General features: G+C 40.7%; 3 protein-coding genes across 5 annotated transcripts; 2 read left to right on the top strand and 1 right to left on the bottom strand.

Annotated features, from left to right (window-relative positions):
* The first annotated feature begins 11866 nt into the window (after positions 1-11866).
* LOC116329154 (protein CutA homolog) lies at positions 11867-15891 on the top strand. 3 transcript variants are annotated; one of them, XM_031751128.2, is made up of 7 exons: positions 11867-11973; positions 12460-12525; positions 12644-12792; positions 13570-13629; positions 13797-13842; positions 15162-15211; positions 15377-15891. In XM_031751128.2, the coding sequence occupies exons 2-7, from the start codon at positions 12463-12465 to the stop codon at positions 15474-15476; spliced, it is 468 nt and encodes a 155-aa protein (XP_031606988.1). In that variant the 5' UTR covers positions 11867-11973; positions 12460-12462; the 3' UTR covers positions 15477-15891. The 3 variants fall into 3 exon arrangements, with proteins under 3 accessions (XP_031606988.1, XP_039468867.1, XP_031606989.1); XM_039612933.1 differs by having other exon boundaries at positions 11911-11973; positions 12648-12792; XM_031751129.2 differs by having other exon boundaries at positions 11911-11973; positions 12405-12525.
* Positions 15892-18015: 2124 nt separating this feature from the next.
* Positions 18016-33947, bottom strand: LOC116329146 (somatostatin receptor type 5-like). Its single transcript, XM_031751116.2, has 3 exons — positions 33860-33947; positions 22980-23821; positions 18016-19523 (listed from the first exon to the last, which is right to left on the bottom strand). The coding sequence occupies exons 2-3, from the start codon at positions 23754-23756 to the stop codon at positions 18852-18854; spliced, it is 1449 nt and encodes a 482-aa protein (XP_031606976.1). The 5' UTR covers positions 23757-23821; positions 33860-33947; the 3' UTR covers positions 18016-18851.
* Positions 33948-35789: 1842 nt separating this feature from the next.
* Positions 35790-46063, top strand: LOC116329159 (kallikrein-5-like). The gene is made up of 5 exons (XM_039613185.1): positions 35790-35853; positions 42526-42658; positions 44576-44628; positions 44889-45046; positions 45146-46063. The coding sequence occupies exons 1-5, from the start codon at positions 35790-35792 to the stop codon at positions 45299-45301; spliced, it is 564 nt and encodes a 187-aa protein (XP_039469119.1). The 3' UTR covers positions 45302-46063.
* The last annotated feature ends 26026 nt before the right edge of the window (positions 46064-72089 follow it).

Raw genomic sequence — 72089 nt, 5'->3', positions numbered from 1 at the left:
CTGATCCTGGTCTGCTGGAGGTTTCTTCCTGTTTAAAGGGAGTTTTACTTTCTCACTGTTGCCAAGTACTTGCTCATAGGGGGTCATCTGATAGTTGGGGTTTTCTCTGTATTATTGCAGTGTCTTTACCTTGCCTTACAATATAACTACTGTTGTTGTGATTTGATGCTATAGAAATAAAACTGAATTGAACTGAAATTGCTCAGCATCAACGTAACATCAAACATACGTGGTATCTGGCTGTGACTGCGATTTAGTTTATTTCCATTCTTTAAATTATGTTACAACAATCACTGCAGTCTAATCTCTATTGGGTTAAAGTTAGCCTCGGAGGCCACTGTTAATAATATAATACTGTGCAAAAAAAATTGTGATTTGTTAAATTAAGGCATGTAACTTTCCTGACCCATTCAGAAAGAACAGCAAGGTATTATGGTATTGCACTTTCAATCATTCTGAAAGAATAGAATGAGCATTACCTCATTTGGTGACGCAAATCCTAATGCCTAATAACAGCTGGTACACTGACTGAATTACAATAAGAGTGACAAACAAAATTTGAGCGATCCAGAGCAACCCACAGAGTGACGAGTATGAACGGTTTCCAAATTAAAGACAAAAAATCTCCAAACAAGAGATAAGAGTGGGAGGAAGAAAGTGAGGGAAAGTGATACAGAGGGATAGAGACTAGAGGCACAGAGCGAGCAGTCTGCCATGTTGGCCGCCCTCCCTCCTCCTCCTCTGGGGTCTAGAGGACATGTTTAACATTCCACTCTACTCCTCCTCCTCTCCTCTCATCCAGCCACAGCCTCAAGTCCCTGCTGCACTCGGGTTACTGATGGCCAGAGACGAGAGGAGCGGCACAGAAAATCCCTTAATCATGACCAGCACGGCATTGTTACTGCATTGTTGTTGCTGCATCTCATGAACCCTCTCTGCACAGGCAACAGCCGACTCCAGTTTGGCATTTTCATCTTAAAAGACCTTTAGATCAAAGCTTGTTCTGTCAAGCAACGGATTCAATGCGGCACCAAATATCCAGCATAAATCTAAAGATTTGTCCCCAATAGGCTTTTGCCAGTTAATGAAGACTGTGTTTTGTGTACATGTGTGTGTCTTCCGATTCTGGAGATCAAAGTCTTAGTGTGTTTCCACATTGCGGTAGGGTCTAGACTGTGAACACGTCCACTTGTTTTTCTGGACTTGGTCACAATTCTTTCACACGTTATTGCATTCATACGCACCAAAATCTTGCAAGGTCTGCAGCCTAATCAGAAAACATTAATATCACAGTTACACATCTACATAATCGTGGCTGCACGACTGATCGCTAACCACGTCCCAAAGTGTTTGCACTGGGACGTCTACTCTTAACCAGAGAAGTGATAACATCAGCGTTGCTATATTAACAGTTCTTTTAATCCAATATAAAGAAGTCAAACTAGAAATTGTATATAAAGTTTTCAGATGTATTTCTTTATCATTTCCAGAAGAGGGTGACTCCTTTGATTGCAAAATGAATTCAGATTCTCTGTGGGGAAAGTGACCCCATTGCTCACTTGATGTATGACCTCAGTAAACACTTTCCTGCTGACTTTATGATCTCAATCAATAGCAGATGGGTACAGAGGGATGCACACTGCATTTAAAGTGCTTTAATGTGACCCTGATTCCAAAACATTTGCTTTCTGTGTGAATTGTAGATAAAACCGTATCTGCAAATCATCTAAACTCTATTATTACTAAACTCTAAGAGTACTGGATTGTATAAAGTACAAGGAATTTCCAAGAAAGTTGATTCGGTTCATCTGGAAGTGTGTTTTTATGAGAGTGGAAAGTATAAAATAATAAGTTTCCTTTCTTGTTGATGCCAGGAAGGCTTAAAAAGAAGCTGGTTCAAGGACATCTTTTTTCACTTCTTTTAACAACACTGATTGGAAACTGAGGAAACCATCCCCGTAGTTTTCCAAATGTTTCCCATTCTTCCCCGACAGGATTTCAGCTGAACCTCCGTTTTCATTTCATAATGCAGCAAATGTCTTCAGTGGGTGACAGGTCTGACCTCCACGCAGGCCAGTTTAGCACCCAGACTCTTTTTCTGCTGAGCCATGATATCGGAGGACATGTAGATAACATGTGATGCAGCATTGTCTCGTTGAAATAAGCAAAACCTTCAGTGAAAAATACACCATACTTATATCAGCACATGTTGCTCCAACACTTGTATGTATATTAGTAATTATGGTGTCTTTGCAGGTGTGCGAGTGTTACCAATGATATGCTAGCTGATCACACAGGTCCTAGCTAAAGATGAATGCAATTGTACCAAAGTAATTTTCTAGATCATGTTAATGTGTTTCTTTCTTTCTTTTTATGGCACTTTTATGCTGCTTTCTTTCTTTCCTCCCATAGACATGCATATAATTCACAATGATTATTCTAAATTGGCTGTAGGTGTGATTGTGTCAGTCTGAACTGTTGACCTGTTCAGACTTACACATTCTGCCTTTTGCCTTATAATGGTTAGTATAGGGCTCAGCCCTGCAATCCTGAACTAGAGAAACATCCATCCATCCATCCATCTTCATCCGCTTTATCCGAGGCCGGGTCGCGGGGGCAGCAGCCTAAGCAGAGAAGCCCAGACCCCCTCTCCCCAGCCACCTCCTCCAGCTTATCCGGGGAACACCAAAGGCGTTCCCAGGCCAGCCGAGAGATATAATCTCTCCAGCGTGTCCTGGGTCTGCCCTGGGCCTCCTCCCGGTGGGACATGCCCGAACACCTCACCCAGGAGGCGCCCAGGAGGCATCCTTGTCAGATGCCCGAACCACCTCAACTGGCTCCTTTCGATGTGGAGGAGCAGCGGCTCTACTCTGAGCCCCTCCCGGATGGCCGAACTTCTCACCCTATCTCTAAGGGAGAGGCCAGCCACCCTTCGGAGGAAGCTCATTTCTGCCGCTTGTATCCGCGATCTCGTTCTTTCGGTCACTACCCACAGCTCGTGGCCATAGGTGAGGGTAGGCCCCAGTCCGTGAGATCTTCAACGAAAACCTCCGGCAGAGCTTCAACAGCATTCCGAGGGAGACTGGGGACATTGAGTCCGAATGGACCATGTTCAGCGTCTCCATTGCCGAAGCTGCTGCAGTGAGCTGCGGCCGCAAGGTGGTTGGTGCCTGCCGTGGTGGTAACCCCGAACCAAATGGTGGACACCAGAGGTGAAGGGAGCCACCAGGCTGAAGAAGGAGTCCCATCGGGCTTGGTTAGCCTGTGGGACTCCGGAAGCAGCCGACAGGTATCGACAGGCCAAGCGGAATGCGGCTCGGGCAGTGGCTGAAGCAAAAACTCGGTGTGGGAGGAGTTCGAGAGGCCATGGAAAAAGACTTTCGGACTGCCTCAAGAGATTCTGGCAAACCGTCAGGCGTCTCAGGAGGGGAAAGCGGTGCTCTACCTGCACTGTGTATAGTGCTGGCGGGCGCTGCTGACGTCGACTGAGAAAATTGCCAGGCGGTGGAAGGAATACTGAGGACCTCCTTAATCCCACTGACACGTCTTCCGAGGAGGAAGCAGAGTCTGGGGATGAGGGAATGACCCGCCAATTTCCGGGGCGAGGTCACTGAGGCAGTTAAACAACTCCTTGGTGGCAGAGCCCTGGTGTTGATGAGGTCCGCCCGAGTTCCTGAAGGCTCTGGACGTTGTAGGGCTGTCCTGGTTGACACGCCTCTACAATGTTGCGTGGAGATCAGGGGCAGTACCCCTGGACTGGCAGACCGGGGTGGTGGTCCCCATCTTTAAGAAGGGGGACCAGAGGGTGTGTTCCAACTACAGGGGGATCACACTCCTCAGCCTCCCTGGGAAAGTCTATGCCAGGGTGCTGGAAAGGAGAGTTCGTCCGTTAGTCGAACCTCGGATACAGGAGGAACAATGCGGTTTTCGTCCTGGTCGCGGAACACTGGACCAGCTCTTTATCCTCTCAAGGATACTCGAGGGTGCATGGGAGTTTGCCCAACCAGTCTACATGTGTTTTGTGGACTTGGAGAAGGCATTCGACCGTGTCCCTCGGGGTGTCCTGTGGGAGGTGTTGCGGGAGTATGGGGTGTCTGGCCCATTGCTACGGGCCATTCGATCCCTATACAACCATTGCAAGAGTTTGGTTCGCATTGCCGGCAATAAGTCGGACTCGTTCCCGGTGGGTGATGGGCTCCGCCAGGGCTGCCCTTTGTCACCGGTCCTGTTCATAATTTTATGGACAGGATTTCTAGGTGCAGCCAAGTGGCGAGGGCTTTCGCCGGTGGCCTCAGAATCTCATCTCTGCTTTTTGCGGATGATGTGGTTCTGTTGGCTTCATCAGGTGAAGGCCTCCAGCTCGCACTGGAACGGTTTGCAGCCGAGTGTGAAGCAGCGGGAATGAGGATCAGCACCTCCAAATCTGAGGCCATGGTTCTCAGCCGGAAAAGGGTGGAGTGCCCACTCCGGGTCGGGGATGAGTTCCTGCCCCAAGTGGAGGAGTTCAAGTATCTCGGGGTCTTGTTCCCGAGAAACAATTAAGAATTTTTTTATTCTTTAAATTTCTTTATACTTTGCTTGGAAAATAGGAAATAGGTACACTTATAATCTTTAGGGGTGGGGGACTCCAGGCCTCAAGGGCCGGTGAACTGCAGGTTTTAGATGTGTCCTTGATCCACAGCTGATTTAAATGGCTAAATTACGTCCTCAGCATGTCTTGAAGTTCTCCAGAGGCCTGGTAATGAACTAATCACTTGATTCAGGTATGCTGACCCAGGGTGAGATCTAAAACCTGCTGCCTGTTGTCGCATCTCTATCAAGATTCTATATCAGCAGTGTGTTTGGGATCATTGTCATGCTGAACAGTGAAGCCAGTGCCAATCGTATCCTCTCCTTTGCATAGTGGATCAAATTAGACGATACTTTTCTGTGTTCATAATCATCTTTGACAAGATCCCAACAGCACTGACTGAAATGCAGCTCCAAACCATGACAGAGCCTCCATCATGTTTTATAGATGGCTGCAGAAGCACTGTTGTACCTCTCTCCTGACCTGCTCTGTACATATTGACAGCTAAACCAAAAATGTCAAATTTGGATTCATCACTCTGTGAGACTTGCTGCCACTGATTTTCATTCCAGGTCTTGGTGTAATTTTCTCCAGGTTTCTTAGAAAGCGCTTCTTCACAGCTTCCCTTCCACTGAGCCTGTTTCTGACGAGGCTTCAGTGAACAGTCGATGCAGATCTCAGGTGCTGTTTTAGGTCTTTGCTAGGTTTTTCCTTTTTCTTAAGAAGATGACTTTCAGATACTGTACTCAATCCATCAGTCCATTCTCTTCCACTTATCTGGAGCCTATCCTAGATACCACAGGGTGAGACGCAGAGTACATCTCGACATGTTTGCCAGTTAGTTTGCTCTCTGCTGTAAATACTGTTTTTTGACCGACCACTTCTCTTGTTTTCTCAAATATCTTTAAGGACTCACTACATAACGTGCTGAAATGTGACAGGTTTTGACTGACAGCTCTTTCTTTTTCACAGTGTAGTGTGAAAATACAATTGTATGTCTGTCAAACTGCCACCGTTTGCATTTTTCATAGATTCACCTGAAGAAATGGGAAAAAAGTGATTCATTTTTGCAATATTTTGCTAATAATAAAGTTCCTAAAGATACAATTTCAAGTTGGTCATGTGTAAACAAATGTGAAAATGAGTGAAAAAGCAGCCAATGTCCAAATAAACCTTGTGAACAATCTTCAGAAAGCCTGGAGTGGCTGGCTCCTTGGAAGCAAAACAAAATCAAAGAGAAATTTGAACTTCTCGGAGTTTCAGCTTTTGATCAATTTGCTTAAATAAAAAGAAATTCAGTCTTTAAAACATCTGGATTGTAAATATTGAAATCCATTTTTCACATTTTCTCATAAAACCCACCAAATTTTTGATGAAATAAACTAATTTGTGTACAAGTATTTTTCAGAAATGTGCATCCATGTGCCTTATTTGTAAACACCAAATTGAGACTAATGCAGCCACCTTCTTTCCTTTCTTTCCATCTCACATTGCACTTTTTTCTCCTTTTTAACACACATTTTATACATTTCTTTTTGGCCACGTCCCCAAAGATTTCCACTATCCCATCTCCTCCTTTTCTTTCCCCCTGCCCTTCACCTCTTTCCCTTCTGCCTCTCGTTGCCCAAGGCTGATCCAGGGTGTCCTGTTCCTCTCGTTCTCATCACAAGCTTCCAGTTTGCATGAATGACTCTGCGTTACCTGCTGCAACCTGGCCTACTTTGAAAGTTCCTCCTCTGCTCTGTTCCAGCGCCACGAGCAAAGTCACAGGCAGACAGAGGGAGGCGGTGGGCTGGTGAATTAGCAATGTGGAGGGAGGAAGAGAGCGAAGAAGAGAGGAAAAAGGAAATAAAATGACACAAAACCTGGGTGAACTTCTCCCCAGAGCTGATGTAAGGAGCTTCATGCAGCAGCGACGAAGATAAAAAAAGATGGAGGAAAGTTTTTCATCCACATCTGTTTGTCCATCTGTTCTTCTTTTTGACCTCTTCTTTGTGTTTTGGGGAATAAAAGGGGCATGACATTATTATTATTGTTATCCCACTCCTCTGCTTAGCTTTCTTCTCATTTACAGGGGAAACATTCAGAGTCCAATCTGTAAATAAACCATACTCTGTTTAATTTTCAGACATTCACACATTAGACCATCATTAAGATCACAGGAAGTCCTGCACGCTGAATTAAAAGGGGTTGAAAACTGTGTGGAATCTGCTGCAGATCCTCAAAGTTTGCCTGAATTTAGTATTTTAATCTCATCAGTGTTTTCTAACTGCAGTGATGTCAGAGTCGGTGTTAAATACAAACACGGGGTTGCACTCATGAACTGGGATCTCGGTCCTCAGAAGTAAAAATAAAGGAATCGTGAGAAGACGCTTTTTTTTCTCCCCTCAGTGTACAAACTGCACGCATGTTTATTTGTGCCTGAAATCTTCATGCATGAATTAGCAATTTAACTGGAGTGCTGCATTATGCAATCAACATTTTTACAGATGATGGGTGACTCATAACCTATAAAAAGCCTCGCATCCGCAGTCGGGGCTGTGGGTCAAAAAGCTAATCACCGGAGAACATGTATGCCATCCATCCTTAAGCCACGGGTGCTATTTGAATAATCAGATAAGTGCAGGGATGGGCGTGATGAAGGGAAAAAAGGGAGAGACGGGCTAATTGCTGTGGATCTTCAGTCCTCTGAGGTATTGTCTCGGCAGACCCTGCTGTTAGTGAGGTGAAACTTCTCTCTCCTCTCATCTCCTGGGTGAACCAAGAAGGTCCCAGGGTGGCTCTCTCTCTGCAGAAGTCATCATTAACGGGGGCAGAGGAGAACAGAAAGAGAGCATTTTGCCCCCTCTTTCTCTTTTCTTAATTTTCCACTCTTACTTCTGATTTCCTGTTGGAGTGTGTTTGTTTTTGCGGTGTGGTGGCGTGCTGGCGAGTCCTCGAGAGTGTGGATGATACTGACAAAACACCCGCTCGTCCAAGAACACGAGCCTACACGGAGATTACGGCGCCTCATCCGCTGTCACCTGTTCATCCTTCGCTTTAATCACAGTTATTGTGCAGGAATGCGAGCGTTTAAAAAGAAAGAAAGAAAGAAAGAAAGAAAAAAGTCCGTCCTTTAAAGTTGCATAGCAGGTTATTTTGGGCTCCCTCGGTTCCATAAAATTCATTTTCAATTCATTTTCTGCATGAACAATGTTAGGTGACTAGCAGCTGGAGCGCATCCAAAGCTTGGCTGGGTACAAAGCTGTCCCCGCTGATTTATCAGCACAAATAATCAGCAGCTTTGCTAGAAAAATATCCAAGACACGGCTTTTGCAAAAGTACTAAGATGTGCACCGAGTACAAACATCAAAGAATCACAAGGCTAAAAATTCCTTATTAATGAAGGTATATGTATATGGCAATCATTAGCAACGTGCAACAGTGAAGTGTTTAGGAAACACTACATTTCCATGATTTGCAGTTTTTGGCGGGCTTTCTCTTTACAGCAAGTGCAAACATGCAACACAAACCTACAAGACGGGAATAAATATAGTGGGGACAAATGCATCTCAGATGTGTGGTGTTGTTTTTGTAGCGAGTGCCTGAATGCAAACCATTAAAAATGATGGAAAAGACATAGTTTAAACCAAAATATATCTGTTTATTACTGCCATATGTGTGTATGTTATTGGTAGGGGGAGCACAGTGGTGTGGTTGTTAGCATTGTCGCCCCATAGCAAGAAGATCCTGGGGTTTGAATGCACCATCTGGCCCTTCTGTATGGAGTTTGCATGTTCTCCCTGTGTCTGCATGGGTTCTCTCTCTGAGTACTCTGACTTCCTCCCACAGTCCAAAGATATGCAATTAGTGGGGTTAGGTTAACTGGTGATTCTAAATTGGCCATAGATGGTTGAAGGTCTTTGTGTGTTAGACGTCCAACAGACTAGCGACCTGTCCAGGGTGTACCCACCTCTCACCCTATAACAGCTGTAATAGGTTCCAGCCATCCTGAACTGGATAAGAAGATGGATGGATATAAAGATGGAGTTTTGAGTTTTGGCCTTTATTGATAGCTTTCCTCTTTATTACGATGCACAATGGGAGCGAACAAGACCCGTAACTGGAAAATCACAGGAAATGGATGGATATTCTTGTCAGTATGTCAGCAGTTGGATTAAGTGGAAAGATGCAAAGACAGCCAGTGATGAAGGTTGAGCAACATGACTGATATCAGTTTAACTGACTGACTGACCAACTTTGGGTCGATGCTGAATAAAGTTGTAAATATTACATTGTTCCTCATTATTCCACAATGCTGAGTGGATTTGTAGAGGTTTAAGGGGAGATGAAAGACAAGAGTGAGAAATCGCACCTTAGACAGCCCGGATTTGTCCACCTCATGTGGTCTGCAATGAAACTGCAAAGACATGTTTCACTGATTTTGAAGCTGACATCGTAGCTGCATATAGAAACTGTCCTTTAGCTGAAGTCCACCTTCACCCACTTCTTCTTCATCCTCTCTCTGTTTCTTCTTCTGTCTCTCTCTGGAAGTTAAAGGGCCAGTGGAGGCTGATTAGAATGCAGAGGAGGAAGGCTCTGCTGCAAATTGAAAACATATTGATTCTCCTCATGCTTCCGGGGAGAGAGAGACAGAGGGAGAGAGACAGAGGGAGATGGGAGCAAAGGGAGAGAAAAGAAGGATAAAAGCTGGTGAAGAAACAGAGGGAGCAAGACATGCTCCCACACCACCCCCCACCCCACCATGCCTGTAGCAACTTGTGTGTCTGGTGTCTATCTCTCTCACACTCTCTCTCTGTTTCACACTCAAACAAATATGAACTGTTTTACATGGGCTACCAAGATAACATCTCACACAGGCTGAGGTCTCTGTCACTATGGCAATCAGGTCAGGGCAAGCAGTCGTACATGTCTGCATGTGTGTGTTTGCGGGTTTGTGTGTCTTCTACATGCGAGCGCGCGCTGTCATGTCCAGCTGTGTTGGCGAGAGGCCGCGGGATGCCAATGAGAGAGGACAGCGCACAACACGTACAGATGTGCTGACTGCACAGTTTCTATGGGAACCAGCCCCCACCCACCCCCTCCCCTTCCCACTACCACCAACATATCCCTCCTCCTTCCATCGCTCCTCATTGCTCCTGCAAAAGCTTGACAAGCTCCTCTAATGCCTCTCGCTTCGTCTTTATGCGAGTCCAAGCGTTCCTGGTGGAGCTCTCACATCAGCTACAGCTCAATCTGTCTCCCCCCATTCGCCCCCAAGTGTGCATGTCAAGTGCGTGTGCATGGGTAAGAGCTGTGGATATTCAGTGGACATGTGCGACAGGCTTGTCTTCTTCTTTAATCAAGAATGGGGGTGAAGGCAAGGGAAGTGTGAAGTAGGTGGTGAATATTATCAAAGAGATTGGCCCCTCTGTTGTCTGCACAGAAACAACACACAAGCACAAATAACACACACATGGAGCAAACACAATTTGTGTGCACAATCGCAGACATTGCTGGCACCCTGTTGACAGGGCTTGATTTATTGTGCGAGTGTGTGTGTGTTATAACTACCAGAGCTGATCATAAACAATACCGCTGTCTGCTGAATAAAAGCTGCCATCATATGGCTGCCTGCTGCCATTGCATGTCTGATCGTCTCACACAAGTCTAGATTTCTGAATATTTGCATGTGTGTGTGTTACATACACGAGCAGCTGCTTAGAGTTTCATATTTCCGTCGGATGTTTTAAAAAAAAGACACAAATCATAAAAATTTGGAAATTTTACAGCAAAGTAAAATGAACTACACCTTCCAAAACAATTACATCTAAATTTAAGGTAATGACAAAACTGCACATAAAAATGACATATGCTTTATGTGTCATTAAAAAATAGAAATGTCAATGACTTAAACATGCTTTTTGCCAATTTCAGATAATCTGGCAGTTTTTGTTTGTTTGTTTGTTTGTTTGTTTGTTTGTTTGGTTGTTTGTTTGTTTGTTTGTTTTGCCAAATCCCTGTTTATGATAAGTTATTGAAGTTTAAGTCCAGGTAATTTAAAAAAAAATAAAAAGTCCATATGTGACTGCCTTTGGCAGTTTCCTGATAGATTGACTTTTGTTGTGGGGCACTTCCTGTACTTTAGCGTTTTAGCATGATATGCATTTAAGCAAACAATGCAAAACCATGGAACAATAAAATGAGGTTAGTGTAAATTTAGCTCTATGAGGATTTTTGACAAATACACAATTTTTGCAGTCTTGAATCTGCACATTACCACAGTGGATTTTAAATGAAACAATCAATTGTAGATTGCAGACGTTCAGCGTTAATTCAAGGGGTCTAACAAAAGTATTGCTTTAAGACTTTAGGAATTACATCTACTTTTTGAAACCAGATTTCCAGAGGTTCAGAAGCAACTGGCCAAACTAACATTTTAAATGTGAATATTGTTTTTTTATACATAAATAAAAATCAATCAATCAATCAAACATCACCACATGCTGTGTTTCCTACCTTGTGATGCTCTGCCAGGCCCTCACATATTTGTGGGTCTCTCTGCTTCTCTTCTGTCTTCAGTGACTGTAACGCATACTCTGTTGGGTTGAGATCAAGTGACTGACTTTGTCATTGAAGAATACTCAATTTCTTTGCCTTAAAAAAATCTTCTATTGCTTTTGCAGTATTCTTTTGGGTCATTATCCATTTGAACTGTGAAACAGCATCTACCAGAATCTGAGCAGTGTATAGCCCTGTACACTTCACAATTCATAAAGCTACTTCTGTGTGCAGTCACATCATCAATAAACACTATTATTTCATGAAACAAAAATTGAACAGCCATCATCTGACAGTTAAACTGCTTGCCATGCAACAGTCATGTGGATATAATCCATACATATTCAAGGTTAGGTACAACTATTATAAACTATTTGTTTTAGTTGTTGTTAAGTGTGTTTTCTGTCAAACGTAGGGGCTGTTGTGGCTCAGGTGGCTGAGCACGTGGCCTACCTATCAGAAGGTTTCTTCCAGTGCATTCACTGGTGTGAATGCCTTTGTGTGAGTGTTAGATAAAACCAGTGTGTGTGTAAATGATGAAATTAAACTTATAAGGTAGTATAAATTATAGAAAAGTAACTAATTAGAAATTATTAGTGTGCTCAGCTTGAGTAGAACGGTGCTATATAAGTACCTGCCCATTTAACTCACTTCTCTGTCTATGTTATTTATTTATTTATTTTTCTGAAATTCAGAAAAAATAAATAAATGCAGAAATGTAAATTTGAATTCCAATTCCTTCTAGTCCGCTCTAGCAGCCACGCAACATACATGTCAGGGGCTTTTATTTTGAAAGGTGGGGACAGGAAGGTTTACAGGAGGTTTCCTGTAGGGGTCGGGCAGTGACAGACTGCTGTTAGAAGGTAAGTTGCAAGGAATTTACATTATAGCAACGCTTTGCAATCCAACTGAACAACTTACCAGAGAGTTTTAGTGAGTCTGACCTGCTGTGTTGCTCTTTCACACACTCACGAGCTTCTGGCGACGCCCAGCAGCTAACAGCTAACTGTGGTTACTAGCAGCGCAATGCTAAACACAACTCACCTGCAAGTTCAAACCCTAAGCCCCACAAGCGCGCAGTGTCACTGTGTAATATTTTAAACAAATATATACTTTTGGAGAACCGGCTGCAGCATTTCTACAGTCCGTTCTCTTAAACTAATGTCACTTATGGTCTGCTTTGATGAATGGAGCGTGTTGAATGCAAAAGTGTGGAAGTTGACAGAGACTTTCATGGTGTTTGCATGTTGTGACAAGCTGCTTCAAGTACTAACCCTTATGTAACTCTGTTTAGACACATTACAACAAAGGGGAAAAAAGCCTAAGCTTTGTGTGTTTCACCTGCTCAGGCAATGCGCATTGGTTTGCCCGCAGCAGAGACACTACAGGGTGGATCCTTAAAAGCTTTACTTTTGGTGAGTGTGCGATTTCCTCTAACACTCCACTTTAAAATGGGCTCATCAGGGTTGTTTAAAAAAACAAAACAAAAAAAAAACATGCTTTGCTGTGACCTTTATTCATTTCTCTCGTCAGACAGTGCTCCTGAGCGTGTTTATGTTCCAGCTGCTGAGGACCGTCGGACTGAGGGCCTTCTCCATGGCATCTGAGACGTACACATCAGGCACACACTCTGCTGCCTTTGTCACCTGTCCTAATGACACAGTTGCTAGAGATTTAGCCAGGTGATTCAAACGGCACAATAACAGTTCTGTTTTAGATGCTGTTTTTCCATCTTTTCAATTATAATATATGCACACCAGACACTTTGTTAGGTACACCTTACAAGTACTGGGTTGGACCTGTTTTTTGGCAATAATTGAACAACTTGCTGGAAACATTCTTCAGAGATTTTGGTCTGTGTTGATGAGATGGTTGCTGCAGAACCTTCATGCAAATTTCCCGGTCCACCACTTTCCAAAGGTGTTCTACTGGCTCGACAGCTTGTGAATGTGGAGGCCACTTGTGTACATTGACCTCACCGTCATCTGTTCAGTAAAACCAGTTTGAGATGATTTGAGGTTTGTGATGTAGTTTGTTGCCATCGGAATGTGTCATGAAGGGTCTGAAATGGTCAGCTACAATATTCAGGCAGGTTGTGATGTTTAAACCATTTCTTTTTGGAGCTAAGTGCTCCAGAGTATATCCCCCACACTATTAGACCACCACGACTAGTCTGAACCATTGATACAAGGCAGGATGGATCCTTGCACAAATGTTATGTTCAGATCATAATTTTCTGCCATGCTGATGTTTAGTTTGAACTAAAGGGGGTCTTGACTGTGTCTGCATGCTTAAGTGCATTGATTTGCTGCCATGTGCGCCTAATAAAGTGGCCGGTGCTGGCATATGATTGTTGATGAAAATATCAAGTAAAAAGTCCCTGTCTTCATTAGTTGGATACAAGGACCATGAGATGTTTTTCATCTGTGCTCATTTCATTCTTTTCTTCTTTCCCACAGGGGTATTGTGGAAAAGAAGCTAGCAGCTTGTGTCAACATTGTCCCAGCGATCAAATCTATGTATGTTTCACATTAGTTTTTCTTTAGTATCATGTTGCACTGAGCTTTCTTTGCCAGTGTTTTTTTTTTATTGTAGACTATATTTATACTGTTCTAACTAGCAGAGGTATTCCTGCCTTTGAAGCTAGTACTTAATTACCAAAAATAATTGTGTGCTCTTCCTTCAGATATGAATGGCAGGGGAAGATTGAGGAGGACAATGAGGTGCTTCTGGTGAGTGCTTTCTGGGTACTGTTATATATTGCTTAAATGCAGCTAAAACCATGTGTATGTCTTTGGGGCAAAATGTAATACAAGACTGTTATTATTTCAGATCCTATTATGTATATAGCTCAATTTATTAGTGAAATAATTTAAAATCAAAAAAGAAAATTCATCATTTACAGAAGTATTTAGAACCTTTGATGTGATGCTCCAAGTTGTCCAATTTCTAAAGTCTTGAGTGCTCCCCACAGCAAGCAGCATCAGTAATTGTGAGATGGAAGACATTAAGAACCACAGAGACTCTTCCAAGAGTGGACCTCGTGTGTAAAATCAGTCACAAAATCATGTTGTTGGTTATAGGGATAATCAAGACTCAGTCCCTCCAACAGAGTTTCAGAAGACCTCAGGAGAGAATTGTCAAACCTTTTGAAAGGTGGCTTAACTGAGCTCCAACAAAGTTTTTTGGTAGAGTAGTTCAATGGAAAGCAATTTATTTAAATGCTATTATCTACACTTCAACCAAATGATTTGTGAGAGCAAAACCAGAAAAGTCAAACTCTAATCTTTTTGCATCTATGTCCAAATTCTGTTACCGGTGAACACAAAGCACTGATTATTGGCTACAGTACCATCCCTGTGACGAAACATGGTGGTGGTAGCATCATGCTCTGGGAATACTTCACAGCAAACAGGGACGGGGAGATGTATCACAGTCAGGGGGAGAATGAAAGCCACCAAATAAACAGAGGTCCTTGAAGTAAACCTGCTCCAGAATGGGACGTGAAGGAGGGGCAATGGTTCAAAAAAGTAATCCGAGACACTTCTAGAGTAACTTGAGGACAGAAAATCGAACCTGGAAATAAGACTATTCTATATAAGAGCTATAGGTTTTAAGCTTAGGTTGTGACTAAATGACTGTCAATATGAGCTGTTAGTAGATCGACTCTGTCCTACTTTCTGTAGTCACTGTTAGAGGGAACAGCACTGATAACCATTCTCAGCTGTGGGCAACATTTCACTATTTAATATAAATATTTTTTTTAAAGCAAGCAAGTCCTGAATGCGCCTGTGAAGACAGCAGTGAATGGCAGTACTGCTTTTCTGGGGGGTGTTTCTTAATGCAACATGTTTTAAAATGTGCGGAGGCAGGTTTCAGGGTAGATCCCATTATTTGTCTGCTTACTGTGACATATTAGGTCATGGTCTCTTAGAACATGGCAAACTATATTTTAAACTGTTCAGCATGAGCTTACTCCTTCATGAATTTGATTAAATGGAAAGGTAGTATGTCTGAAGTCCTGTTTGACCCAGTGTCTTTCCAAATCTAGATGATCAAAACAAGAAGTTCCAAGGTACCCGCTCTTGCTGAATATGTCCGGTAAGTTTGTTTTTATATTCAACACATAAAAATCCTTCCTCCAAACAGATCGCACTAGAACATTGCGTTCATCATTTGCTCCATTATCTCATGATTCATGCAGTCACAGTTTTAAGTACTGGCTTTTCTCTGTTTATTTGACTCATAATGGATTGTCCTCCACAGCTCTAACCATCCCTATGAGGTGGCTGAGGTCATCAGCCTGCCTATTGACCAGGGTAACCCGCCTTACCTTAAGTGGATTGGAGACATTGTTCCTGAGTAAAGGTGGACAGTTAGATGAGTGGAAGAATTTGGGGATAATTGATGGATGTAAAAAATTTATATAATAAAAAAGTTCATTCTTTTCAAACACACCCCCATTGCAAAAAAAACTGTCCAGATTTGTAATTATTATTACAAACTGCATTAAACGTTGGGATAAAAAACATGTTCTGATATATTTGCAATGCTTCTTTCTCCCAGCAGTGAGCTGAGGCTTGTGAATAACTGCCTTCCCTCTATTATGTGGACCTCTAGAGGGCAGCAATGTTTTGTCCTTTTTCAAAGTTAAACTGGTGCAGAATTTAACTTTATCTCGGTGAACCCTGAAATGTGTAACGTGAACAGACATCTGTTACATCTGTTATGTCTTTAATGAATTTTGCATTGTGAAATAAAGCCAACTGTTTTTCATTGGTTTTACGCTTTTTTTTGGTGAGCACATTATGACGGTGTGACACTTACATACATGCTACATACATATGTTAGGCACATACTATATACATGTCCATATGTTGTGAAGTAGGTTACATGACTTATTTTTTTTTCCATACAATACCTTTTTCTTTTCTTTTTTTAAACATTCTAGTTGGTTAAAGTAAACATTTATTTAGCCTACTGTCACTACTTGGCTTTAATACTTCACCATAGCATTAAAAACATCACCGATAATACAAAGTTTTGATAGTGGAAAAAAGCCTTAAACAAGACGTAAAACACCAAGATCACAATAAATGACAAAACTTCCTAATTTTTCAAATGTGACTCAGTTTCTTTACACTGACTAACACTGTGTAATGCTGAAAATTATGCTGCTCAAAAAATTAAAGGAACACTTTAATCAAAGTACAACATCAAGTTGGTTAAACTTGTGGGATATTGATCTGGTTAGTTAAGCATCAGAGGGGGTTGTTCATCAGTTTCAGCTGCTTTGGTGTTAATAAATTAGCAACGTGCACTAGAGGGGTAACAATGAGCCAGGCACAAAAACAGGAATCTTGTCTTTGCTGACTGTTATTCACTAGTTTTGCATCTGGAACGTGTCAGTGTCACTACTGGTAGCATAAGGCGATACCTGGACCTAACAGAGATGCACAGGCAGTCCAGCTCCTTCAGGATGGCACAGTGGGTGTGGGGAGACATAACCATGGAGGGATGCACAGACCTCTACAGACTAGGCAATGGCACCCTGACTGCCATTAGGTATCAGGATGAAATCCTTGGACCCACTGTCAGACTCTACGCTGCTGCAGTAGGTCCTGGGCTCCTCCTGCAGTGAGAGTATGCAGGCAGTTTCCTGACAGAATTAATACTCTTGACTGGTCCTATGCTTGGCAGAGCCTTTGAATTCAGTCCTCTGTCGGCTGATAATTTCCATCAATTGATATGGCAGAGGTTCCCAAAGTGTGGGGCCCGCCCCCTAGGGGGGGCGCAGAGCCATTGCAGGGGGGGCGCGGTATGAAAAGAAAAAAAAAAAAAAAAGAGCGCTTGGACACTGTGGACAGGTTTTTGACGGGGCTCCCACATAAACGCAAAGCAGGAGATGAAGCATCGCCAAATATGTTTCCAAACCAACTTCCTTCCAAGCCAAAGACAGGAAAATATGGTGAAGCATATCTTCCCTTTGGTTTCACCTGCACAAGTGCCAAGGTAGGTCTCCCCTGCAAAATCAGTTTCCCTGCGTCGGGAACAGCGCTGGGCTCTCCAAATCGCGGACAAACAGGATCCCACATTCTTGATTTTTAGTTCACAAACACTTATTGTAATAACTAACTACTCCTGACATTTTGGACATGTTAGCTCTTTATGCAGTAAAGTTACAGTGGGATACAAATAATATCAGGCTGATCCTGCCGTAATTTGTTCCCCCGGTTCAAATCACGGACAAACAGTATCCCACAGCTGTTTATGTGTTTAAACCCATTTTGCACAGAGAGACATTTTTTGAAAAATGTATTGACAGCAATGTTGAATATTATTACACAGGAAAAAAACCCAACTAAAAATAACTAAAATAATTACACCGTGACGCCTCTGCCTTTCTAAATGGAGGGACAGTAACTGTCTGTGTATATGTAAGCGTGTAAAACCTGAAGATTTTGTCTCTATCTGCAATTCATCTCATGTAAACAATAACGTGGCGCACAGCGTGACGTGAAAAGAGGCGCATACCTTTGACGTTGCGTGATGAACTCTGTAATCCTCGTCCACACGTAAACGCAAAAAAGGAGTTTTAAATAATCTCCGTTTTCGGTGAATCGCAACGCCGTTTACGTGTTGACGAAAAGCCCAAACGCATAGAAACAGCTGCGTTTTCAAAAATACCCGTGTAGGTGTGGACGTAGCGTAAAAGGGTTAGTAGTATATTTTATTACTGCCTGTAATTTATTGCCGTTTACTTGTATTTGCTTAATTGTTTACTAAATGTTTGAGGTGTGAAATAAACCGCAATGGAGTTTGCAAACAAAATATGGGTGTGTGTGTTTGGAGGATGTGTTTGTGCGGGGGGGGCGCGAACATTTTTCTTGTGAAAAAGGGGGGCCTGGCAAAAAAAGTTTGGGAACCACTGTGATATGGTATCCTTTATCCCTAACATGTTACACATTCCATATCAGATGAGATCTGATGTGCTTTCAAAGTGTTCCTTTATTTTTTTGAGCACTCTAAATATATAGCTTTACAAAATTAACAAAAATAGCACTTCGACTTATTAAACTCATTAAACATTCAAAGTTGAATAAAAATCACAATTAATGTAGAGATTTTTAACAACAGTCTATTTAGGTCACTAGCAAGTATATTTATTATTGCACTTGTTCTTAAGCTGCGACCTAAAGCATGGTTTTAGTTAACCTTAAAAAAGAAAAGTAATTGGTTGATCTCCACGCATGTACACTAATTCAGGTGAAAATGATGTTGCACACAAGCCTGACTGAGAGGCGTGTTTTCTGAAAACAGTGCTAATTATCTTTGTGGGCTGCTTTCAAAAGCCAACGCAGTAAAAGTAAACACAGCTGACATTTTTTCATTCCACAGTGGGTCATTAGTCATGTCATTTCCCACTGGGGCATGATTCATTTAGTGCATTAGCCATTTCAGCACAAGAAGTTTCAGAAGTAACAGTCTGGTTCAAAATAACAGCGATACTTACAAACAGTGGTCATTCAGGCATCTTTGTGTGTTTGTTGTGTCTTTCAGGTTTCATTGTTTCTGCCGCTATAGTTTCTCATGGTTAGATTAAGTTGTTACCCTTTCAATTTGTGGCAAAACACTTGCATTAATGATGCCAGACTGTTACCATAAACTGGTATTAAAACCAACTTCAAAGACGCTGTAATACAGCAGGTACCCAAATCCACTGAAAATGGGCAAATTTCTGTTACAGGTAGCTGATATCAAGCACAGAGTTTTGGTCCAGGAATTCTTCAGGTGACCTACTTCTCTTACTGGCCAAAGAGGACACTCCCTCAGCAGGATCTAAGCTTGGACCCTGGTCACGTGTACCCCTCTGCGTGACCTGTGTCCTTGAGCCCTCTTTTACTCCGTTCTGGTTTCCATTCTGTGATGTCTTACAGATTTCTCTCATCTGTATAGCACCTTCTATTCCACCTATTTCCTCCTCTTCTTCATTTCTGCTACTTTCTTTCCCATGCACATGAGTGATTCCCTCACTTATTTGCTGTTGGAGAACAATGCCGCCCCACTCCTCCGTGGGCCTCTGGGCCTCGATGCCGATTCTGTCGTTGCTGTTCACTCTGCGCGACGTGCGGCACAGCGCCTTCCTGAAGCCTCTCTTGAAGTTGTCAGACAGAAATCCGTAGAGTATGGGGTTGGCGCAGCTGTTGGCATATGAAAGGACAACAACAAAGAAGTAGAGGCCCCTGAAGTCTCCAGGCAGGACCACAAGGAGGTTGAGAATGTTGAGAACATAGAACGGCAGCCAGCAGAAGATGAACACCACCACAACAACAACTACCATCCGGGTGATTTTACGCTCTGACTTCTTGCGTCTGGAGGATGTGGCCTGTGCCCGTTTTCCAACACTTCTTACCTTTAAAGTAAAAGAGAGGAAAGCAAATACCCTCTATTTAAAAACAGGTTAATGAGAAAGTTTGTCCAAAATATATGCAGGCATATATGCAGGCTCATATGAAACTGATAACACAAATTTTTGCAGACACAGGTGTTTTTTTAAAGAAAGAAAGAGACTAGTGTACCAGATTAATCCCTTTTTCTGCCTAATGACAGCTGGGATAGGCTTCAGCCTCCTTAATGACCCAGCAGTTAAAAAGATGGATGGACAGATGGAGGAATGGATGGATGGATAGATGGATGGATTTCCTGAAATAGAAAAGTCAATGAAATAACATAAACTGTCAAACGGTGCACAACTATGAAAACAACACTATCTGAGATCCTGCTGGTGGTTAGGGAGGATATACATGATTCTATTTGTTGTTTAAACATATTTATAGAGTTAAGAGTTCAGATTGCTGGAAGAACAACATTCACGCTGTCTGATTGCTGTTTTTCTCCCAAAATGTAGAAACACCTGCTAACCATAGCACACTCTGCTTTTCCATTAGGTCTGTGCAAATACTACTTAAGTACACTCATCCTCCTGTGCCATTAGTGATATTAACACAGTGTAGTCCATTTACGTTGGACTTCAGCATCTACGCACATCTTGGCAGATTTTCTGAGTAATGTAAGTTTAGGAGGACGTCACCGTAGAGAGGAGTGGAGGTTTTTTCTTTTTTTAAACAAAAATAACCGAGACAGAGTTTTAGTGTGGAAGGAGCCATTATGTTCCCAAAGTTCATTTATGTTTCCCACAGATGCAGCAACATGATTCATGATGAGTCAACATGAGCAATGTTAATCATCACTGCAAAAAGATTAGCAACTGTGAAAGTGGAAGATTAAAAGTTATAACCTTGTTTACATATAAACAAGTTACAGTAACAGTGTATACACACTTGTGCAGATACCGATCAGGCCTAACATTATGACCACAGGCCACAGGTCCCCCTTTTGATACCAAAACAGCCCTGACCCACTGAAGCATAAACTCCACTGGACCCCTGAAGGTGTGCTTTATCTGCAACAAGATTCTAGCTACAGATCCTTTAAGTTCTGGAAGTTGCGAGGTGGGGCCTCGGAGCTTCTCAACCTTAAACCTGTTGTTGTACTCTTCAAACCAGTCCTGAAACATGTTTGCTTTGCTGAAAGAGGCTAGAGCTTTAGAGGCTGCGTATTTCTGTTGCTCCTGTGGTTCAGTTCTGATGCTCATGTGCCCATTTTGGGGGCTTTCATGAGTGGAAAGAAGTCAACACAGGCACCCTGACTGGTCTGCAGCTATGCAGCCCCATGTGCTGCAATGACCCTGTCGCTGGTTCACCACTGCTCCTTCCTTGGACCACTTTTGATAGATACTACTGCAAGCTGGGAACCCCCCACAAGAGCTGAGGTTTTGGCGATGATCCAGCCGTCACAATATTAATATTATTAATATTGCAGACTCACTCAAATCCCTGTGCTCGCCCATTTTTCTGCTTCTAACTCATAAACTTTGACTACAAAATGTTCAGTTGCTCCCTAATATATCCCACACACTAACAGGTGCCACGATAAAGAAATAATCAGTGAAATAATCAATACTGTTAAAATTAGATACTCATGTTAAACATGGCCCAAATTTGTAAACCTTGTGGCCATGTGCAAGTAATCGCTGTGCACAGTGAGGTTTAGGACAGTGTTTACTGCTTGTTTATCTGTGTAATATTAAGAGTGGGGACATCGTTAAAATGGTCATCTCATGCTCACAGCTCTGGCTGTGAGCACAGCCACCGCCTGCTCTTTCAACCTGTTTATAATGAACAGAAGAAAGCTGGCTGTTATTACCCTAGCAGGCTCCCGCAGGTTCAGCTGCCGCCCATTTCTCCTGAGGACCCAGTGTATAGCTGGATACAAGCTTGTGAAGAGCTCCTCAGTGTAGGCCAGCGTCAGTACTGTGGTGACCTTAGGTGTGTGTTTCCCAGCCTGCAGAGGCTTGTGTAGTGATGTGCTTTGACGTATTTGACGATGAGTTTAGCGCTGAGTTTGAGCTAGTAGTGAGCAGCCGGTGCCCCATGAGTGAAGTTTTTCTTTGGTTTGATTAACCATTTCTTGTCTTTTCAGCAGATTCTGGTCTGTTGACATCCTTTGTTGGAGTGATATAACAGTATAGCTGACTCTTTATCTGTCCCCTGAGCTTATCATTGTTAATCCCCTCGTCCCCTAGCCCAGGGGTCGGCAACCCGCGGCTCCGGAGCCGCATGCGGCTCTTTAGTCCTTATACTGCGGCTCCGCCTGGTTTAGAAGTCCCATTGTAAACACATCACAGCAGACCCGACGATGTTTGCATGAACGCGCTTTTCAGCATCTCTTTATTGACCACTTTTCACACACGGATGCTGTACGCGCATACAGCCGGCTGTAGCCGCAGCTCACAGCCCGACACACACCACCACCAACAACAGCAGCAGAGAGAGCACAGACTTTAAGGCGGCGAGGCGTGATTATGGTGCCGCTCAGGTGCGTCCGCCTCCCCTGCAGCGGCGCTGCAGACCACGCCCGCCCGCACGCATTAACCAGGTAAAATACATATTTAGGCAGAATTTTGCAAATATCTATTTTTCATTTTCAGCAGCATAGTGCTTTTTACCAATTATTTTTTAAAAGTCAGGTCAAGGCTCCAAAAGCCCAAAAGGCGATATAAGGGAGGCGGCTCACAACAGTTTTGTTTGCTACATGGATCATTTTAGTTCAGCTGGGTGTCTTTGCTTTTGTTATATTTCTTTAAGAGTTCAAAATGTGTTGATTACATAAATAAAATATAATTTTCTCTGTAGCACTTCATGGATTTCATAAGCAGCACACCTTAGTTGTTCACACAAAGGTAGAAAACAATATATACAGTGTTATCTTCATTTTAGATGTCAAAAAGTATTTGCGGCTCCCAGTGTTTTCTTTTGCGTGGAAACCGGGTCCAAGTGGCTCTTTGGGTGTAAAAGGTTGCAGACCCCTGACCTAGCCCTTTCCTGAGGGTGTAAGAGTGGCCTTAAAGGAAATGGCCTTTTTTAGACAGTGGATGAACAGTTAATTGTCAATCATAAAATGTCAATCAAGTACATCAACATTAGTTGACTCCAACAATGAAAAAAGCTGTAGATGAGGATAATCATTCCCCTTTAACTACTGAAGCCACACTACTCTTAAAACAATTTGCAGCTGAAATCGATTTACTTGTGGATTCTAGTTCAATTTAAGGTGACCACGACACTAATGCTGTGGTGTTTTAATCAACAATAAAAGGCTCCTACTTCACTATTGCTCATCTGAGTTAGAACAGGTAATATTTTTTAGAAAAGAGTATTGAATAGGCTACGCTTTTTCAAAAATGTCTCCAACTTCCTCCTCTACCTTAATAACTCAAATTATTTCAGTGTTACTCTAAAAGTCATACCTTGATGACGATCAGCAGGTAGCACAAGCAGATGACCAGCAGGGGGCAGAAGAATCCAACAGTGCACGTGTAGACAATAAACGATGTCTTCCACACTTCTGCTGGTTCAGGCCACACGATGCTGCAGTTCCCATCATCCTTCAGCACGTCCGCGAACACCACTACCGGCAGCACCACCACAAAGGACCCCGCCCAAACTGTGCCACTGATAGCCTTGGCCACGTGGGGGCGCCGCCACCAAGAAGAGCGGATGGGATGCACCACAGCCAGGTATCGGTCCACTGACATCACAGTTAAACAAAAGATGCTGGTGAACTGGTTGATGGCATCCACTGTCATAACCACTCGGCACATCAGAGAGCCGAAAGGCCACGAGAGCAAAGCGTTCTGTACCGCCAAGAAGGGTAGGCCCAGCATAAAAAGCTCATCTGCAATGGCTAGATTGAGGATGTAGATGTTTGTGACTGACTCGTGTTTTGTGTAGTTGACGACAACATGGATGACCAGAGTGTTTCCCACCAAGCCAACGACACAAACGATGCCATAAATGAGTGGGATGAAGATTCCAGCCAAGCCAGGGAGGGATCCTGGTTTACTTTTGGTGCAATTTTGACAGGAGCTGTTAAGGAGAAACGAAGTGTCATCTTGGTTGAAGCTGTGAAGCGGTTCAGAGGGAGTAGAAAGGAGCAGGAAATGAGAGTAGGAGGGGGCAGAGCTGTTGCTCCAGGTAGCTGTAGGGACTTCCTGAGGCAGCAAAGCAAACTGGATGAGCTCCATCGAGGCGTTAACGACTATCAGGCAACAGTTGTTGGTAAGCTCACATCAGCAGAAGATCAGCAGCCCTACAGAAAGCAAAGTAAAGTTAATAAACCTAGCACACTTCATGTGGACATGAAATATAATGCAGTTAATGCATTAAAAGTGTAGTCTGACATTTTGGGGATGTCCACTTAATCAAACAACTCTTCCAACAGATCGGCCGTGTTGGTTGTTTGTCCCCTGAAATGTGTCTGTAAAGTTACAAAGTTTCTTCTGGGACCTTTTCTGAGTTCTGTTTTCAGTTTCTGTTCGAGCAGATCTGTTGTTGGAGAAAATGCTTCATCCTTTGTAGCATCCTTATCTTAGAAAGGACACAGCACATAGTTTGCATGCAATTATTCACACTGCAGCAAACTTGTTGCTTAACTTCAAAATATAAATATAGGACATAATATTAGTTTTTGTCAAAGTACAGAATTTAGGTAAAACCCTAAGGAGTAAGAAAGGTGCTAGGTGTTATTTAGCTTATCTTTAATGTGTACATCAAAGATAATCCAGGTACATGAAACTTCAACTAAACTGCATTATGTGTTTATTTGTGAAAATATGAAGAATAATTCTGTTTTAGAGTTTTAGAGGAAACATCGAGGCTGACTGTGTAAAGGTAACAGATTTCTTAGATTGTTCTTTGCTAGTATGGACTTTAAATTATTATAGGATAGACAGCGACTTTGGAAGTCCTGTTACCTTGAGGTTGCCTAGAGACAGCCGGCACTCAAGTGCTGTATTGTTCACGGTTTCAAGTGGGCAGGAGACTTTTCCATGTTTTGTTCTCCTATTGACCATCATTTGATGTTATGTGTTCTCTGTAAAAACTCACAAGTGACATTTTTTTTTTGCATTTAGACAACAATACTATATAACTAGCTGATGTAAGCTTTAGGGGTATTTATATGTTTTAACAGGCTTCTGTCAAAAATAGACATGCAAGCACTATTACATTTTTCATCTTACTATTGGCAAGAGAATGAGTGAGTCAGTTTCATAAAATATAAAACTGTCTCTAAAAGATATGTAGTAAAGAAAAATACAACATAGACAAAAAACTGTCATACACAGCAGTAAGAGAGAACGAACAGGCAGCGACATGTATTGACAAAGACACTTTTCTATGTACAGATAACGCTGGCTGCTGCTGATGTTGGACAACACCTGAAAGTTTCAAAAGTTTGCCCATATCTGCCCAGTGGCTTGATGAATACTAAGCTATTAATAAACGTAACAACCCTCCTTCCGTCACAACAAAACAAGCGAGCACCAGAACACAAACATAAGGTATTTAGTTTTATTAGTACGAGACTTGTTTATGAAGCCATCCCAGCTTCTTAATCACCACTGTTCCACACACAGGCACACCTTCATCCCTCACAGCGATGCTTAATAATTGGTGCTCTGGTAGGAACAAAATGCACTGACCTATGGGGGGAAAAAATAGCAGAGGCATATCTTCTGCGACCTCGACTGAGTAAAGTACATTAATGCAGATGTGAAGATGAGAGGAAGAGCGGGGAAGGTAAGGTGAATTATATACACTACTAAAGAATCCCCCAGAGATAGTTACTTTAGATTAAAATAAGTACAAATATTGGCAGCACACAGGAAATGTACACACTTTGAAGCATGACTGAATTCTCTTACAGTGTTTGGAGAATATTTTTATTTTTTTTACTTTGCTTTTATTACATTTAATTTATTACAACCTAAAGGGCACCAATATCACCAGCGGAGAATAAGACCACAGTGTTCACTGGTCAAACACATGATCAAATCATAGTGAATGTCAATCCCTATGTACAGTTTTTAGACCAAACCTAAGAGCCATCCATAGGTCATGACCTCAATTACTAAATGTAAATGCCAGAGGATGGTATATGCTGTGCATCTCAACTGCTTAATACTGCTACTGCTTTTATGAAGCAAGTGAGTAAAGACAAGAAAGCCGATAAATATAGAATTATTAACCTGCTAGGAGTACCTAATATAGAATTACACTTATATTTGGGGTTATTTAGGCTTTTAAAACCTCATGTTTAAATCAGAAATTATTCAAATGAAAGAAGGCTAAGATTGATTTTTTTATATTGTGTGCACATTGTGTAAGGAGTCTTTAGTGAAGAGATCCTATTGTGACATCATCATATAAGGGAGTAGTGATGTATTGAGCTGTACTGGAAAAATCCCCTGGAGGGAGTCTAGACGGTGGTGATAGCAGCGCAGGGGTGAAGGATGATGCTGGAGATCTGGATGGATGCAATGTGGAGCATGACAAATGGTGAGATTAATGGATGGACCTGAGGACAGAGGTCCTGATTAAAAGTGGAGATGAATGAGGTGGAGGAGTTTTCCATCAATCTGACAAGGAAATGACCACAGAGAGCAGCAGAGGCTTAGACATTTTTTAAACGACCACAGTGCAAAAAATTGGATAAGAGACAGAAACTATGATAAACAAAGAGAGGAACATCATCAGTCAGGCGACTTTATAAACTAGGTGCTGTGTGAGAGGGAACATGAATGGGTGGTATAAACATGAGACAGTCTTCTTGACTAACCTTTGACAGGCTTCATATCACAAACAGTGCTGTGATTGTGAATATGGAGTTGTACAACGTTCATGTGTCACACTGTCCAAAGACACGGAGCTAAAATCGTTCGACAGATTAAATCGAGGCACCAATTAATTCTCTGGCCTCAGTCATTGATTTTTTTTTCTAGTCAGCGAGCTTGAGTGACGTATAAAGAATTTCAATAAGTCCTTTTCAATAAAGCGTATCAGGAGTACACACAAAAGAAAAGAATATTGTAATGCAATAAAAGTGGTTTGGCAAAGTATTAAAAATCAGCTACGGCACAAGAGCCAGTATTCACCCCTAAATCCCGTCTCCATAAATAAAAAATATTTAAAAAATTATCGTTCTGGTTTTTATTGTTCCAAAATTTATTTACAAAAAAAAAAAAAAAACAGTTTTGGATAGTAATGAACAAATAGTAGGAAACCAAAGCTTTTCTGTGGTTACACATTGTTTGTGACTGTTTGGAGTGCATTCTCTTTGTAATCCAACCTTGTGACTAGTATGTGCATCATTTATTAAGCTTTAAAAAATCCACAATTACCTTTGAGTTTTGTCCTTGTCTCTCTATGCTCCCTTTTCTTCCTTCTCTTTCCTCTCATTCACAGCAACCAGCCACGGCACAAGGCTGCCCCTTCCTGAGCCTGGTTCTGCCACATGTCGCCTCTTGTTAAAAATGAGTTCTTCCTCCCCTCTGTTGCCATGTGGTTGCTCACAGTGAATTGCTGGGTTTTTCTCTATGATATTGTAGGCTCTTTATCTTCTGATAGAAAGCACCTTGAGGCAACTGTGGCTGTGAATTGGTGCTATAATAATAAAATGGAATTGAACATATAAAAACTATAGTAATGCAATTCACATCCATGGTTAGTGAAGACAAATGATTTTCTAACATATCACAGGCTTCACATCACTATCATAACGAGAATATCTGTTAATATGATATGAAAGAAAATGTCATTAAAGCTTCTATATTGCATGATATTTATAACAGTTTCGTGTTTGTAAATGTGTTTGAAAATGTTTAGTTTTAGTTTAGTTTTCATTACTTTCAGTCTTTTAAATTATTATTGTATGTAGGACGTGTCAGAGACAGGATTTAGGATTAAAATCAGTACACGTTACAATAAAAACACATAAGCTTTTTGAAAGCAGCCGACTCACAGTGCTGTCGACATCCACAGTTCCAATAAACACATCCATCAATGCTTCATTGTAACACAGTTTTTACCACATACTAAAACTAAGGCTATTTCCTCTATAGTTTTATTTTATTTTAGTTTTCCAAGTTCACAAAATCATTTTACTTTTAATGGGGTTTTTTTAATATCTAGTTTTTTTTAGTTAACTAAAATGTTTTTCACATCTATTTTTAGTTTTCAGTTTAGTTTTAGTTCACTATAATAACCTGAACAATACACTGGTTTAATTAATATATAAAAGGGGAAATAACAAGTTTAATGGTTCCATAACACAAACTGGAGTGGTTGCAGGTATCTTTTGTTTTTTTACTCACACCATACATTAGATAGTCACTGAATGTCCCACTGAGATGCGAACAGTCAGCAAGGCTAACCTAATCACACACACACTCCCCTACATTCTCCTCATTTTGCCTTTGCTATTGCCTCCCACCCTAATCTCTGATAAACACAATAAGAGCAGACTGACAATTTTTCTTCCTGAAGTGCATCACCTCTGTTGTCTGCCATTGCACGAGCAGCTCTCTGAAAACCCTCCCAGGAGGTGTTGCTATGGTAACATAAGGTCAAGACAAGGCTTAAAGGTCCCTGCATGGAGCAAATTGACGAGATAAGTGAGAGTGTAAATGACTGCTGATTGAAGAGTCCTTGCATTTACATTCAAATACAAAGAGTATTGTGTGTGAGAGGCCAGGTGTGTGACAAATGCATTTGTGCATGTGTGTACACAAAACCTGCCCTCTGTGCATCTGTAGAGTGAAGATAATATAGTCTTAGAGATCTCAGGGTAAATTTATGTTAACTGGTTGTTATTTAAAGTCTGATGCTAGCTGAAGTGATGATTACAATTCTAAATGTTCACTTGTTTGCTATACATATCTATATTTATGTGCCATTTGTGGCATAGAATGGAATATGTATAGTTTTCAAAGCAAATCTTAAAATAATCGGCTCAACACAAAATAACATTGAGCTACTGCTTTTGGCAAATTTTGCATAGTCTGATCTCTCCTAATACAGACACACGGAGAAACAGAAGCTTGAAAGTTTGTTAAAAATAGGAAGGTACTTACTTTTTTATTATTTCACGTCTCAAGGATTACTCTATCATTCTGGCAAACAAGGTTATACAGTCATATGGCTTACTAATTCAGTGTTCTGGTTCACTTTCCCCACTTTTTACCTCATTTTGTGGCTGCAGCAGGGAAAAGCAAATGCCAAGCATACAAATTTGAATATCAAACCCATTTGGAAAAGACTCAAGACTGGATTGAGGGAGTGAAACGGTAATCTTCTGTGGTTTTCGTAACCTTATCGTTCTGTGCGAGCAGAAAAAACTTAAATGACGTTGAAGCTGTGCTGAAAAATAAATGTAGAAAGAAATCTCATGTGCAACTGAAATATGTATTTTGCCTGATCATTAAACTTTAATGGTAACTTACTGGTTGTGATTTACAGTAATTTAACTATTAATAATAAGTGAATGCCATATGCCACATATGAGACTGAATAAAAAAAATATAATATATATTAATTTTCAAAGTGACAGAATGAAAAAGTTAAAATCTTAATTTACAGTTTTTTAATTTTTAAAGTTAATAAATTGAATGTAAATATATTTAAAAAACTGAAAAAGTCTAGAAAAAAACCCTGTTTAAGTGAAACAGCACAGGGTTTACAAATGAACTGGTGAAATTGTACCTATTTGCTGAGGCAGTACAATGAGAGTCCTGGGTGGGGTGGCTGTAGCTCCGGAGGTAGAGCAGGTCACCTACTGATCGGAAGGTTGGTGGTTCGATCCTGGCTCCTCCAGTCTGCATGTCAAGCATCCTTGGGCAAGATACTAACCCCAGTTTGCTCTCTGATGCATCCATCGGAGTGTGAATGTCAATAGAAAGCACTTGGTTTAGAGATGGTGATTGTGGCATGTTGTATAGAGTGCTTTGAGTACTCCGGGAGAGTAGAAAAGCACTATATAAGAATCAGTCCATTTACCATTTGTACAGTATAATTTGAGGCAGCAGTTCATAACCTACAGAAATTATGCAACGCTTTCAAACTGTCGGTGGTCTAAGCAGCAGTCCTTTCTATCCACTTTTTCACTACACACTTTAACCACATTACAGTTCAATGTGTTTTTTCTTAATCTCATCAGTCCGATGTTTTCCTGTGCTGGCTTGAACACCTTTAGGCTTTCACGTCAGAGACTTTCTCACTGCTCTAATACAACTCTGACTAAACTCAATGCTGCAAACTCAGTTTGTGATTACCAACAAATGCATGTCACTTTGTTCCTCATGAATCAGTAGAAAATAAAATCCACTTTCACTGAAGCCTCAGTGTATTTTAGCATAGGCTTTACAGTTAGCCTTTGAATTAGCTGAAGCCAAGATGTCATCTTGAGATTTTCAGAGAGCCTTTTCCAGAGGAAAGACTATTATACTGAGTCATGCACCACCTCAGCAGTTATTGTTCCTCGATGGAATTCACTGAAGGTGTGTGTACTCATAACTGGACGCCATGGCTGACACTGCAGGACAACACACTTCTACACTCCCATATCGATCATTCCAGCTGTTCATCCACAACATCACTGAATCCTAAATTCAGTTATTTCCATAATGATGCTTGCTCGTAACTGCAAAGCGACACTAGCAGTATTGTACTTAGAGATTAGCTGGTGAAGCGACAATTGCCTGGCACATAAAAACCCTGGATACTATTGTTATGGTTTCTGCTAATGAAAATAGCTTGTGCCTGCTGTGAGCTTCAGCTGTTGTGTCTTAGGAACAAGCTGAAAACTTTCAAAAATCCACATTCATGCTCACAGCAGTTTGGTGCACGATGCTTTAATAAACACTTTTAACATCAGTTTCCATGTTTTGTTTTTTTTATATGTTTTGTTTTTTCCCATCACCATTACGTTTTGTACAACCATCAATTTGTCTTTAACCGCTCATATTTCTGGTGTGATTAACCTCTCATAAAGACAAAAGAGCGCATAAGAGATGGCAAAGAGATGTCCTTTCAATAGTTGAATTTTTGGAAAGCATTTATACTAACATTAATGGTGACTCTCTTTATAAGAGGCCTGGTGATGATTACATGGTTGATACTGGTGGTAAATACATGTTTCCTCCTCACTGAAAACTCTGTTGATGCCTGCGTAATACCTTGTAATTGTTCAATCCACAGCTTGGAACAAACAACCTGCTGATGCAATCTAGAGGCCACAAGGTCCCCATTAACACAAACGCCTGTCTGGCAACTGTTTCGTTGGGGAAGTGAATGCCTGCTGATTGCCCAAAGGGCCGCTCATTATTGTTACATTCACTAAGTGCATTTTAGGGCATTTCTATTGTTTCTTTTAATGTCAGTCTGGTCTTTTTTTTTTGCCGCCCTTATTCCCAGCATATAAAAAATAGGACAGGAAAAAGCAAAGACTGTTGGTGGTGTGGCCATCAGGCTGCAGAGGGTCATAAAGGGTCATAAAGGGTCATGGGAAATGGGGAAGAGTAACCATCACTCACTGCACAAAATAGATTTCAAAGCCTTACTTATCATGCCATCATTAAGAAGGTGCCAAGGAATTGCAGCATAAATTGTATACATTTATGTGCATCTGTCCATTTATTTCATATGATTTATAATGTTAGTTCTAATTGTGGATACAACTGATCATCACACGATGGTGATGCTGCACAAAATCACCACTTGAATTCCTTGCTGCGACGCTTTCAGCTTGGACATGCACACACCTAAGTATATGTACACTTCGTGTAGACAAAACATTTAGAGACTGGAGCTTGAAACACACTCCTGCATCTGTGAATTTGCATTATATGCCAATAAAATACAACAATAATGCTAATGACACAAACATTTTAAAAAAGCTTACCAAAGTTAGTTCATTCTAGGTTGGCAGCAGTCTCCAGGGTTAGGGTAGCTAAAGCTGCTAGCAAATGCTACGTAACGCCTCAGCTAGTTAAAAATCACTGAACATGTTTGTGCTCTTTTGGACCATTTTAACAGGTTTATCTGGCAAATTATATGTCTTCTGTCACAAAAAGCTCTGTGACTTAAATTGTAATACTGTATGAATATGCTTCAGTCTATGTATGCAAGTTGCTAATCAAGATAAACCACATTAGCTGCTAACTAGCTGCTAATACTACATCCTCTCATCCAAATATGGCCATTGTTTACTCCCAAAGAAATAACATGGTGACAGCCAAAATGCCAACCTTGAAGCTTCAAAACAGTAGTCCACAAAAGAGTGTGTGCTCTTGTTGTGATTGGGTCCAAATTTTATGTACAGTGTTTGACTTTAGGTAATGTTTAAAATAGTGATCATATTATCAGTGTGAAATACTGTACTTTTGGTTTACTAAATTTAGCCTATTCAATATCTACAGTTACTAAAAATAGCCCCATCTTTGCAAGACAGACCAGTAAACATTTGTAAGTTACTTTAGCCCAAAGTACAAAGATCCTAAGCTTGTATTTTCACAAAAACACATATATGCTTTCAGCAAGGCAAACATTTGCACTATAAACATTCATCTGTGATATTTCTTTGGGGAAAATAGTGGGTTTATGATGTGTGTACACTGTTTATGACATACAATAATAATACACAGTAATGTTCTTTTTTTTTTTTTTAAAGCAATTTCACTCAAGCAGGAGAGCATAGATTGAGCAGAGATACACCATCAGCTAATTGGCTATCCATTAGTCCTACTCCCTCAGGGAATCTACTTCCTCTGTTGCTGTCTAATTAACAGATTTGGACTGGATCCAATCTGCATCCCAGCCACCTCCACACCGCTGCCTGCCTCCACACTTTTTATTACAAAGCTGACAAGTGCTCACAGATTGCACAGAGTCTGATCAATACTCTTACAAGCATGTCATGTGGATCAAAGATCTGCAAATGCAAACATGGTCACAGAACGGTTATGGTCGACACATATGGATGGACTTATCTATGGATAGATAAACACACAGGGAGGTGTTCGTGTGCAGACATGAGTCATTTGGCCCTAAGGGAGTGACTTAAGTTAAAAAACACAGGAGACTGTGCAGCACCCACAGTGTCACACTGCTTGTGGAGGGTAGATTTTTAGGAAGGTATACAGGATTTTTTGGGGGGTGCATTAATGCTTACGTGCATTGCCACAGTTCTGCTAAAACCAATATCAGCAACACTTTTATCCTCTTCCTACACAGCGTGCAGGACACATGCAGTTTATGAAAAAAACGTACCACAGGTGAACAGACAAGAATGAAAAGCTTTAAAAGCTAAAGAGTGGGTGACCAATTAAATTAAAAGCTCTGTTTCCTCGGACAGTGAAAGAAAGAGAAAACAAAGGGTCACGTAGAGGTTAATTATTTTTTTACCTGTTTCATGGCAGTCCATTAATTCAAGCAGCAGGGCTTCAATAACAGTGTTCTAAACCTTATCAGTGATAGTGGAGCAGATTTCATATTCCTTCCTCTTCTTTCCTCATCTTTATTTCCTCTCTACCCTGTTGTTGTTTTCCCCTCATCTCCTCTTCTATCCCCTACACCACATGTCACCCTTCTTCATCTCACTCTCTCCTCATTTCTTCTCTTGTGACTCCTATTCCTCTTAATTCTGCATTTTTCGTTTTTAGTTTGAGTTCAATTTCTTTATCCAGTTTCTATTCCAGTGTCTTTTTTTGTATGTGTGACCCTTTAGAGCAAATCGAGGCCTCCACTTCCACCTGTATCATTTTTAAAAGCCACATACACAAAAATCCTAATTTTTACAGTAATTCCAGGAGTTCTGTATCAGCAGCAGACAGATGAGCACCATGACTGATAATGTTTTTGGCTTGCTGCACCTCCAGAGACACGACGCGAAATATATCTCACATTAATAAACAGTATTAGAGATTAAAATAAATCCCACCAATACGCAGCAACAACTAGGACAAAACAGAAGCAACACACAAAGCACAGACTGCTAAAGTGAACCTAAACACGGACACCAGCCACCTTCACCTGATGTATTTACATGTAAGCACGAGTTTATGACTGTGTGCTGTCCGCTATCACAGGTGAATTATGCAAATGAAAATGCAGCCAGCTGACGGCAATGGCTGCTTTTGTTTGGACAAGGCATCAAGTTTATGTTATTAAGTAAGACAAACTTAACGACGCTTCATTTTCACAGGCTCGTGTTAGCGGCAGCGTGGATTAAAAAGGCTGTCCTGCACACTTTAAACAGAGAGTAAAGACATGACGAAGGGAAAAAAATACTTACAACTATCCGCTCACTGTTTTTCACCGGTCTGCACTTCAGCTGAGAACAGACTCACTCGGAGCCGTGCACAGCGGAGACTGTCTCAGAGCTCTGTGAGCTGAGGGGGTTTGTAAGAACAGCCTCCACCTACAATACCCACGCGCGCGCACACACGCGCCCGTGTTTCTTTTTTTTTCTTCTGTTTTTGTCGGAATTTCGAGGACCCTGCAGACACGACGTATTAGCAACTCTCTTAACCAATACAAACCCCAACCCTAGTTCCAGAAACAATTTTAGATGTTTTATATATACATTATATTATAATGGTTATGCTCGGCTTAATCACTTCCTGTATTATCCTCTCTCGTAGCTGAGCAGCGAATGTTGTGGAAATCTGAAATAAATCAGGTTTTCTCTGTGACTTTTATTTGACTTTGCATTGGTTCAAATTACCAGCAGGTCCACGTGCATACACGTGCTTTTTTACAAAGCGGGACGCTAACCTCCAATATTTACACGTCACTGCCACGATCACAGAATACGGTCAGAACACTGTGTGCGAAAGATAACTGATGCATGATCGTGGGGTATACCTGAAAGATTATTCTTTGCCATAACACAAAACAATACTTTAATGCAACTGAAATAAATAAAATCTGTTTATTTATTCAAATTATTAGGAAGATATGCTCAGAATAAAGTGAATACATACCAATCAAGTACATTTCATTTGGCCAGATTCCATTAAACTTCATGTTTTACGCGGGACTTACTGAAAAAACAAAGACACAGAAAGTTGACACGAATTAAATTAAAATCAGCATTCAGCATAAATATTTTCTGAGTGCATGAAGACAGAATGACAAAACATGACAAAATATGGAGCCTTTCACTGAGTCAGGTCAGCTTCACAAAGAGTCTTAAAATTTCCCATTACACTAATCAGTTGTTAATACCTTTATGGGAGTGCACAAATTAACAAACAGCTAAGCACCTGAATCTCTGGAGCCATTACTCATAGCAGCAGCTTTGGAAAACCATCACTTTAAATAAGTGCCATTACCATAGGTTCAGTTTTTTTTTTTTACTTTTTGTGCACTTAAATTTGAGTCCTCAAGACAAATTGGTGGTAAGAAGTACTGTATAACAAAGTACAGGGATAGTGCTATCACAGTGTCTGTTTTAATAACACAATGGGCAATGTAGTTGGAAATTTGTTATATTTTGCACAAAGCGATTTTAAAAAGCTGTGTTTCTTTAGACATTTAATTCTGATTCAGAAATGCAAACAAAGTGTTCAAAAACAGAAATTCATACAAACACAGCAGGCTCTTTGCTTTGCTCTCTCATCTTTCTGCCTCTGTGAATAGCTGTAAGTAAAAATGGAGGGGCCATTGATTAACAGTCCATGTTCAGACCAGACTTTTTAACTGAATGAGGCAGTCACTTTACGACCGTCAGCCAGTGCATTTCACCTTCCTCCTTAGCAATAACTAAGACAGAAAATGCAGTTCAACCCGAGTCACAGTGAGAATGGGCTTCATGAACGTGGCTGAAGCAAATGTCATGTTCACAGAGTGAGATTTTTTCTCAGAAAGACTAAAAGCTGCATGCTAAGTGGTGCATAAGTAGTTTGAGTCTCCTTAGAGAGTACTCTGAAGCGGTGCCTGCATGTGTGTGTTCTTCTGTCGTCTGTCATTCCTGCACACGGTTCCAACATTGTTACTTTTCAAGCACCTACACCTGTGTGCCCTCACACTGCAGCACATTTTACTCCCCTGGTTGCAGAAACCGTTCTATATTTTGTCACAGCTGCAAAAGAATCTCTGCTCAAAGAAACTCAAAGAGATTTGGAAGATGATGGAGAGGAAGAGATTTCAGAACATGAGGCCTTTTGCCAGACAGCAGACAGGAAGGTGGGGAGAGAGTGAAGCGGTATGGCACACAGGAAATGGTCGAGGCCAGACTCAAACCCAAGCTCCTGCAGTGGGAACTCTGTGTCCCCACTCAGCCAGGTGAGATATAGCAGAACCATCAATTCAGAGTCTGACAGTAAGGGTGAAGACGAGCCTGACTGTTGGTCTGCTCCAAAACAAGCCCATAAGCAAGCTTTGAAATATTATGTCACAAAATTGTGAAACTGGGACATGAAATTTAATTTGAAAATGAAATTCATCCTGATCAGGAGCTGTTATGATCTAAATGGTGTTCTAGATCCAGTAAGCAAAAAGGAAGAGCTGCAATATGTGTGCTTTTTCATTAGTGAATAAATAATAAAAAGCTATAGTGCAGACTACAGCGCCATCCAGTTGGTAGAGTATCACTTCCTGTTCCAACACATACTGGTGTTTTTGTGTAGCTTATCTGCGTAGCAGTTTAATTATAACCTTATAGATAACTTGTTATTTCATAGTGTAATCTTCCTACTAGAACATCACATGCCCAAAGGAACTGACTATTTTGCTTTGGATGATTTGTGTTTACATCTTTTGTAGAATCTGTTTACACATTCAAAATAAAGAGAGAACTTTATTTGTTTTTTTTTTTGTTTCTTTCAACTTTCATCAAAGTCAGAAGTATGCATACACTTCCTTATTATTTGGTAAAATTGCCCCGAAATTGTTCCACTTGGGCCAAACGCTTCAGGTGTCCTTCCACAAGCTTTCTGCAATAGTTTGCTGGAATCTTGACCCACTCCTCTTGACAGAACTGGTGTAACTGGGTCAGGTTTGAAGGTCTCCTTCCTGAGCGGTATGATGGTTGTACATTCCTGTACTTTTTATTCTCACCTATTATTGTCTGAATGGATGAATGTGGGACCTTCAGGCATCTGGAAATTGCACCTAACGATGAGCCACACTTGTGGAGTCTACAATTAATTTCCTCATGTCTTGGTTGATTTCTGGTGATTTTCCTATGATGTCAAAGAAGGAGGCTCTGTGTTTGGGGTGTGGTTTTCAATGCATCCACAGGTGTGCCACAAATTAACTCAAATGGACTTAATTAACCTATCGAACCATTTTAAGCTAAAAATAGAAAATATCTGGAGTTTTCCTTTTGTTTAAAGACACAGTAAACTTAGTGTATGTATACTTCTGACTTTGATGAAAGTAATAAAAGAAAATACATAGTTTTCACTCTTTATCCTGATAGTTCATGAATACAAAGAATATGTTGACATTGATTAATCTAAAACAAAAAAGTTTACTCTTATCTGATGTTTGACGGTAAAGAAAAAAATGTTTTGGGTTTTTTTTTAAGTGTAAACATCTGGTTTCAACTGTAGTAGTAGATGGTGTTTTTAAATGACTATATTTTTTATAAATAAGTACTATATGCAGTAGTTTATTTTAGTTGTATGAGAAGTACATTGATGTTCTGTGTTGTAGGTTATAATGGTTGCACACCCATTATGAATCAAATCAGCTTCTAAATAATTTGCTGGTTTTCCTCTCTCGCCTTGCTTTTTACTTTACTTGAGAGATACTGACCTCAGTAAACAGCTTGGGTATCTGCAACTGTATCTTATGGACACTCAGGTGAAGAACAGAGCTGAGCTATCAACTGATGATTACCTGATGGTGTGTTGGGTCAGGTGGCGGGGGGCGGATGCTGGACTCCCCTTAAACTGCCACTTCGACAGCATTCTGAGGGAGGCTTTGGACACTGAGTCAGAATGGACAATGTTCTGCACCTCCATAGCTGAGCCTGCTGCAAGGAGCTGTGGCAGCAAGGTGCTTGGTGCCTGTCGTGGTGGCAATCTCCCAGAAGGAAGCCATTAAACTGAAGGCGGAGTTCTATCAGGCTTGGTTAGCCATCAGCCGGTGGCCTCCGGCTCACACTGGAGGGTTCACAGTGTGCGATATACTGAATATACTCAATGTATCGCAAGTTTTTCCACAAAAAGTCAAACACTGCCTGGACTGACAAACAAACCATCCTTAAAGATATTAGAACACACCAAGCTTCTGTGTTATTTGAGCCAGAGACTGCACTTGTGGATGAACAATAAAAACATTTTATATTTATTATATCAGTAATGTAACTTGCAATACAAAGTTATGAGAAGCTTAAACTTAGTTTCAGAATAATTAAATCTGAGACTTTGTTTTATTGTAAGGTTAATAAAGTTTTAGATAGTGTGACAAATAAAAATATAAACTTTAATTCTGAAAATATTTATTATTATATATTATATAATATTTATTATTAAATAACACCAGCTACAATATTGGTAATATGTGTGTTGTTCAGCAGAACAGTGTCCAGTATGTTGGCTGATATACTTTATTTACATTTTAAAATAACAGTTGGGCTGATTTTAACACATTAAAAGGAGTGTTTTTAATAATTATTTTTAAATAAAAATACAGTGTTTATATTAAATGTTGTACTAGAAATAAGTTCAAGGACGATAAAAGGTCATGTGATTTAGTTACATTCAACTTGTATGCAGCAAAATTAAAAACAAGTTACCACAAAAAGTGTTAAAAGTAGTGGTTGTATTTGACCTCATCACCAGGATGAGTTGGAAATACTTCAGTTTCCCTCAGGTGGCCTTTTGCTGGTTGGATTGCCACTACAGTCTGTAAACTGTAGAGGTAATGTTGTGAGCTCATTGGATGAACAGTTTCTGAAATACTCAGACCCATCTGGCACCAACAACCACGCGTTCTCTTTCCCCATTCTGATACTTGGTTTGACCTTCAGCAGGTCATCATGAACATGTCTGTATGCTTAAATACTTCAATTTGCTGACATCTGATTGGTTCACTAGATATTTGTGTTTAACGAGCAGGTGAACAGGTGTACCTGGCAAAGTGGGTGTAACCCTCAGTGTTACTGACATGTTCCACACTGACACACAAAAATATTCTGTGCCCCACACTGTTTTACTAAGCATGTCTAATCACTATAGACATTACAAATACCTTCTTGAAGGAGAGGTCAAAGGTCAGTTACCTTTATAGGTTCCTGCTATATGTTATGCCATATACACAGCACAGTTGTAGGAATAATAGTTTCTAAGTTCTAAAGCTTTTTGTCAATTTTCACCCAATAAATCATAAAGTTGACCTTGAAGACCACAAATTTTAATGTATTGTTAACATGACCCCACTCTACAGCCCTACAACATTTTAACAGGAGTCATTTAAAACTTTTCCAGCTATCCTGTTGACAGAAAAAGATTAACAAGCAAAAAACAAAACAAACAAAAGAAAAAAAAAACAGGAACAAAATGTAATTATTTCTGATTAGAAGCTGTACAGTCAGGACTGACAGTTAACAAATGTGCTATAGGCTCACCTGGAAAAAAGTGAGATTTACAAGACTGATTTTCGTGCCAAAGGCTTGCACAGACCTAAGCTCACTTATGACCACTAGAGCTGGAACCAAGACCTCAGCAAATCCTAAGGCTAATTAGCACGATAGCCTTTATTAAAAAACATTTGCTAAACGTTTTCATTGCTAACATATACCTGTGTTACAGCATGGTGAGTAGCAAGAACGCTAAGCTATTGTTACCTTTGAAAAGAAAAATGTGAAGATGTAATATTAGCATGAGCTATATGCTAATGTTATTCACTCAAGCAAACATCTCAGTTACTGACTTGCTGCTTTCTAATATCGATGTTTATTTCTGGATATACCTACATGCCTACATGGTTATTATACATCCCACATAAAGGGTGACAAAGGCAGTAACTATAAATGATCATAAATTAACTGTAAATTAAGCTGCGCTGGCCTCCATTCATATAGTTCTATCACGTGCACGCACACGCACGTTGGCAACCGTAACATGCGTAATTTCAGGAAAATAGCTCTACCATTGACCAATCTCACCTGTCCTAAGGTCATTGTTCTCACTTCCTATCACTTCCTGTTCCAACACATGGTTGTGTTTTTGTGTAGCTTATCTGGATAGCCAAAATAATTAAAAACTTATAGATAACTTCTTATTTCATAGTTTAATCTTCACTTGCTTCATCTGAAGCACACTCTCTTTCACCCCATCTTATCTTAATGACCTCGTAGTGCCATATCGCCCTATTAGAGCACTTCGCTCTCGCACTGCAGGCCTACTTGCTGTTCCTAGAGTATTTAAAAGTAGAATGGGAGGCAGAGCCTTCAATTTTCAGGCCCCTCTTCTATTGAACCAGCTTCCAGTTTGGATTCAGGAGACAGACACTATCTCTACTTTTAAGATTAGGCTTAAAACTTTCCTTAGCATATAATTAGAGCTGCACCAGGTGACCCTGAATCCTCCCTTAGTCATGCTGCAATGGGGTGGGCTGCTGGGGGACTCCCATGATGCACTGAGTATTTCTTTTTCAGTCACCTTTCTCACTCACTATGTGTTAATAGACCTCTCTGCATTGAATCATATCTGTTATTAATCTCTGTCTCTCTTCCACAGCATGTCTTTATCCTGTCTACCTTCTCTCACCCCAACCGGTCGCGGCAGATGGCCCCGCCCCTCCCTGAGCCTGGTTCTGCTGGAGGTTTCTTCCTGTTAAAAGGGAGTTTTTCCTTCCCACTGTCGCCAAAGTGCTTGCTCATAGGGGGTTATATGATTGTTGGGTTTTTCTCTGTATGTATTATTGTAGGTCTACCTTGTAAAGCACCTTGAGACAACTGTTGTTGTGATTCTTTTTCTGTATAAATAAAAATGACATTGAAATAATATAATAATATAGTAAAATAACATAATAGTCACATGGAGACATAGGGCACTGTTAATTCCTTTAGTACATTTTCATGACAATATAGTCATATTTTTAGTTTATGTGCAGAGAACAGAGACAGTTTGCTGAGGTACAGATGATGATGTTGGGCCATCACCAGAACAGCTTCAGTTCATTTGGCTTTGATTGGTCCAACTATCAGGAACTGTAATTATATGATGAAACACAATTCTTTCACGCTGGCCTGAGATCTGATATCTGTGAAGACTATATCATATAAATAAATCCTTTTACGAGTCCACAAGAAACACCACAAATCACAGGGCAGTCTGTGATCTTTCAGGACAGAGACATCAACAACAGTGACAGGACCCTCAGCGTCTTTCTGCTGAAGCTTTCAGGCCCGGCTCAAATTTGAGCCGCAAGCCTTTGGATGAAACTTAATTCAGGTCTTGACCAAAGTACATTTATGGTCAGTTCATACTGTATATCTTCTATATATATTCAGGGTAATAAATCAACGGTTTACACAATAGTAAAAGTTTCATTTCTCAGCTTCATTTCCTCCAACCACTTTATGAAAGGCAAAGCAAAAACTGCTGATGAGTAACTTTGCATAAATGTGTGCAGCGTTGCAGCTTTTCAGATGATAAGGCTTCATAATGACACCGGTGACTATACAATGGTCACCATTCAGACAGAAAGGCAGTTGTTAGAGGGTGAATGGCAGGAACACTGTGTCTGGTGCCTCTTCTCCTCTGTGTATCAGTGAGTATTCAACATCAGTTTCTATATTTAACTGCTGGTTCTTACTGCATAATTCTGTCTGTATAATATGAAAATGATTAAATGCATCGAGTTATGCCAAACCTCTCAGAAACTGTGCACGGTGGGTATTCAGAATTGCTGTTCGGCACATATACGCAGAGCACAGTCAGAGCCTTACCCTCTGCAGCTTGAAGTCACACAGAGGTAACCCACTCGCTCTCTGTCAGCACTCAGTCGGAGTCTCATGAGTGAAGTGTTTTTTTCTTTTGTTTTGCTCTTCTACTCTTAAGAGCTCCATTAGCCACACAGAGGGCACAATATGTTCTGCATTGCGTCTCAAAGTTAGCATTGGTTAGTGATCATGGCCTGTTTTAGGTTTATAAATCATTGGTTTACACCATATTCCTCTGAATTAATGTCACAAACTGACAAACTGACAGTGAGATACACTGAAGCATGTAGAACATGTAATTCAAATCTGTGAGTGCACGAGCAGAACAAGAGCATGAAGCTGAGATCAAACTTCATTTGCTTCCATCTATAAGGTGCAGGTCACTGAGGTCTTCTGACAGAAACCTGCTGGTGGTTCCTCGTTCTAGGCTGAAAACGAAAAGAGACTAAGTGTGTCTTCAAGGTTGTGGCTCCTAATCTATGGAATGCACTAATATTATATTTGATGTCTGCGGTCTGAACATTTTAAAGAGCAGCTCTACTAATTTGTACAGGCTTGATTTTAGGTAGTGGATATTATCATTGTCTTTTAATGTTTGTATTTATTTTTTGTTGATTATTATTCTGAAGCACTTTCTCTATAGAAACATTTTACCTTCATTTCCCTTCTGTCATTTTATGAAAGCCAAAAGCAAAAAGAGACGATAAGTAACTTTGCATAAATGTGTGGAGCTTTGCATTTGCAGCTGATAAAGCTTCATAATGACACTATGTGACTATGCAGTGTCCAATATTCAAACTGAAAGGCAGTCATTAGAGAGTGAATGGCAGCAACACTATGTGTGGTGCCTCTTCTCTTTTCTCTGTGTATCAGTGAGTGTTCAGCTACAGTATCTATATTTAATGGCTCTGGTGCTTACTGCGTGGTTCTGCCTTACGTCTGAGAGCAGACATTTTACAGGTACAAAGAAAAACTGGCAGTGACCTGGTGGGGCGGGGATTCCTCTTTCAGGTGTGACGGTGAACACAGAGGTGGCTCTGCAAAAGAGAATCATTGAGGTGATGAATGTGAGCGACAGTATCATGTACAGCTCAGAGCAGTTTATCCACATGGACCTTCCAGCTTGTGTGGAGGCTCTTTGATCAGTGACCGCTGGATTCTGACTGCAGCTCACTGTCTGAAGCCAGGAGGGTGAGGAGATCAGAGCAGCAACTAAAACTTGTGAACCCAAGGAATGTCTAGTAGCCATGTTTTTGCTATTCAGTAAAAAGTAAAATACATTCAGACAAGATGAGAAATAGAATATGGTGACCATCAGTAATCAAGTTTTATGTTTGCTGTGCACATGCAGGATCATGTTTGCAAATCTAAGTGTGCATCAAGGGGGTCCGGAGCAAGAAGTGCAGATAACAGCAGAAGCTGAGATCTATACAGACAAAGACACCAGCACAGGCAGAGTTCATGACATCATGCTGCTGCAGCTACCTAGCAGCTCTGATGTCCAACCTATAAAACTACCTGACTGTGATGAACAGGAGGCGAGTTGTGGATGTTTCTGCTTCAGTTTCATGTGTTCTGACAGATACTGACCCGTCGTGCTAACTTCAGTTTCAGATTGAAATGATACATTTATATTCCCGCGACTCTAAGTTTCTTGCTTTGAAGTTTTTTTCTTAAAGTTTCTTCTTGACCTGAGCTCTGTGCTGTGAAGTGAGTTCACCATATGTGGAATATCTTTCCTTTATCTTAACACAACGGTGGGAATCCGGATAAGTACTCACAGGAAGCTGCTTATCAATTCAAAGCCCTGGTTATCAAGTTAACCAGGGCTTTCAATCCTAATGGATGTGGCTAAACTATACTGGCAATGCAGGTTTTAAAAAGGAAGATAAAACTGTAATATTAGAAAAATATGAAGGGTTTAAATGCATAATACAGACTGAAGGTAACAGCTGCTGCAGAAAAATCAGTGTTGTGTGTGTGTGTGTGTGTGTGTGTGTGTGTGTGTGTGTGTGTGTGTGTGTGTGTGTGTGTGTGTGTGTGTGTGTGTGTGTGTGTGTGTGTGTGTGTGAGTGGAAAATTGCTGTAGGGTAGCTTAGTAGTAAAAGCACTATATGAACGTGCAAGAACTTCAGAACCTTTGTTCAATAAGACTGGATGAAATCTATATCAATAAAGTCTAGCCCATTTGAAGACAAGCAAGAAAAACAGCAAAAATCCTGACTGATATCACGGCCTATCATTACACAGGAGAATCTGATGGATCATTAATCAAGTATTTCATTTAATTAATGTTTGAAAGACAGTTTCAGCTTTTATTCTGTCAGCTACAAACTTTCTGCTGTTTATTACTGTAAGAGAAAATAAAACTTAATATAACAACAGAATTTAAACATAGGCTGCAAACTGAAAAATATCTATGAAAAAATGCTATTGAAGAATTTTAGCCCTCCCACTGTCCATGTAGTACAGTAGGAGGGTCTAAAGTTGAAAGTTTCAAGGATCTTCCAGGAATGGTGATGCTGCTTTTCTGGACAAATGATCTCTAAGCTTGAACCTAACCAGAGGGATATAGTACAAAGAAAATTCAACAAGGCTTGGCTTACTTTGTGTTAGCTGGCTTGAGAAAACGTAAAACACCAGTCAGTGTCACGCCGCCGGGTATATCAACTTCTCTTTTAAGCTGTGCTTTCTGCTTCATGCTCCGTGCCCACGCATGTAACAAGGGCTGCTACAAGGCCCTTTAAAACAGGAAGTAGCATGTGCTGCAGTGAGCTTGAATGGTTTCCCACTGCGTTGAGCAAGCACAGTGCAAGCATGCTAGCCAGGTGTGGCACATGATGATAAAGTGGTGACTAAAACTCTATAAAGGACATAACTAATATAACAGCAGGTCAGGGTTAATCTTACAATTTTCTCTGGTAAGAAGTCAAAATCCTTCATATAGAACTCTGAAGTTACCTGAAGAGATGAGATCCTGCTTCATAGTACAGGCCTCAGGGCAACATTTCAAAGTTAACGTGCAAAACAATCAGTATATATGTATTTGTATGTAACTGACAAAAAAAAGGAGAGAAAAGCGTCCAAACACTTCTTGTGTCATTCCAGAGTTGAGATCGCAGGTTATGGTGCCATCACTGGACTAGCTAATGAGAAAAGAAGTAAGATGATTTTTAACAAATTTGTTGTATTAAGAAAAAACAAACCCCCAAACTGTTACTTTATTAGTAAAGAGATGTTGCAGATATTTGTACTGAAATTGTATTTTGCTTCATTTCTAATGTGTTCAAAGTAAAAACAGGCTTTTCCTGTGAGCTCAGACCATTTTATTTCTTTCTGCTGCATTTCTGCATAAAATACAAATCTGCATCATTTTTTAAAAAAGTGCTTTAAGCTGAACTAATTTGTCCCTTTTTTCTAGAACCTGGTAAATCACCCTCTCTTCACTGTGCAGAGACTGAGGTTGTCAGCTGTACAGAGCTCAATGATATTTTACAGAAAAAATTCCCCGAGGTCCACCGAGTCAAGAGCTATCAACACTGGTTCTGTGGACAAAGTCCTGGGAAAGATATATGTCGAGTGAGTGTGCATGATCCCTCAGCTCACAGCTGTATTTATTAACCATTCAAAATACAGAAAGATTTCATTAAACTGGGAAACTGTATTTCTGTCTTGCAGGGAGACTCTGGTGGAGGAGTGGTTCATAATGGCAGGATTTATGGGGTCTCTTCTTTTGTGGGAGATCCGGACTTTGTATGCAGAGCACCGGCTGCCTTCATGGACCTCTGTGATCCTGAGTATGCAGATTGGATCAGGAAAACTATCAACCCATAAAAAGCTGTGAGGTGTGGATGTAAACAAGCTGAAATAAATAATCTTTTAGAGTTTAGCTTTGCAAAAGCATGCAAAACGTAACGGAAGTTGAATAAAACACAATAGAAATAGAAAAAAATGCCACAAAGCTGAAAAACTGAACAAAAAACAAACAGAAAACAAACACAAATTACAACAGAAATAATAATAACAATATAAAAAAACCACAATAGAAGTAGAAAAAACCCTTCTCATCCTAAAACTTGGTGGCAAAGTGGAATATGGTAAGGAAAGGCTCATTTAAGTGCTTTCATCACTCAAAGGTTCCTGTTAATTATGCATGAAGTGATTTCTGGAGGGGAATGAAACTTAACTGAAATGCTCCCTGTGACATTTTGACCTGTCAAACACAGGCGTAACTCCTGTTATTCATTGTTGTATTGCAGGTCTGCTGTGCACGACGTCTGTGAATCTGAGTAATTTGGTTCAGATGAAGGAATAAGACTGCTCAGATGCTTTGGGTGTCACGTAATGATTCCTCAGGTTAAGGTGTCTTTGGTGCCCTAACTAACTGTCTGTGCACATTGAATAGAAATCCTGCCATGACAGAACACACTAATGCCTTTTCAAGGGAGAACCGATCCTAATCTGAGCTGTCAGCCCCAAGTTCTCTGCAGTCATCAAATCAAGCATAATCTGGTTTGAACAGGCTCCCTGCCTCACTGCAAAAGCCTTTTTACCAGCTGCTGTTTGACAAATTGCAAAGCCTCTGAAGAGACTTTAGAATGGGGAAAAAGGATACGAAGAAAGAGCTGTACAAAAGCTATCCATGCACTCCTACTGTTTAACATTTCACTTGGAGTTTAGTGACTGTATTGTATCTGTGGATTGCATTATAGTTTCTCTGAGAGCTTTGCTCCTGAAGATTTTATGACCTGTGAACGCTGAGTCTCTCTTGTGGCTGTAAACCAGTCTGCTCAGCATGTCACTGCATGGCAGAGTTTCTCTCCATTTTTTGAATCACCTTTGCTCAGTTGTGCTCCTAACTGATCTCCTGAGTTTGGCTGTATTCCTGGACTTTGCCCTTTAGTTACTCTTCAGTCTCTTTAACACACGGGCTGCCAAATTTGAAATAACATTTTAGTTTTGGAAAAGAAGAGCATGTCTAGCAAATTCTTGCACATCCTTGTTCTTAAATAGCACTTTTCTACTCAAGCGCTTTATACACCTCATTCACCCATTCATACAAGCACTTTTCTGTACCTAAGTTCTTTCTATCTAACACTCATACTCAGCAGTTTGGGGTTCAGTATCGTGTCCAAGGATACTTTGAGATACAGACCGGATCAGGCAGCGATCAAACCTCCGACCTTCTGATCGGTACTAATTTGCTGCTGCACATGTAGCATCACAGCTTAGAAGATGGTGGTGTGGAAATGTGTTTCCCATTAACAATTGACTAAAAACTCTTAGTCAAGGGTTAACGTCACCTATGTCAGTATTTTCACTGACTCTAAAAAGGCACTAATCTTCTTTAGATTAGATCAACAATGTGCCTTAAACCTGAGCTGTACAGGAAAATAGATTTCTGATACACACATGTACATAAACAAATAAAAGAGATGTTTCCCACCTGCTGAGAAGACAACTACTGTATAACCTGATTACCACCATTAATCTCATATCCACTGATTTCTGGCACCTATAAGTGGGATTGATTTCACTGTCCTGCTGTCTTGGCCTTTAGGAGAACACAGTGAGACAGATGAAGTTTGCACCAGATGGTAGAAACACAATGATCATGGTCTTAGACACAGCATCCACACTCTGCTCCGTACATGATAGTGTGTGTGTGGTGCTGTTTGCAGGAACTTGATGAGACTTTGCTTAAGTGGAAATCCACTGATGTTCAAGCCCCAGGGAAGTGGGTGGGGGGATAGGACCTCTGGGGCCCTCTTCCTGATGGAGCCCTACCTGACTCCTTTCACTGCTAAAGCAAGAATCTGTTTAAACAAACATAATGACAACAACAAAAGTCACTCAACAGAAAAGTGGAGAAGTTATTTCCTTTATTAGTTAGTTTTTAGATTTTCATGTGTTCATTTTTGTTGGTGTCACATAGCTTACAGATGTGGACAGTTTTATTGGTGCCACAGCTCACAGCTCATTGAAACAATACTTCATTTCATCAGAATCATCAAATGATTCTGTTAAAAGCAACCGCCCAGTGTACTTGCATGGCTTTAGTATGTGAAAGAGTGAACCAATAAAAATGTGAAAAGAATGGATTTGTTGATTTTACAGAGATTTTACAGATTAGTATTGTACAGATCGCAGTTCTCGTCAATAAAATGACAACCATTGATGCAACATGAAAAATAATAACTTTTAAACTATTTTCATATCTTATTTACATTGTCTTTATGCTTATGTCAACTAAGATGAATGTGCATTAACTGTATTACTTTTTACTTTCAGTTGTGAACCCTTTTCATATATAAGAATAAGAATACCACATGACTGTGGCCTTGTGTTACACCCTCTCTGCTGCAGTGATGCTGCAGACAAACACAAACATCGTGATTAGACATTCAAGAAGAGCCTCTGAAAGATGAAGGTCTGTGTCTTTTGACCTAAACACATAATCCAGTTAAATCTAATTTATGTTCATTAATGCCCCTCACACTGTAACTTAAAGTATGTGGTTAGGAAACTTAACAAGCTTTGATAAAACTTCATCAGTAGCTCGAGCAAGACCTCAAAACCTTCGATCACCACGGGTGGTTAGCAGACTGTGGTTGTACCATGCAGCCTAACAACATGCAGTAAATTGCTGGTTAAAGCAGTCTGCTTACACTTTGTTAAACGAGGGAAGGGAACTAATGTGGCTGTCACATTACCCTTTTGTCCCATTTCATCCCAGGACTTGATTAAATTGCTGCTCACTTTCTACAGTACTTAAAACTGATCAGTAGGACCTGAAACTGCAAACATTCAAACATTCAGGCCGAGTAAGAATCAGTTGGTGAACGTATTAATCTACTACAATTAGCAAATTAATAAATAAACAGGAGAAAGTTACAGTGCTAACAGAGTCATGCAAGTTTTTGACCAGGAGGTTAAACTCATGCAAATTAGCTTCACCCAGGCTCATGAAAACACTGTCCTGCTTACAGATAGCAGATCATTTGTGTCAGTGTGTCAGGATGGTTTATACTTGAGCTTTTAGTTCACACAGAACAATTTTTCTTCATTTTTTTTAACGATTACCAAAGTCTGTGAATCCCCAAATTGTTCAGTTGTTCTTTTTGCTCCCCATCAGGTCACTTTCACCATGTGACAAAAACAACACCCCACTGTACACACTCGGGCCACCGGCAACTTTCTAAATCCTCAATAAAAAGCTGACAGGTTGCAATGATGTTCCAAATAACATTAAGAAAACAACTAAATATACAGAAAATATTATGAAAATTGGTTTATTTTATATCTCCTAGTTTGAAATGAAGCAATAAAAACATGTATAAAACATCACAAACTGCAATATTTTACAAATGGTTAGGTCCTGCTGATGCAATGGAGACATCTTCCAGTGACAGTCTTCATCCGTGTGTGTGTGTGAGGCTCCTAAACCCACCGACACAGAAGTGCATGTTCACAACTCCCTCTGTGGAGGTGGGGTCAGGACCCTCCTCACCCAGGTGAGGAGGGGTGGTGCTGTGGCCAGTCAGGTATGAAGTGCTGAGAGTGGATCTTTGGTCCTCTGTGCAGCTCTGTCCACGCTCAGCTTCCCTGCAAAGCAATAACACAAGAAAGGTGTCATTTTAACACAAAACAGCATTTTCACAGTATGTTGTTAAAAAGCAATTTTAAACCCAACGTATACACATGAAAAATATAAATAAAGCTAAACCTACAGTGCTGCTGACATAGGACGATGATTTATACCAACTATTGGAAGAGTTTAGTCTTCAAGACAGTTTGTTGTCAATGTGAGGTGATAACTTACATAGTTGGAACACAGCACCACTCTCCAGTTTTTCACTTGGTCATCCATCCTTCTCATCGGGTTGGTCGGGGTAAGGCTGTCTTCTGGGTGGGGTGTTAGCTCCATCTAATAACAATAATAACAACTACAAAACTACCTTTCAGTTACAATGTAATATTAATATCACATATCAACAAAAAAAACAATACAATACAATAATACAAGAGTTACAAAGTTTAAAAACATGTTCTAACATAAACTAATCAGAGTCACTGTCATCAAGAGAAAAGTCAAAAGGCCTCTCCCAGAAACGTCTGACTCCAAAAGAACCTGAGGATGTTGAAGGGGCATCGAACGTGTCACTTACCTTGCACCTCTTTGCACTTACCTCTTCGGGGCAGAGGTCTTCTCGGCTTCTCTTTCCTGAGGAAGGAGCAGCAGAGGGAGCAGATGAGGAAGCAGCTGAGGAAGGAGCAGCAGAGGAAGCAGCTGAGGAAGGAGCAGCAGAGGAAGCAGCTGAGGAAGGAGCAGCAGAGGAAGCAGCTGAGGAAGGAGCAGCAGAGGAAGCAGCTGAGGAAGGAGCAGCAGAGGAAGCAGCTGAGGAAGGAGCAGCAGAGGAAGCAGCTGAGGGAGGAGCAGCAGAGGAAGCAGCTGAGGGAGGAGCAGCAGAGGAAGCAGCTGAGGGAGGAGCAGCAGAGGAAGCAGCTGAGGGAGGAGCAGCTGGCGGATCACCCACTGGGGCGACAACTCGAGGGAAAAGTGGGGCGTTGGCCTGGCCGAAAGGCGGCATGGCGATGGGGGCAGCACCTGGAGCAATAGGGGGTTGCCAATCGTGCCAAAACGGCTCTGGAGGGTGCTCCCGGATGAGAGGGGAATCATCTCTCTCATCCATGGTGTCGTACCCCGAGTCATCGCTAAGCCAATCCCCCCACTCTTCTGAGTCGTTCCAGTCAGATGAATTGTCAGTCGGTTCACTCACCTCTTCATCATCTACAGGTAGGTAGGGGGGGTACTCACCTTCCTGTTCACCGTCATCAGCATATGGTGCTTCATGGAAAGAGGGGGAGGGTGAGAGAGGGGAAAAATACTCACCATACTCACGTTCACTGATACGCTGGGTATCAGTGTCCTGTGCTTCACCAGAAGAGGGGGAGGATGAGAGAGGGCAAAAATACTCACCATACTCACCTTCACTGATACGCTGGGTATCAGTGTCCTGTGCTTCACCAGAAGAGGGGGAGGATGAGAGAGGGCAAAAATACTCACCATACTCACCTTCACTGATACGCTGGGTATCAGTGTCATCCAGGATCCTGATGACTTCAGGAAGGCCTTCTTCCGCAGGGCGTTCAACCACATAGTCAAGACGCCCTGTGAGGAAACAATTTTTAAAATCACATTAGGAATGTAATAGACACCCAGTGTTAAAGCAACAGACCTACATCTGTTAGTTTGAGCAGAGGATGAGAGAAAAGCATTTTAGGCTACATTTATGTCAGACTGAATGACACTTCTACCTGTTCATGCAAGAAAAAAAAACAACTAAGTTAACTAAGTTCAAATCTTTAAGTGAAGATTTTTAATAGAAGACCACCAAACCTCCACCAAGTCAGCTCACTCTGTGTACTTTTAAGGTAACACTATTGTATTTTGTGTACATTCAATTTGTTTTATTTGTTCTTTGTAAGCCTTTATGCAAACACTATGTTGGAATAGGTAATGGATAATAGGTATTGATTTGTAAATAGCCGGACATGAGTAACTTATTATATAAATATACTACAGTAAATGTATAACTAACCATGCAGCTCATTCTCCTGTTTTATTTACAATTCACGATGTCACACATTTTGAAACAAGCTCAGAGGTTAAATATGTGGATGCAAACCATAATGTAACATTTAGACCACATGTACCAATCTCATGTCCTAAATGTAAAAAATATATATATATATTTTTAATAAAAACACAACCTCCTTGGCAAGAGTAAATATTGCACACACACAAAGCTCTGCAGGTATGTCTGAAAATGCTGGTCAAGTGAAAAATAAACAAACAAACAGAAACTCTTAACTCAGAATCCACATTTTTAGAAATGTGCACAAGGACTGTATCTGCCATAAGGACAGATGCATCTAATCTGTGGTAAACATGCTATCCCTGTGTAAATATCCCTGTGTACAATATATCTCTCTGCTATCTAATACGATTAAAAGCATTACCGTAACATAAGATACCATTATTACTACTGTTTTCATATTTTTTTGATATTATTTTATTTGTATTATTATTTTTTTTTATCTTTGTGTTTTGCAGCAGAGAAAAAAATTATAGTTTATGTCAGTAAAGCCTTTGATCCGGAGAAGAAAAGGATGTTAGGAGGGGACCGGTCACCGGGATCTGTGTGTTTACACCTGCGCGTTCTGACGCCATGACACCCTGAAGATGCCGTTACCACAGGCATTTTACAAATTTTAGTCCATTAAGCTATTTTTAACCATTTCATTTTAAAGAAAAGTGTCAAATTTTAAGCCTTCAAATCAAAGTAACACCTTTTTTTTTCAAATTCATACACCAGCCGTTAATAATTTCTACACCTCTCCCGGAAAATTTAAAGCATACAAACAATTTACCGGGAAAAATCTTGGAATACACATATTTGATCACGTTAAAACTTGATATTCACACTGGAACTTGTTAAATTATTACAGTCATTTAAATTTAAAGAAATTTTCAAACGTACCTGCAGCGAAGTCCAGGTGGCTGTCGATGAGTCGGGGTCCACGGCGAGCCATCTTCAAACTTGAAAAACAAAAACAAGTACAAACGATCCACAGATGAAGTACTTGTTGTCGCTTTCAAGTAAAATCCGCTTTCAGTAAAAGGTTTTGTAAAACTTAGCTTTCCACAGGCTGAGGTTGGAGCAGGTCCAAACAAGTCCACGAGCAAGTGTAAAGGGACGATTGGAACCTTGTGCAGTGTTTATATACCCTCGGCACGCTATGGTTACGGTTGTCAACGTGCGTATACACGTGCACGTGATAGAACTATATGAATGGAGCTCACCGCAATGTAATTTACAGTTCATTTATGGTCATTTAGTCATAGCTGGACTGGCCATCAGGGATACCGTGGGCCGATGGTGATTTTTCGTTTTTTATGGGCCGATGGGGTTTTTTGTTTTTGTTGTTGTTGTTGTAAAGGTATATAAAAAAATGAAAGGTGGTGGATTGGCCAGATGCTGGCAGATGTGTAAAAATAACTGATGTTTGGTGGTGGCTATGGCGGAGCTTCCACAGAGGCCAGCAGGTGGATGAGGGAAAGAGGAGGAGGAGAGACCCGTGGTGGACGCCGGGCCAGCCGCGTTTTGTATTGGGCTGAAAAGGAACGCGATTTGTCCCGGACTTCAGCTTGAATGAAAAAAAAAAGACACGAAGCTGGAGTTATTCTGTGTCTTTATGCTGTCAGCTGCCTCTTCGTCTCCTATTCTCTCTCCCTCTCTCTCCTGTTGCTACTTAAATGATGAAACTGATCAATGATCAGCTGATCGGCTTTTCGCTCTTGTTTGTTTATCGATCATTTCGAGGCAGAAACCAGCGTATGTCGCGCTAAACAACAGCAGCACGTTAAAGCTTGATCAGCTGTTGTTAGAATTTATTTACTTAGTATCAGCTGATGTTTGCTGGAGCCACAGTTGTAAAGCTGCTGGTCATGATATCGGTTTGGATATGTGGTGAGAGGGAAACATGAAGATGAAACCAAGAGATGTCCTTACTGAATCATCAGAGCTGAACAGGTGGTGGAGAAACAGGTTTACCTTTTAGGTAACATGGATGAGTTGAAGAGAAGTTATGAACTGTTTCTGAGAGACAAATAACATCAGGATCCTTTTTTAGGTAGCTGACAGCTGGTAGCTGTGCAGGGACGGGTCTAGCAAAGTTTTGCAAGGGGGCAGGTAACCATGTACATGTACTGTTTATAAGACTGGGGAAACCTGCAGTCAGCTGAGACTGAAGAAGTCAATTGGATGAGTGACGAAACATTTTTCCCACAAAACGTTAAGTCCAGATGAACAGAATTAACTTTTGGAGATAGTATATAGCTCATGCTAATATTACATCTTCACATTTGTCTTTTTAGAGGTAACAATAACTTTGCATTCTCGCTACTCACCATGCTCTAAAACAGGTATATGTTAGCAATGACAACATTTAACAAATGTTTTTAAAATTCTAGCCGTGCTAATTAGCCTTAGGATTGGTTGAGGTCTGTGCAAGCCTTTGGAACAAAATCAGTCTTGTAAAGCTCACTATTTTCCAGGTGAGCCTATAGCACATTTGTTAAAGTCAGTCCGGACTGTACAGCTTCTAATCAGAAATAATTAAAGTTTGTTTCTGAGTTTTTTGCGCTCGTTAATCTTTTTCTGTCAACAGGATAGTTTGAAAGTCTTAAATAACTCCTGTTAAAATGTTGTAGGGCTGTAGAGTGGGGTCATGTTAACAATCCATTAAAATTTGTGGTCTTCAAGGTCAACTTTATGATTTATGGGTGGAAAATTGACAAAAAGTCTTAGAACCTACAAACTTTGATTCCTACAACTGTGCTGTGTATATGTCACAACATATAGGAGGAATCTATAAAGGTAACTGACCTTTGACCTCTCCTTCAAGAAGGTACATGTAATGTCTACAGTGATTAGACATGCTTAATAAAAACAGTGTGGGGCACAGAGTATTTTTGTGTGTCAGTGTGGAACATGTCAGTAACACTGAGGGTTACACACACTTTGCCAGGTACACCTGTTCACCTGCTCGTTAAACACAAATATCTAGTGAACCAATCAGACGTCAGCAAATTAAACTATTTAAGCATACAGACATGTTCATGATGACCTGCTGAAGGTCAAACCAAGTATCAGAATGGGGGAAAGAGAACGCGTGGTTGTTGGTGCCAGATGGGTCTGAGTATTTCAGAAACTGTTCATCCAATGAGCTCACAACATTACCTCTACAGTTTACAGACTGTAGTGGCAATCCAACCAGCAAAAGGCCACCTGAGGGAAACTGAAGTATTTCCAACTCATCCTGGTGATGAGGTCAAATACGGCCACTACTTTTAACACTTTTTGTGGTAACTTGTTTTTAATTTTGCTGCATACAAGTTGAATGTAACTAAATCACATGACCTTTTATCGTCCTTGAGCTTATTTCTAGTACAGCATTTAATATAAACACTGTATGTTTATTTAAAAAATAATAATGAAAAACACTGCTCGTAATACATTAAAATCAGCTCAACTTTTATTTTAAAATCCAATCCAACTTTATTTACAGAGCACTTTAAAAGCAACGTGGTTGATGAAAGTGCTTTCCAGTAAAAAAAAGAGATAAAGTGGATCTGACAGCCGTGGACGGTGAGCCATGCACACCGGCGCCATCTTGGCTCACAAACCACAGCTGACATGAGTTGGATATAAACAAAGTATATCATGTAAATAAAGTATATCAGCCAACATACTGGACACTGTTCTGCTGAACAAACACACATTATCCAATATTGTAGCTGGTGTTATTTGATAATATTTAAATATTTCCAGAATTAAAGTTTATATTTATTTGTCACACAATTTGAAACTTTAATAACCATTTGAGTTTTCTAACTGAAATAAGAAAATAGGAACACAAATAGTGCCATCATTGCCAGACCTGGCCCACATCTGGTTGATATACAACCTGCCACGACACCAGTCAGTCAGAAGTGCCAGCTTGATGCCGGATCCGGGCCAGACCTGTTTTCTTTGAGCCTGGGCCACATAAACCAAACCACAATCGGGCCAGATGTGGCATGCCATCACATAGACAGTGCCATCTACACCAGGCCTGGCCCACATCTGGATTACATGTCATTTACCATGCCAGAAGTCAGCCAGCAGTGCCAGCGTGACACCAGATCCGGGCCAGGTCTGTCTGCTATGTGGGAAGTATAAAAAGTATGGGAATGTACAACCATCATACCGCTCAGGGAGGAGACCTTATAAAGATGCTGGCTGAAACTGGTAACACAGTGTCACTATCCACTGTAAAATGAGTCCTGTACTATCATGAGCTAAAAGGTTCCTCTTAATCTCTGGAGACATGTCCTGTGGTCTGATGAAACAAAAATGTTCGGCTATAATGATAAACAATATATTTGGAGGAAAAAGGAGGACGCTTTGAAGCCTCAGAACACCATCCCAACTGTGAAGTATGGGGGTGGCAGCTTCATGTTGTGGGGCCGTTCTGTTGCAGAAGGGACTGGTGCACCTCACAGAATAGATGGCATCATGAGAAAAGAAATTTATGTGGAGTATCTGAAGACATCAACCAGGAAGCTGAAGCTTGGGCGCAAATGGGTCTTCCAAATGGACAATGACCCCAAGCATACCTCCAAATTAGTTACAAAGTGGCTTAAGGATAATAAATCAAAGTTTTGGAGTGGCCATCACAAAGTCCTGATCTCAGTCCTGTAGAAAAATTGTGGGTGGGACGGAAAAAGCGAGTGTGAGCAAGAAGACCTACAAACCTGAGGCAGTTACACCAGTTCTGTCAAGAGGAGTGGGCCGAGATTCCAGCAAACTATTGCAGAAAGCTTGTGGAAGGATTCCTGAAGCATGTGGCCCGAGTTTACGTATACTCAGACTACGAAGACAGTTAAAAGAAACAAAAAACAAACAAACAAAGTTCTCTGTCTTTATTTTGAATGTGTAAACAGATTCTACAAAAAGATGTAAACACAAAGCGTCCATTGCAAAATAGTCAGTTCCCTTTGGCCATGTGTTGTTCTAGTAGGAAGATTACACTATGAAATAAGAAGTTATCTCTACGTTTTAGTTAAACTGCTACGCAGATAAGCTACACAAAAACACCACTATGTGTTGGAACAGGAAGTGATACTCTACCGCAGAGAGAGAGCGAACACCAACTGGATGGCGCTGTAGTCTGCACTATAGCTTTTTATTATTTATTCACTAATGAAAAGCACACACATTGCAGCTCTTCCTTTTGCTTACTGGATCTAGAACACCATTTAGATCATAACAGCTCCTGATCAGGATGAATTTCATTTTCAAATCAAATTTCATGTCCCAGTTTCACAATTTTGTAACATAATATTTCAAAGCTTGCTTATGGGCTTGTTTTGGAGCAGACCAACAGTCAGGCTCGTCTTCACCCTTACTGTCAGACTCTGAATTGATGGTTCTGCTATATCTCACCTGGCTGAGTGGGGACACAGAGTTCCCACTGCAGGAGCTTGGGTTTGAGTCTGCCCTCGACCATTTCCTGTGTGCCATACCGCCTCACTCTCTCCCCACCTTCCTGTCTGCTGTCTGGCAAAAGGCCTCATGTTCTGAAATCTCTTCCTCTCCATCGTCTTTGAGTTTCTTTGAGTGGAGCTTCTTTTGCAGCTGTGACAAAATATAGAACGGTTTCTGCAACCGGGGAGTAAAATGTGCTGCAGTGTGAGGGCGCACAGGTGCAGGTGTGGAATTTTACATATAAATATTATAGTTTACTTCATGCACAAGAAATGTAAACATTTAATCTAACCCACTTTTCATCAACTACATAACCTTTATTGGAGATTATATTCATAAATTGTGTGAATCACACACAAACACACATCCACTAAACTCTCTCTTTTATATCTCTCCCTCTCTCTGGTGAATGATGGAGGTTTGGTGGACTGTGTGGTTTGACTGAAAGTTGTGTTTTTTTTATGTGTGTGTGTTGTGAGGCTGATGATTTAGTGTAATTGTGTATGGTGTTGTTAGTGTAGTTTATGTGGTGTTAGTGGTTTTCCTGGATGCAGAGCAGGTCAGTATGTGGACTTTACACCACCATGTTAGGGATGGAGTAAAGTAATAAAGCTTGTGTGGAGAAGCTGCTGGGGCTTCCTCAGCTGAGCTCTGAGGACAGAGCTGTCCTGGATGCTAACTTTTCTTTGGAGGAGATTAGTGCTGCTGCTGGTCAGCTGGCTCCTGCACAGGGTGGGCTGCCTGCAGACTTCTGTAAAGGACTGTTACTGGCATCGAGTCATCATGTGGGCTCTCTCTTCTCCCTTAAAAACAGAGATTTGTCTCTGCGAGACCTGAGACCCATGACTCTGTTATGCACAGATTACTAACTTCCTTCAAAAGTACTGGCCACCAGGCTGAAACACTTTGTGAAATGAATCACCCACAGAGAGATCAGTTACTGTACCACACAGCTCTGATGTGAACAAGAGTGTTTCATGAGAGACTTGGTAGTTATTTGTAAATTGTACAGTTTGATGTTGGAATAATTTCTTTAGATTAAGAGAAAGTGTTTGATAGGATTGACGAGTTTTTCCATTATGAGAAGTTTTGCTTTTTGGAGGTGGATTTTGTCACTTTTGGGGCTGTTGTATCAGGCGGCTTTCTGTTTTGTAAAAGTGGATGATGGGCTGAGCTGCCCAGTTCGGAGAGGATCTAACTGGATGTCCTGTTTCTGGAATATATATTTATATTGGTATATTTGTTAGAAATGTAATCTTTGTTAAATGCTAAGAGATAAATAAGCAAAGTTATCTAGATTTATGTTGCCAGGTTTATCTTGGAGGCCTCTGCTGGTGTTGTCCTTGTTTTTCTGTTTTCAGTACAGATCAGAGTGATGTGGACTTTCTCAAAAGATGTTTAGATTTGTATGAGAAAGCATCTTCAGCAAAGGTGAGCTGGTGAAAAAAATATGGTGTAACAGGTTTGTTGGTGGTCATATAGAGACTTTTTTTTTTTAGGAAAAGAAGAGTCTCGGAGGTTGCCATGGAGACGGTCTGTGTCAGACTGTCTAAGCCAAAAATGGATGCTGTACATACACTGATAAATGTCATTTCAGGGGTGGCCAGATTGAAATCCAGAGAAAACTATGCTAGAGGTGAAAGGTCAAACATTGGTCATCATGTTGTTTTAAAGGTGTGCTGTGTTCAGTCCCAGGGCCTTGCCTTTTTATTTCATTTGTCTTTGGTTTTTATTTGTGCTCTTGTAATTATTTTGTGATAAAACTTTTTCTATTTTGAGATCAAGATTCAAGTGGAAATAAAAGTTTGTGTTAAATTTTCTCCATCTCCCTCTCTTTGTGTGTCCGTCTCTCTCCCTTGGTTTCTGTAGAGGTACAGTGTGGGGGCGCCTGGATAAATGTTAAACAGAAGCTAGATGTAGTGTTCCTCCACTGTCCATTAAGGACTTGAGGAAAAGAAATGGTGGAGAACAAAGTGTATGGTGTATTTATAAAAGAAAATGGCTTTTAAATTGTATACCAAAACGACCTCTAGTCAACTACAACTTGTTACATAATCATCAGGACTGTTTTATCAGTTTAACAGTTTATGGATTGACTTCTTTCGGTTCATTCACTGTTTGCATCATGAAGGAAAAAGAAGGCAACAGGCTGAGAAATGAAGCTGTTGAGTGTCTTTGTGGCCACACGGGGGCAGTGCTGCATAAATAGTAGAATCTCTTACTGGACACTTTTTCTAGACCTCTTTTTAAATGACTTTTAAAAACAGCAACAAAATGACTTACATCAGGATCTGATATGGTTGTGTTTTTTTGTTGAGCTTTATATATTTCAGAATGCCTAGAGTTTGTTTGATTCCCATGTTTTGTGATACAGAACATCTCCTCTCAGATGGCTGTTGTCTCATAATGGGTCATTACCTGGTCTGATGGTGTGTTTGTTCCATTTATAAATCAAGTGATTGATTTGTGAAATGAGAGATGGCCTCTGACCTGCTGACTGGTGTCTGATCTTCTCTGCTCCCCTCAAATTTGACAGCTACTCAGCTAATGTGATGGTGGACAGGAAGTCACTAAACCTGGACTCTGGAAACACATTTCTAGGGATAAAAAAGTGAATGTAGATTGTTTCAGGAGATAAATATGAAATGATCGATTTGGCGATTATACTAATTTAGTAAGAAAAGAATGTATGAAAGAATTTTTATCTATACACTTAAGCAACGACCAGAGTCTTAGAATTACGCTTTCACCAGGTTTTACTTGACTGAACAACAGAACCTCTCTGTCTCCTTTATAAGGGGTCCATCCTGAGTTACACAATGAGTGTTTCAAATGTGTGCAATAACCCACTGCATGTGTAGTCACGCTGAGACCGCGTGGTCTTATTTTTATTACCCCTTGATTCAGCTGTGACCTGCTTATCAAGTCTTTTTACAAGTACATCATAATTATCTGCTCTCATGCAGACATAAGTTGAGCAATGGTTTAACAAAATTTCCCATCAGAAACATGAAGGTTTAGCTTTAAGCTTATTTGTCCAAAACAACAATGGATAAACTGCCAGCACCTGGATTGAAATAGAACATAGTAGTGTTGGATGTAAGTAAAGGAAATACAAGTATAACTGTGACTATGGAACAAATCTCCTTCAGTGTTAAACCTTAATGTTAACCTGATTGTGTTTATTAGAAAAATCAGCTATTACAGTGTCTGTGATTGCTCCACATAGTTAGTTAACTCTGGTTGTCTGTGGGTTTGTGTCAAATTTGGAGTGAACAAAAGCATGAAAACTGTGGAAGATGCAGACTGTGAAAGTCTAGTTTATTTCATGAATACAAAAAAAGTTTACAGTCGCTAGAACAAAGTAGCTTACAGTCATGATAAAGTAAATACCACAACGCAACTTGGACAGTGAGAAGTCAAATGAATTGTCTTAGAACTTATTATATTCTTTAAGCGTAAAAGCAACACCCAATATTAGAGTGTTTGTGTTTTAAGCCTTCTATTCAAAACTAGTACGTGTCAGCACTTCTTTCTCCCAGCAGCATTATTGAAGTGACACTTTAACGACACTTTACCTGCTGATGCTTCACATCACAATCTTTATGACGAAAAAGCTCAGATGTCTGTGCTGTCACTTGTTATGAAAATGGACAGAACCTGGGCTCAGGCTTCCTCTTCTTCTTTCCTTCCTCTTTAATAATAAACATAGATCAGTAAAATAGCCATGTTTTTATACAAATGATTGTGATAAAGAGAATTTAGATTTTTTTTCTCCAGTGTGCATGAACTCAAACTCTTTTGAGTTCAAATCTTTTATTTTACCAACAACTGGGGAAATCCAAACTTGACACACACACACACACACACACACACACACACACACACACACACACACACACACACACACACACACACACACACTGTATCATAATAAATGCCATGATATCTTTCTTGTTCAAATAGTTTATTGACTTAACAAAGAGGTAGCTTGGAAACTCAGTAAGAAGGAAGAAAGCTAGTTTAAGGACACTTTCTCAAATAAAGAGGATTTCATCATCTTTCTGTTCATAATACAGGCTAAATAAAAGAAGAGATACATCAGAAACAAATCAGTAGATCCAGAAATTATAGAGGCAAACTCTTTTCAGCTATAGAGGCAGAGGTACACTTCATGTACTCATTAGCGTACAGTTCAAATGCCTGTGTTAGGGTGCATTGTTTCAGTTTCATTAAGTCTTCTTGCAATTACATGATAATTATTATGCTGGACAAGAGTGATCAAAGCTCATAAACATCTGAGTTACACAATGAGTCTTTCAAATGTGTGGAATATCCCAGCTATAACCTTTGCTTTCAATTTGGTTAAACTTGGCATTCAGATCACAGTCTAAACAACAAGTACAGGAGGTCTTCCACTCCACAATTAAAAATAGCAACACTCATGTAAGGCTTTATTCTCCATAGTGTCAAGATAAAGCAACATTAAATAATGGATCTTCCATCTGAAATAATTACAGTTTGTATAAATTCACGCTGAAGACCAAAATATACACACATACATAAAACACATAAACCACTAAAACCTAATTAAAACACATGGGAAATTACCTCATTTGTTGTGCTATTCAAAGATCTGTATGTGTGTGTATTCAGGCCAAGTCATAAAGAAAACGATAGAGGTCAATATACTTATATGATCTATAGTCGCTGCAGATTAATGAAATATAGTGGAAACTTGAAGATCCTAGCTATAGTAGTTTGTGGGAAACAAATACAGTGAAGTGACCATTTAGCTCTTATGGCATAAAACTGTTTAGTGTATTATTATTTGCTTTTCTACAGTATGATATTTGTTTAATAATGGATTGGATTAGTGCATAAAATAAGTTGATAAATAAAATGTTAAATATCTAATCATCATATCAAAAATCATATATTTGGAGGGAGTGTCTTTGACACATGCTGACTGCATCCTTCTTATAACCAGAACAGGAAGTGAGATCAGAGGTGAACAAGAGTGAGCTGTTTGGTGAAAGGAACAGGAAGGATGAAGAAGAGGTGAACATCCACACAGTTTAAAAGGAGAAATAAGAGCACAAGCTCTAAGATGAAGACTGGTAATGATTAAAAACTGCACTAAATAGTATCATTCTGTGACTTCAAACTTTAGGTAGTCCATAACATTTACCACTTTATATTAATTTTACTATATGCTTAAATAAATAAAAGTAAATAACTTTAAAAGGTGCTGTTATTGAGTGAAAATTCAAAAGATTTCAGGGCTGGGGTAAGCCCTGTATGCTTCAAGATCCTAGCAACACCCTCGCCAGCAGCAGCAAATTGATATGGACCAGTTTATGCCTTTTATTCGGTTGTAAACTCTGATATACTCTTATAATTAACCTTTGGGTGACTGCACAAAGACTGAGAGGGGACGACAGAGAGGAGAGAAAGGGAGAAAGATGGAGGAACACAGCACATATAAGAAACAGGTAAGAGTGGACATGAAGTCAAAGTCAGGGACATGTCCGATAACAAAGACCTTCCACCTGGCTACATATATGTCACTTCCACTTTGCCCACATTCATCTATGATGATCGCTCATAACTAAGCAGTGTGCTATGCTCTTATCAAACGAAGATCCGAAACTGCTCTTAAAATAACTGTTACAAGAATATTTTTGTTATTTTTTTTTAGTTGAATATAAAAAGTTTGTGTGTGATTGTCAGTACAAAGAGGAAGCGAGGACAGAGAGACTGGAACTAACAGAGATCAGGTGGATTTTTCACAAAATCTACATGCATTAAATGGATGCGTTGTGTGATTTTCAGTAGCACTCTGCTATTAATGTGAATAATAGCATTTAGCAACATTCACATCACTGTAACCTTGAACAGGATGAATGCCACTATACTGATGTGACAGACTACAAATCTGTTCTCCACTCTCTGAATTGGTGAACACGATTCTCTGTGCTGAGTCTGCACAACAAAGTGTTTGGGTTTGTATGAATTCAAAAGCTGTCATTTAAAATCAGCTCTATTACCAGTTTGCTTCTTGTCCAGGTATGTGGAGTCGCAGGGGATTTTTAACTGTCTGTACTGTATAATGGTACTTTAAATACTTGATGATTTGATGGACTGTCCTCTATGTGGTTAAGAGACTGAAACAATGCCGTGCAGGTTTCTCCTCTGATCTGCTTTTTCATAAACTGGTTTTGAAATTTACTGGTCAGCATGACTGATTGCATCAGGTTTTAAACTAAAGTGACCACCGTAAAGATGATGTATTATATTAAAATCTGTTATTCTTAGACACTGCTGTAGGTCATCCAAAAATTAGATTTCTTTTGAAAGTAACACTAAAAGCATGACAGTAACGCTGAGCTGAGCCCTCCTAAAGGTTTGATCCTGGAGTTGCCCCTGATTGAGTGCTTCTCAAACATTTATGATTTTGAACAATTTACAGTAAATAATATCAACAGTAAGTACTTTTAAAGATTTAACATATAATACAGGGAGTGCAGAATTATTAGGCAAATGAGTATTTTGTCCACATCATCCTCTTCATGCATGTTGTCTTACTCCAAGCTGTATAGGCTCGAAAGCCTACTACCAATTAAGCATATTAGGTGATGTGCATCTCTGTAATGAGAAGGGGTGTGGTCTAATGACATCAACACCCTATATCAGGTGTGCATAATTATTAGGCAACCTCCTTTCCTTTGGCAAAATGGGTCAAAAGAAGGACTTGACAGGCTCAGAAAAGTCAAAAATAGTGAGATATCTTGCAGAGGGATGCAGCAGTCTTAAAATTGCAACGCTTCTGAAGCGTGATCATCGAACAATCAAGCGTTTCATTCAAAATAGTCAACAGGGTCGCAAGAAGCGTGTGGAAAAACCAAGGCGCAAAATAACTGCCCATGAACTGAGAAAAGTCAAGCGTGCAGCTGCCAAGATGCCACTTGCCACCAGTTTGGCCATATTTCAGAGCTGCAACATCACTGGAGTGCCCAAAAGCACAAGGTGTGCAATATTCAGAGACATGGCCAAGGTAAGAAAGGCTGAAAGACGACCACCACTGAACAAGACACACAAGCTGAAACGTCAAGACTGGGCCAAGAAATATCTCAAGACTGATTTTTCTAAGGTTTTATGGACTGATGAAATGAGAGTGAGTCTTGATGGGCCAGATGGACGGGCCCGTGGCTGGATTGGTAAAGGGCAGAGAGCTCCAGTCCGACTCAGACGCCAGCAAGGTGGAGGTGGAGTACTGGTTTGGGCTGGTATCATCAAAGATGAGCTTGTGGGGCCTTTTCGGGTTGAGGATGGAGTCAAGCTCAACTCCCAGTCCTACTGCCAGTTTCTGGAAGACACCTTCTTCAAGCAGTGGTACAGGAAGAAGTCTGCATCCTTCAAGAAAAACATGATTTTCATGCAGGACAATGCTCCATCACACGCGTCCAAGTACTCCACAGCGTGGCTGGCAAGAAAGGGTATAAAAGAAGAAAAACTAATGACATGGCCTCCTTGTTCACCTGATCTGAACCCCATTGAGAACCTGTGGTCCATCATCAAATGTGAGATCTACAAGGAGGGAAAACAGTACACCTCTCTGAACAGTGTCTGGGAGGCTGTGGTTGCTGCTGCACGCAATGTTGATGGTGAACAGATCAAAACACTGACAGGATCCATGGATGGCAGGCTTTTGAGTGTCCTTGCAAAGAAAGGTGGCTATATTGGTCGCTGATTTGTTTTTGTTTTGTTTTTGAATGTCAGAAATGTATATTTGTGAATGTGGAGATGTTATATTGGTTTCACTGGTAAAAATAAATAATTGAAATGGGTATATATTTGTTTTTTGTTAAGTTGCCTAATAATTATGCACAGTAATAGTCACCTGCACACACAGATATCCCCCTAAAATAGCTAAAACTAAAAACAAACTAAAAACTACTTCCAAAAACATTCAGCTTTGATATTAATGAGTTTTTTGGGTTCATTGAGAACATGGTTGTTGTTCAATAATAAAATTATTCCTCAAAAATACAACTTGCCTAATAATTCTGCACTCCCTGTATTTATGTCAGTCGCTCTGAATGTACAACAGAAGGAATATGTAATAGGTCCTCTTTTTTAGTAACTCAGATGGGCTAAAAAAAAAAAAAGTCTAGGATCACATTGAGGAGTTCTTTGTTGTTGTCTTGTTTGGCATCTTTTTAATGCAAGAAAATATTTTTTTTTTCTTAGGCTGTAAGAGCCCTTTAAAAGAGAGAGCTGAAGATGGAAAGTGTTATTTCACACAATCTGGTCTTTTTCTTTTTTAAATTAAGGGACAGAATTAGTGAAGCCTTATGACCCCAAAGGCAACAATGAGAAATGAATGATGGATAGAAGAATGATAGATGGACTAGCACTAAACACAAGGGATAAGAAATAATGAATTCATAATCAATATAATTTTGTCCTGCAGTTGTAGCAAGCAGAATTATGGTCTGAATGCTTTGTTGTGCCAAACACATTTGCTTTCCAAAGAGGACTCTTTGTAGGCTCCTCTTGTTAATGTTTTTGTTTTACTTATTTACTTACTTCATTTTGTTATTCACATTATTGTTCTGTGGATGTTATGCTGGAGCAGACAGGGGTTAAAGGCCAGATTGGCAAAATATATGAGAATGGCCAGTTGGGTCCGTGGGGAGGGGAGAGATGCAACACCAGCCAGAGACTGTTGGTAAGTATTGCTCATCAATACCTGCCTACCTGTCTCTGGTAGTGCTCCTGGCCCCAAGGTCCTATATTTATGGTAATGTGTCATGTGATGTAATGACTATGGTTTAATTAAAAAAAAAAAGAAAACAAAGGGAGAAACCGATGGCCACACAGCACCTGCAGCAAAGCCTCTTCCACCTTTGTATTGTGCTACATTTATGTTCATTAACCTTTGTGAACTGATCTTTGCAGACAAATTGTTTATTCAGCAGAACTGAGTTTCATGTTAACTACGTTTCTGTTCTAGTGTTAGATTTTTTAAATTAGATGTCCTCTTCTGTATGTGTGACTGGATGTGGATCAGTGGGTCCCACCGTGTCCAGGAGGCCCAGGTTTAGTGACTTCCTGTCCACCATCACATTAGTTGAGTAGTTGTCCAATCTGTGTAGAGATTGGACATCAGAAAGAGTTTAAGAGCAGAAATATACCAATCTAAAAATTGTTAGCTGATAATAGATATGATGATGCTTATGTAACGATTTTTAGTCGACTTCCTCCTGGTCTTTTTGGTGCACAATTTAAAAGTCATTTTGTTTTATAAATACATAATGCAATTTGTTTTCAATCAGAGGCAATACTGAACTCTTATTTATAGTAAAGTGGAAGTACTGCGTTGCATGACAATAAAGTATATACAAATTATCCTCAAAGGACTCAAGCAAATGTTGTGTTGTATTGCAGCATTGTCAGGAGCTTAGGGGCACAGCAACATCAATGTCACAGGAATTCAGGGTGGTTCTCATTTCCTTATTTCCTTCACTGTCTATTACATCTGTCTTCTGTATAACATTCATCCAGGTGTCCCCATAGTGTGCCTCTACAGAGAGGTACACTCTGCCAGATCACCTTTGCTAAAGATGCTTTTTCATACAAATCTAAACATCTTTTGAGGACGTCCCATCAGTCTGATCTGCAGTGAAAACATCAGCCCAGGCTGAAACCATGTAGTGGAGGCCTCTGAAATAAACTTGGAAACTCTTGATAACTTTGCTCTTAAAACAAAAAACAAAGATTCAATGGCAAACAAGCATAGCTGTCCAGAAACAGGAAAACACTACATAGCACTCTCCTCTCACTTCCAGTACTCGCACTATTCTGTATTGCACTCTTCCACTCTGCCTGCGTATTGCATTTATTTATTTTCTTTCTATTTCTCATTTCATTTCTGTTCAAATACAATACTATTGTACTTACTCTAGTCTGATGTTTTTCTATATCTCCTATAAAAAGGCTTGTCCACAGTAGATCTGTGTGGCACACAGTATGAAATATTTCTGAATTCCAGAAAACATTCCTGCCAAATACTTATGAGAGAAGTTAGTAATCTGTGCATAACAGAATCAGTGGCCTCCAGTATTAAGCAGAACCAAGTGTCCTTTTTCTAAAGGGACAAGAGAGCACTCTATCATGACAGGATGACAAGACATTAGAAACAGTCCTGACCAGCAGTAGCTGTAATCTAGTGTAAAAATCCACAGCCTGCCGTTTACAGGATTTGTCATCACAAGACCATAAGACAGACAGATGTGTTTGACCTCACAGTTGGATTTTCCAGTGGGAGCATAAATCTCTAACACTGACAAACCTAGATTCAATTCAATTCAATTCAATTTTATTTATATAGCGCCAAATCACAACAGAAGTCGCCTCAAGGCGCTTTATATTGTACAGGAGATCGCACAATAATACATACAGAGAAAAACCCAACAATCATATGACCCCCTATGAGCAAGCACTTTGGCGACAGTGGGAAGGAAAAACTCCCTTTTAACAGGAAGAAACCTCCGGCAGAACCAGGCTCAGGGAGGGGCGGGGCCATCTGCTGCAACCGGTTGGGGTGAGAGAAGGAAAACAGGCTAAAGACATGCTGTGGAAGAGAGACAGAGATTAATAACAGATATGATTCGATGCAGAGAGGTCTATTAACACATAGTGAGTGAGAAAGGTGACTGGAAGGGAAAAACTCAATGCATCATGGGAATCCCCGGCAGCCTACGTCTATTGCAGCATAACTAAGGGAGGATTCAGGGTCACCTGGTCCAGCCCTAACTATATGCTTTAGCAAAAAGGAAAGTTTTAAGCCTAATCTTGAAAGTAGAGATAGTGTCTGTCTCCCGAATCCAAACTGGAAGCTGGTTCCACAGAAGAGGGGCCTGAAAACTGAAGGCTCTCCCTCCCATTCTACTTTTAAATACTCTAGGAACAACAAGTAGGCCTGCAGAGCGAGAGCGAAGTGCTCTAATAGTGTGATATGGTGCTACAAGGTCATTAAGATAAGATGGAGCCTGATTATTTAAGACCTTGTATGGGAGGAGCAGGATTTTGAATTCAATTCTGGATTTAACTGGAAGCCAATGAAGGGAAGCCAAAACAGGAGAAATATGCTCTCTCTTTCTAGTCCCTGTCAGGACTCTTGCTGCAGCATTTTGGATCAGCTGAAGGCTTTTCAGCGAGTTTTTGGGACATCCTGATAATAGTGAATTACAGTAGTCCAGCCTGGAAGTAATAAATGCATGAACTAGTTTTTCAGCATCACTCTGAGACAGGATATTTCTAATTTTAGAGATGTTGCGCAAATGGAAGAAAGCAGTCTTACATATTTGTTTTGCATCCAAAGCTCATTTAGCCCATTCTTCCAAATAAGAAACATCAGCAGTAACTTTTTGTAAAACCAGCTTGTGAGGGTAAGCACCCCGCTTGGGCTCTAGGGCCGCCACAAAAGATTATTTTGATAGTCGACTAGTCACCGATTGTTTTTGTGATTAGTCGACTAATCATATCATGTATCCATTGGACGTAAAATGTACAGCTTATTGTACCAGCATGCATCTGCTCTTATATAACTATTAGCTTACAGCTTGAAGCGTTTAAGGTATGTGCTAACCAAAAATTAAGATAAGATGATGATGAAATTTGCAGATTGTCTCGGTGGAGTTTAATAAACTCAGCCGTCTCCTCCTTGCTATCTAAAATATAACAGGACACTGGAATAAATTCTCGACCATCTCACACTTCTGTTTAATCAGTGTTTGACATTTATTCAGCTGTGTGAAAACTGTAACTTTAATCTCAGCCAAACTGATTTACTCAGGAACAAACAAAACACTGAAAAAAGCCAAACAATAACATTTTTAAGTTATCTAAGTGACTTATATATAGGGTGACCACATTTTGATTTCCAAAAAAAGAGGACACTTGGCCCAGCCATGAAGAACTTTAATAATACTGTTTGCTTAAAGTAAACTTTAACATATTTAAATGATGCCTTCTCTGTGCGGTTAATGAATGGTGAAATAAAATCTTTCATACAGGTTTTTACAAGTCAACAAGTGCAAAAACTGCTGCATGAGAAATACATGACGCTGGATGCATCCATGCAGCACTGCAGAGCCGCAGAGCTGTCAAGCAAAAACAGCAAAGCCATTTTGGGAGCTGCAGTGGAGGAGGTGCATGCTGTGCGTGGAGCTGCGCGCCAGAAACAGATCAGCGATGCAGTGGACTGTAAGTTTTGTGGTAGAACACATGAAAAAAAGAAAGGAAAATGTCCAGCATACAGGAAGAAATGTAAAAGTGAAGCGATGAAATTCATAAAAGTGCACTATGAAAACATCTTGAAACTGGACAGCATCGTTACTTCAGAGCACCCAACAGCTAATGAGTGGAACATGGATCAGATTAAAGTGGAGTATGCCGATGTCTTCACAGGGGATGGCTGTTTGGAGGAGAGAGTTAAGGGTCGAGGTGGATGAAACTGTGAAACCAGTGCAGTTACCAAAACGGCGTGTCCCTATTGCAATGATAAAGCCGTTAAAGGAGCTTCAGCATAGAGGGATTATGCTTTTGGACCACCACAACTCTGCTTTTGGTTGTGGTCCAAAAGCAGAGTGGGGACTTAAGGGTGTGCATTGATCCAAAACCCTTAAAGAAAGCCCTACAACGGAGCCACTTCCCATTGCCCAACATTGAGGACATTTTGCCTGATCTGTCAAAGGCTAAATTGTTCTCGGTCTGAGACGTGAAGAGTGGATTCTGGCACGTGAAACTGGAGGAGTCAAGCTACCTGACAACATTTTCGACTCTGTTTGGACGCTACAGATGGCTGAGGAAGTGTTCCAGAGAAAGCTCACACAAGCTTGGCTGGACTGGCAGGGATCTACATCATTGCAGATGATGTGCTGATCACTGGTCAGGGGGACTCAGATGCTGAAGCAGTGCGTGACCATGACGAGAAGTTGAGACAGTTTTTGACTCGTTGCAGGCAGAAAAACATTAAACGCAGACATGTTTAAACTTAAAGAGAAGGAGACTACATACATTGGGCATCAGCTGACATGCAACGGTCTGAAAATAGACCCAGAGAAGATTAGGGCTATAGAGCAAATGCCCAGACCTACAGGCGTGAAGGCAGTACAGAGACTGTTAGGTATGGTGAACTACTTAGCAAAGCTTTGCCCACATCTGTCTGACCACTGTGACGTACTTAGACAACTGACACACAAAGAACTGGACGACTCGACATGATGACGCATTCCAGAGACTGAAAGAGACTATAGCAGAGGCTCCAGTCCTGAAATACTACTGCCCAGAGGAAGAGCTGACAGTACAATGTGACGCTTCTACCAAAGGGTTAGGTGCAGCGCTCATCCAGAAGGGTAAGCCTGTGGCTTTTGCAAGTAGAGCACTTACACGTACAGAGCAAGGTTATGCCCAGATCCAAAAAGAGCTTTTGGCTATAGTTTTCAGTATGGACAAGTTTCATCAGTACACATATGGTCGCAAAGTGGTAGTACACAGTGATCATGAACCCTTAGAGACCATTGTAAGAAAACCACTGTTGAGTGATATAAAGCGCCTTGAGGCGACTTTTGTTGTGATTTGGTGCTATATAAATAAAATTGAATTGAATTGAATTGAATTGAGTGCACCCAACCGGTTGCAAAGGATGCTTATGCGGATTCAGAAATATGACTTAGATGTGGTGTATGTGCCAGGCAAAGACATGTTATTAGCAGACACGTTGAGTAGAGCATATCCTCCAGAGTGTTCACCACAGGGCTCCATAGAGGAGGAAATAGAGAGCATTAACATGGTCACCTATGCACCCATCTCACCTGACAGACTAAACAGGATAAGGACTGCTACACGAGAGGACAAAGCACTACAGATCCTCATTGATACAATCACAGAGGTTGGCCGACTGACAAAAAAGACACTGATAGTGACATCAGACCATACTTTTCAACTGAGTAGTCAGGATGGACTTGTGTTTAGAGGTGAGCGTGTTGTTGTCCCGAATACCATGAGACAGGAGACCATAGCTAGACTACACTCGACACACCTAGGTGTAGAAGGTTGTCTAAGGAGAGCCAGAGAGTGTGTGTATTGGCCAGGCATGAACGAACAAATTAAGACTTATGTGACTAAGTGTGACATCTGCAGGTCAGTTGACTACAGACAGCAAAAAGAGACTTTGGTCTCTCATGAGATCCCGACTAGACCATGGGCTAAGGTGAGCACAGACCTGTTTATGTTCAACAACAAGGACTATCTTATCACAGTGGACTACTATTCAAACTTCTGGGAAATCTCCCGGACTCTAAGTCCACCACAGTGATTAGAAAGTTAAACGCTTTAAATGCACTTTAGAACAGCACGCAGCAACACTACATATGAGTGGGCGGAGGGAAGTTTGGGGTCTTCACTCACCCCCGTTCTGTTAACCGTCGGGGCTGGGGGTCTGGGAGGAGGTGCTGGCTGTCGGATTGGGGTCTGGGATGCGGGGCCTCCCTGCTACTGCAGATAAGGAGGCGGTCTGCTTTCCTCCACCCCAGAGAGAAGGGTTACATTTCCTGGGTCCGGTTTGCCCCTCTGTCTCCACATTGGGTGAGTGCCGAGTATTTGTTTGTGTATATCACATGTGTCAAAGTCAAGGCCCGCGGGCCACATCCGGCCTGGCGTACATTTATATCCGGCCCGCGAGGTCATTTTATATAGATGTACTATTATTGTTATGCATGGCCCGGCGATATGAGGCGCTAATAATATACAAACTACAGATCCCATAATGCAGCGCTGCAGCCTCCTTGCTGAACGCTAGGCTAGCTGGGAACATTCCCGCGTCAATCAAGTCAAACTTCTGTTATTGACCCTGTGCACGAGAAAATGCTAACTTCCTGGTTTGAGACCGGATGTGGGGTTGTACATTTCCGGTAGCTTTACTTTGCGGTCAATCGCTACTGCGAAGATATACTCCAAAATCATGTCCAAAACTCGAAAACGGAAAGATCGCTTTAAGTTACAAAGAGGAGAAGGTGGGAACACTCACCACTGTTGTGTCATAAAAAATCTAATGATCAATTTTGACGTTTAAAGAGTTTAGATGATCAATTGTTTACATCACTCAACACAAGCAGAACTGCATTACTGCATGCAGAAGACATTTAAACAGGCAAATGTTCAGCATTCAAACTACAGGTGAACAATAGTCAAACCAGATGTTTCCCCATTATGTCGATATCAGCTAGTCAAGTACACACCTACACAGCACGTTAACAAACCATGAAATAAAGCCACACAAAAAAATGAACGATTGCTGGTAAGGGTTTCTCTACATTAGCATTTACGAAGGGTGTGTTGTGACTTACCTTCAAAATTACAGTGGTCCCTCGCTATAACGCAGTTCACCTTTCACCTCGCTGTTTCGCAGATTTTTAGTGCAAGTTTGCATGCTTTTTTTTTTTTTTACATCACATTGT

This window comes from Oreochromis aureus, linkage group 6, assembly GCF_013358895.1.
Source record: "Oreochromis aureus strain Israel breed Guangdong linkage group 6, ZZ_aureus, whole genome shotgun sequence".
Taxonomy (NCBI): domain Eukaryota; kingdom Metazoa; phylum Chordata; class Actinopteri; order Cichliformes; family Cichlidae; genus Oreochromis; species Oreochromis aureus.
Note: the sequence above shows the minus strand (reverse complement) of the source record. Positions and strands in the feature narration are given on the sequence as shown.

Bases quoted from the DNA above. Each gene is read 5' to 3' on its own strand.
- LOC116329154 (XM_031751128.2), top strand. From the start codon at position 12,463: ATGCGCATTGGTTTGCCCGCAGCAGAGACACTACAGGGTGGATCCTTA. The intron at 12,793-13,569 runs GTGATTCAAACG...TCTTTCCCACAG, and splicing joins GTTGCTAGAGATTTAGCCAG to GGGTATTGTGGAAAAGAAGC. The intron at 13,843-15,161 runs GTGAGTGCTTTC...TTCCAAATCTAG, and splicing joins AGGACAATGAGGTGCTTCTG to ATGATCAAAACAAGAAGTTC.
- LOC116329159 (XM_039613185.1), top strand. From the start codon at position 35,790: ATGGTCGAGGCCAGACTCAAACCCAAGCTCCTGCAGTGGGAACTCTGT. The intron at 44,629-44,888 runs GTAAGATGATTT...CCTTTTTTCTAG, and splicing joins ACTAGCTAATGAGAAAAGAA to AACCTGGTAAATCACCCTCT. The intron at 45,047-45,145 runs GTGAGTGTGCAT...TCTGTCTTGCAG, and splicing joins CTGGGAAAGATATATGTCGA to GGAGACTCTGGTGGAGGAGT.
- LOC116329146 (XM_031751116.2), bottom strand. From the start codon at position 23,756: ATGGAGCTCATCCAGTTTGCTTTGCTGCCTCAGGAAGTCCCTACAGCT. The intron at 19,524-22,979 runs GTATGACTTTTA...TTTACTTTAAAG, and splicing joins ACCTGCTGATCGTCATCAAG to GTAAGAAGTGTTGGAAAACG.